At 39.3% G+C, this 72,089-nt stretch overlaps 3 protein-coding genes across 8 annotated transcripts in view; 2 read left to right on the top strand and 1 right to left on the bottom strand.

The window, feature by feature from the left end:
* The window catches only part of LOC149312317 (ankyrin repeat and SOCS box protein 15-like), a 23,367-nt gene extending 17,341 nt beyond the window's left edge, over positions 1–6,026 (bottom strand). The window contains exons 1-3 of the mRNA XM_089524389.1: positions 5,945–6,026; positions 1,910–2,064; positions 1,314–1,366 (exon numbers count right to left, since the gene is read on the bottom strand). Coding sequence (XP_089380515.1) covers positions 1,314–1,366; positions 1,910–2,031 — 175 coding nt within the window. The 5' untranslated portion in view covers positions 2,032–2,064; positions 5,945–6,026. The remainder of the gene's footprint in view (positions 1–1,313; positions 1,367–1,909; positions 2,065–5,944) is intronic.
* A 4,296-nt stretch (positions 6,027–10,322) lies between these two features.
* LOC149312316 (NADH dehydrogenase [ubiquinone] 1 alpha subcomplex subunit 5-like) lies at positions 10,323–18,433 on the top strand. 2 transcript variants are annotated; one of them, XM_089526847.1, is made up of 5 exons: positions 10,323–10,469; positions 12,636–12,680; positions 15,225–15,341; positions 16,264–16,329; positions 18,271–18,433. In XM_089526847.1, the coding sequence occupies exons 1-5, from the start codon at positions 10,449–10,451 to the stop codon at positions 18,370–18,372; spliced, it is 351 nt and encodes a 116-aa protein (XP_089382973.1). In that variant the 5' UTR covers positions 10,323–10,448; the 3' UTR covers positions 18,373–18,433. The 2 variants fall into 2 exon arrangements, with proteins under 2 accessions (XP_089382973.1, XP_089382972.1); XM_089526846.1 differs by lacking the exon at positions 10,323–10,469 and having other exon boundaries at positions 15,206–15,341.
* A 3,378-nt stretch (positions 18,434–21,811) lies between these two features.
* On the top strand, positions 21,812–71,234 carry LOC149312315 (IQ motif and ubiquitin-like domain-containing protein). Of its 5 annotated transcripts, none has more exons than XM_089524384.1 (13): positions 21,812–21,924; positions 24,541–25,213; positions 26,915–27,049; positions 28,409–28,576; positions 28,701–28,876; positions 29,202–29,357; positions 29,839–30,049; positions 39,110–39,285; positions 57,588–57,758; positions 59,584–59,760; positions 65,100–65,348; positions 67,123–67,308; positions 70,872–71,234. In XM_089524384.1, the coding sequence occupies exons 2-13, from the start codon at positions 24,544–24,546 to the stop codon at positions 71,037–71,039; spliced, it is 2,643 nt and encodes an 880-aa protein (XP_089380510.1). In that variant the 5' UTR covers positions 21,812–21,924; positions 24,541–24,543; the 3' UTR covers positions 71,040–71,234. The 5 variants fall into 5 exon arrangements, with proteins under 5 accessions (XP_089380510.1, XP_089380513.1, XP_089380514.1 ...); XM_089524387.1 differs by lacking the exon at positions 21,812–21,924 and adding an exon at positions 22,141–22,167; XM_089524388.1 differs by lacking the exon at positions 21,812–21,924 and adding an exon at positions 22,170–22,190.
* The last annotated feature ends 855 nt before the right edge of the window (positions 71,235–72,089 follow it).

Here is a 72,089-nt window from a genome sequence, read left to right as displayed (position 1 = left end):
AGGCAAAATCAGGGCATTGCCCACACCTAGAATAAGAAGGTGTTTTTTTCTTGTCCCCCCAAATTTCTAACATTGCAGAATCACACAATGAAAATGATGCACACCTAGAACTCATCTGTTTGCTGTGTTTGCATTCCTTTGAGAACATTGTCTGCCCCTTTTCTTTGCACTCTATTTCTGAAGAACCAACTGAAGTTTTAAGTTACCCAATTTCACTGACAATTTCAGTGGGATGAGCAGATTTTTAGAGGGGTACAATGCCCTTATTCCTCATAGCTACAGTGATGGTGTACCTGCATGCATGTACCTGCACGCAAACATACTCATTCATATATAGGGAAAATGCAGTTTCCTATGATCCCTTGAATACACAGGGGACCCATTTGCACAAATTTGCCTTTCCAGAGGGACTGAGAAAGTGCATGTTTTGGCACAATGAGGGTTATTCCAGTACAGTGGGCCCTTGTTATCCTCTGGGGTTTCGTTCCAGGACCCCTTGTAGATACTGAAATCTGTGGGTGCTCAAGTCTCATTAAATACAATGGCCTAATAAAATAGAATCCCTGATATAAAATGGCAAAATCAAAATTTGCTTCTTAGAATTTATATATTTTTAAAATATTTTCAAACTGAGGATGCTTGAATCCATGGATATGGAAGGCTGACTGTATTAACCACATAGCAGATTCTTGGCTAGTTCTGGGATTGGGCAGTCACATGCTATAAGTCTCCGCTTCGCTGTCCCCAAACAATCAGGTTTTCTTTCTTTCCCCCCACTTTCTCCCCCCCTTTTTTATTTGTTTCATTAAATCACATAGTCATCATTGCTAAATTGTGGGCCAGAACAGACAGGCCAAAATAAAGCTGCTTCGGGTCACTTTAGCATGGCTTTGGCACAGCCTCTGGCCTCTTAGGACACATGCATCATTTAAACAGCATACCTCCAAAGTGACCCAAAGCAACTTTATTTTGGCCTATCTGTTCAGGCCCTGTGTTACAACTAAAAACAAGTACACACACACACACACACACACACACACACACACACACACACACACGGATGCTGGGTAGGGTATGTATAGGATTGGGGGGCAAGGTTGAGGGGGAGTCCAGAAGAGAGCCAAGGGACTGTCGATGGCTGAAACAGCTCCAGTGTTTATTTTTGCTAACAGTAGGATTAAAATAGCAAAGAAATGCAAAAAAGTACAATCAGTGACAATCAATAATAAGGTTTAAATGCAATGATCATTCATAATAACAATAACTGATACTAATACAAATCTCCAAACACTGTTGTAATTTAATACTTGTACCTTCTCTTATGGCAGCTATAAGTTTCCTGTTTTGATCACTGACTGGAACAAACCTATTGAAGAAGTGATAGAAAAGATATAAATTATCTCACACACCACTGTTTTTATTTCATTAAATGTAGCTGATGTTTCACAGTGTAAGTCTTAAGAATTACAAAAGTGCTTTTAATAGCAAGGTGAATGTATGTGTATGTGTGCATGGAGTTCCTAGTCAACACAAAAAGTAGATGCATACAAGGGTGAGATTCACAATATTTCTCTACAATGTCTTCTAGTCATTTAATTGTGATCTCCAAGACCAACTCAAAGATGCCATCTATATGCCAAGCCTCTTTAATGGACTTTTATATGTTCTTTTAAAAATATTAATATACATCCTAAGTCATCAGATTGAGTCAGGCCATCAATAAAAAAAAACCAGACTATAATATGTATTGCACATAATATCTTGTGTACTACCATGCTGCCAAAATACTAGGAATGGCACCTACAAGTGACTTCAAAGCAATACACTATAGATATGAGGGAAACAGATTAAAATATTCAGGGATTATAGTGTCAAAGATTCATAACTTGGCAATAAGAATGCTACATACCTTGTTTCATGACTGGGCAAAGAAGTTTGTTGACTTCTTTGATTTTCAAGAGATGCCTGGATGCTAAACTGAATGGCATAATCAGTGAGGTGGTCTTCCTCAGACTCCTCATTGTCATCCATTTTCCTGGTATGTATTAATCAGCTGTTTTCTAGCTGCAAGAATAAATGGAAGGACACATTTTGCCTAATTGTTCCAAAGAGAACTGACCTGTTAGTAATTGCTTTCTAAAAAGAAAGTGGATTAATGGACACATAAGAATATATCAGAAAATACAGCGTCATAACTTTAGATGAGGTAACAAAGAAGAAAAGCATAGGGAGATTAAGTATGGACCCCACCCTATGTCAAGTCATATTCCTGGGCGCCATGTTTTCCCAATACCTGTAAACTGAAATCCCCTGTGAGCAATTATAAAGAACTGTAAAATCTCAGGCTACCAAAGTGAACAATTTATACAACTAAACTGACCAACAGTTTTACTCAACTCACTCTTCATATTAAAAAATCATGCACAAGTATCTGATAAACTCAAGATTTGAATTCTGGACTTTTCCAGTTCTGAATCCTAAGGATTTAACTTTACATATGTGAAGGGCCTTTTCCAACAAATAAAAACTCCACTGCAGCATCCCTTTCCTTTCTAGGGAATGAGGCACATGACTTTGTTTCAGCAATCAGATCTTGGACACAATTATTCCCACAAATAAACATAGCATCTGTATGCTCATGCATCTCTTTAGATTTAGTACTGAGGAACAAGGCTTAACATAGATAATACAGTAACAGAAAATACCATGCCTCTTCTGTCCTCAGGAGAGGGAAATTCCATTATAAACAACTTGTTTGTTGTTACCCGCTTCTCTCCAATACAGGGAGAGATGGGATAATAATAATAATAATAATAATAATAATAAGAAGAAGAAGAAGAAGAAGAAGAAGTTAGCTCAAGCAAGTTCGAACGGCTATAAAACTTTAGTAGAACAAAGGGTCTGTACAGATAGTCCAAAATAAAGCTGCTTTGGGTCACTTTGGAGGTATGCTGTTTAAATGATACATGATGCGTCCTAAGAGGCCAGAAGCTGTGCCAAAGCTGTGGTGCAGCCCTTAGGACTGGAGCATGGCTTTGGCGTGGCTTCTGGCCTCTTAGGACACATGCATTATTTTAACAACATACCTCCAAAGTGACCCAAAGTATCTTTATTTTGGCCTGTCTGTACGGGCCCATAGAATCCAAACCGCTCATGCTACACACAACAATGACGTTGCTTCCAAGAGTGACAGTGCTTCTGCTGCTCTGATCAGGACATGACTTTTGCTTCAACATTGATGCAAAAGGAGGAGATACAATGTTCCAGATTGGATTTACGGTAAGTGATGCAGGAAACCACCTTGTTCATCTAGACTTGTGAGGCACCAAGCTTTGTAATTAACTCTCCACTTATAAGCTGTTTGTTTACTTGATGTCATTGAGAAAACCTACAATAAATATATATATATATATATATATATATATATATATATATTTAGTTAGTTAGAAGACTGGGTAGTAACCAATAATATATTGACATATTAATAAGTTGGCTTTCAAGGTTCTAGATCTACTCTTGATTGCTTTCTTTTATATCTAACACAACAATAGTGTAGATTACATCAAACTCTCTATGTAACCTTAGACTAGCATTTCATAATATGCCCAAAAAATGGATTTGGAATTTACAAAACTGAAGATCTGTACTTAGATAAATGTGTATTCTTTGAAGGCTCTTTATATCTAGGGATGCCATATCCCGCCTGGGGGCGGGACTTTCCCGGTTTGGGGCGGGTCCGCACGGTCCCGCCCCGGTTTGGCCCCGCCCCCGGGACACCCCCCCTGCGACGGACGCCAGGCAGGGAAAGGAGCCTCGCTCTCCTCCCTCTTTCCAGGCCTCTGTGAAGGCCAAGCCTCCACAGAGGCCGGGAAGGGGAGGGGGGCCGCCTGCGATCGCGGCGATCGCGGCGATCGCGGGCGCGCTCCTGGCTCTTTCCCGGCCTCTGTGAAGGCCAAGCCTCCACAGAGGCCGGGAAGGGGAGGGGGGCCGCCCGCGATCGCGGCGATCGCGGACGCGCTCCTGGCTCTTTCCCGGCCTCTGTGAAGGCCAAGCCTCCACAGAGGCCGGGAAGGGGGGGGCCCGCCCGCGATCGCGGCGATCGCGGCGATCGCGGGCGCGCTCCTCCCTCTTTCCCGGCCTCTGTGAAGGCCAAGCCTCCACAGAGGCCAGGAAAGGGAGCGGATTCCTTCTCCACTTGGGCTCCGTGAACGGAGCCCAAGCGGAGAAGGAATCCTCACTGAGCGGAGGGATTCTTTTCCCCTTGGGCTCCGTTGGCAAAAACGGAGTCCAAGGGGAAAAGAATGCCTCCCTGGGGTCAGATTCCTTCTCCGCTTGGGCTCCGTGAACGGAGCCCAAGTGCAGAAGGAATCCTCCCCTCAGCGAGGCTCTTTTTCAAATGTAGGACCCAAAAAAAATAGGTCCTACATTTGAAAATTTTGTCCTACATTTGTCCCGGTTTGGAGGCCCTGACTAATGGCAACCCTATTTATACCAAGACCTCATTTACAATTAGTGTTGGTGCCCATTAAGCATTTCCAGTTGTATCAAATCCACAAGGCTATCAGTCACCAATACATCCTACAGTTTTTCCGTTTTTAGATAATATGATTTTACATCTGTCTGGTTTGAAATGTTTCCCATCCAAAATAGTTAATACACAATATTTCTACTTCATTGTATTATTCTGTATCAAAGCTGAGGTTCTGCATCCCTTCAGGTCTTGTTGAATTCCTGTTCCCCAAAGCCCTAGCCATTCTGTCAAATAGTCAGATATGATGGGAGTAGTAGTTCATCAGTATCTTAAGGCAATGGGGCAATGGTTTTACACAGATATGTTGTATCCTTTGTTAAGGGGTGTTTTATAATAGAATGAATGCCTCAACTTATTATTCTGCACTTGGTAGTAATTTAATTCTGTTTTAATGTACTATTGTTTGAATAGTAAGTAAACACTTGAACAAATCAAGAAAATGTGTCAGAGCCCCCAATCACCTTAATCTGTTTTTACTTTTACTTCCAAACTCTGGGTTTGATTTTCATGGGAAGATATCAGAGTCTTTTTGGCATTTCATAATACTTGTCTCTATGTACAAGCATAGAGACACACAAAGGCAAATTATAAACATTTCAACAGTAAATCCATTTCAACCATTTCCATGCTAGGTGGAAAGTACACTGAGATGTTTACGGAACACAATCTCAGCTCCTTCTGCATTTTCCTCTGGCTCACTCAAGCTGTGATGTGTTCTTTTCACACGCACATTTTGATCTCCTCTCTCCTACTCAGCAGCAGAAGTCTAGATGAGTCATCTACTATCATAGCCTTCTCATGTCCCATAGAGATACATCATCACACTCTTGTCGAGGGCAGGTAAAGCCTCCGATGATATGCCTTTACCAAGATCAGCTAATTTCCTGGAAGAATCCACAAATATATCTGCTCACAGATATACGGTAGCAAGCTAAAATGATATTGCTTCATTTCTAGTTTAAGGTGATTAAAAAAACAAAACAAAACAAATAAACAATGTTATTTTGCATTGTGGGGTTATATATCACCTAAAGCTTAGCACTTCAAAGTCCACAGATTTCAATGAGAGACAATTTATTTAAAATCCGACAACTATATTCACCACAATGATTTAAATGCTCATAGAAAGGGACATTCTGTGTACTGTGTCCATTCAGCAAACTGGACAGGTTTTTAATATGACAGATGAAATTAGTTAACCCTTGCCAATTAGCACATGAGTGAACTAAACATCTCTAACAGTTTTTATGATAAGGGAACAGAGGAAGAAACATGCAGGTTAGATTTATTTACAGCAACACCATCTACTATTAATTGCATTCTATATTTGGATTTATTCCTAACTTAGCATTTCTAATTTCACACCACTGCAATTAGAGTAAATGACAACCACAAGTAAAGGAAGATTCTCACCTTTTCAAAATCTTGCTATTGTTTTATTGGGCCCTGAATTTCAAACATGCAGGCATGGGCCTAGCAAGAGATGGGTCATGTGGCATTTCTAAAATTAACAACACAGTTGGTAGTTAAATTAAGGTCTGGCCTTATGCAACTGAAACATAAGTGGCCCTGCAGGAAAGTATGACACTCTTTCTCTAAAACCTCATTAAAAGTAACCTGAGGTCTGAGTGGTGTATAGCCATAGCCTGGACCAATTGGCTCTTTAAGACATATAATAATCTGTCATCTTACCGTACATTTAGAATTCTGATTGAACTATGTGCAATGGTTCTGATTAACTGTAACACAGAAAGGACTGCATCTAGACAGTTAGATTCTAAAAGCCATTAATCCACTTTGATGGATGAATATTAAAAATACTTAAATGCTCAAGCTTAACCCATGAAATAACTGAGATCTCATATTTGAACCTGAAGTTATTCTAATGACACTTGATCTTAAGGACTTACATATAGCTATACAGTATCTTAGTCCCTTTAATACTGGAATTATGACGTGTAGCACTAATATCCTATCCTATCAGTACAAGTGGCTCCACATAGGGTAGCCAAATTTTCTCTGGCCCTCAGGGTGAGAGTACTATTTTGAAAGACCTATGTACTCTGTGTGTGTGTGTGTGTGTGTGTGTGTGTGTGTGTATGCATGCATGTGTGTATAATTTATTAGAATTGCTTTTGTATTTGAATGGTATACTCTGCAACTGTAGTTGATACATGTTAACATCACAAGGGCACACCTCCTGTGACATCCTTAAATCTCATTTCCCCCCCATGAAATGTTAGAGCCTAGACTAGTCCTGGGCTGTCAATCCTATTAATGAACTCAGCAAGGTTGAAGCTTCAGTGGATTGTATTTGCAGAAGTTTGGCAATGAGTGTTGTTGTTGGACTTCTCATCCGTCATGTATTTATAATCACATCTATATGTTTTAGTGTGCTTTGAGACCTACGTATTAAGGTCTACATAGAGAGTAGTGGTATTACAGGCCTGTTGCATTCTGTCAGTATACTTCTTGGAGAGGCATCAGGGCATCTCTGTGCAAAGTAGAGACATGGCAACATAACAATAAACTTGGTGCAGCTGGAGATAGGCTTTGCCAGCCTTTGTACTGATAAGGACAGGAATCTTTTCTCTTCCTCGGACCTAAGGGGAAGGAGAGGAGACTCTCCCAACCTTTACATGTCAAGGTAGTCTCTAGAAATCCCATCCTATTAGAGTATATAACAGTAGTTTCATTGTCAGAAAAGGAATACTAGTGCCATGTCTATGGAGGTCCATTGGTGCTGATCAAGTTATTGATGGCACTTTGCAGGGACAACCTGCACGTAAAGTTGTGCCGGTATTCTGCTGCAGAGAAACAAGAATACTTTCTTTGCTTTTATTTCTGTTATTGCTTTCTGTTTCCATCTATTTGTAATCAATAAAGCTATAAATTATATTATCAGAGGCTTTGTTTTACATAATGAAACTAATTTGAATAGAAAATGAGTGGATCAGATCCTCCAGAGTGCTACACACACACACACACACACACTATCTTCAGAGTGAGACTTTCTCTCGCAGCTACACTTTAAAAACAATGCAGTGTGACACCATTTTAAGTGTTGTAGCTCCATCCTATGGTATCTTGGGATGTGTAGTTTTACTAGATCTTTTGCCTTCTCTGCCAAAAAGTGCTGGTGCTTCACCAAAGTACAAATCCTGGGATTCTGTAGGATGGAGTCATGGCAGTTAAAGTGGTGTCAAACTACATCCTTTCTATGTGTAGATGCACCCTTAGTTCATAAGCAACCCCTGCTCATCAGTGTAAGCCATCATCAGGCTACACTTTCTTCCTCTCTAGCAAGGTATCATTTGTACATCCTTCCTCTCCACCAGAGGAGTCAAAGGCAGGGCGAGCCAAAGGTCCGGACCACTGGCTCCAATTTAAGGGGCTGGTCATCTTACAAGGCAGGATGTAAAGCCAAGCATAAAGATCCTGAACTAGGTAATAAATTAATTGACGATCTGGGGAGATCTGGAAGAACTCATGGAGAGATGAGTAATCATTCGGAAGTGTGGTTTTCAGTGAATAGGAAGTTTATGGATTTAAGTTAGCCTTCTCAAAAATGGCTGCCAAAAATGGATGTGTGTGGAGGTTATATAATAGTTTAGTATTCGGGAGCTGACATCTCATCCCTCCATTCCATGTATCTCTTTGCAACTCTTCTCTCTCTCTCTACTAGTATAACTGCCCATTTTAAACAATTTAACTTCATAGTTTATATTTTGACTTCAACTCCCAAAACACCTGTCAAGAGTAGCCATTGTCAATGCTAGGGTTTGCAAGCCATATAAAGTATTTTTTCCAGTATGGGATTCAGATCTCCTCAGAAAAATACCATTATACTCTCCAACTGGCCCAGTTTAGCAGGGACAGTACCAATTAATCTTCTATCATCCCACTTCATCAGCTGCTCCTAAAACATCACAGTTTCTCTCTCCTCCTTCCACTTTCCCCCTTTGTCCCCAGCTTACTTGAGTTGTTCAAACTGAGTCCAAATTGTGAAGTTGAAGGCTTTCACAGCCGGCATCCATAATTTTTTGGGGGTTTATCGGGCTATATGACCATGTTCTAGAAGAGTTATTTCCTGACATTTAGCCAGCATCTGTGGCTGGGATCTTCCAAATTGCCCAAGTAGCTCAAGTCACTCCATTAACTCTGAGAGGGACTAAAAGAGAATGAAAATTTGACTTTCACTAGGCAAAAGCAAACTGCTGCATCCTCTCCTAGCTTGTCTCTTCTTCCTCATCATTATGTTTGCCATCTTATTTTATCCATTATCTATTATTTATTGCATTTTTATGGCATCTTTCTCCCAAAAAGGGACCCAAGGAGGTCCACAAGATAAAACATCTTTAAAACAGTTTTTAAAAAACAGTTTAAAGTAACACAGTTAAAACAGTATAAAATTAAGCTTAAAAACATACACAAGTTAAAACACAAAATCTAATACAGCTTGACCACACTCTGATGCTGTTTGGCCAAACATGGTTTTCATGATGTGCAAAATGTTGGAGCGCATGCTGTCCTGGGTTTCTTGCACCATCTTGCACCATTTAAATGTCTTTAAATCAGGTTGCAGACCTATTTATCAAGCAGGGCCATAGGGCCCCCGTGAAAGTCAAAAGACAAATACAAAACTACTCTTTTATTACCTAAGAGAATCCCTCTCTGGGAATCTCTAGGTCCTCCAGGGCAACTCTATGACCAACATCTGGGAGAAGCTGACCATAGAATTGCATTGAAGGCTCTGCAAATGCTTAGAGAAGTGTTCTCTCTAGGAACTTCTAGGTCCTCCAGTGCGACTCTATCATCAATGCCTGGCAGAGTCACACTGGAGGACCTAGAGATTCCTAGAGAGAACATATTAATCAAATCTGTGAATAATTGAACCCGTAAAAGTCAAGTCTGCAAATGTGGAGGGCCATCTCTCTCTCTCTCTCTCTCTCTCTCTCTATATATATATATATATATATATATACATACATACATACACACATATATCCATCCATCCTAGGGAATCTTGGGATTTGTAGTTTTACAAGGTCTGTTGCATATTCTAGGGGTATCAGTGATGAAGAAGCCAGTGTGACTTGGAAAGCTTGTAATTGTGCATTTTGTTTGGCCCCATAAAGGTATCATTGTTTGGATGTTATTGGAAGGTCAATGGTTCCCAAACTGTGGTCCTCCTGGTATTTTGGACTTCATCTCCCAGAATCCTTGACTGTTGATCAAGCTGGCTGGGGCTTCTGGGAGTTGAAGTCCATAAAACTTGGAGGAATCACTGGTCTATAGCCTTCTTTGACATAGACCACAAAACTACAAATCTCAGGACTGTGTAAGATGGAGCCATGGCAGTGAAAGTGGTGGTGCCAAACTGCATTATTTCTAGAGTGGTCCCCAGACTGTGCCCTTTAAGGGTTTTGGACTTCAGCTCCCAGAATACTAGGCCATTGGCCAACATGGCAAAGGCTTCTGGGAGCTGAAGTCCAAAAGCTCTTAAAGGGCACAGATGTTATTTTCCACTCACTCACTCTATGGTAAAGAAAACAAACAAACAGACAAAGGCCCTTCCTGATTGGTCACAATTGCTGCCAATCATTTACACGTACAAGGCTGGATTGCTTCGCAGCCAGAAAGCTCCGTCTGATTGGTTGTACTCAATCAAGCCCCGCCTCTCCCTGCCCCCTGAGAGACAGAACACGGAGCCAGCTTCTGCGCATGCCCACCTGGGAAAGAAGCCTTTCCTCGTACGCTTGGTGCCTTGTTCCCACACAGCGAGGGTCGCACGCATGCGCACTCGGTCGACCTTAGCTCTCCGTCCTCTACGCGTAGCCGCTTGTGTTCGCTTTCCCTTCTGCGCACGCGCAGGAGCTGCTCCTTGTCATTGGGCGGCGTGAGGGAACTAGTGGCTATGGCTGGCATCCTCAAGAAGGTGAGAGGGACCGGGGTCATGCGGGGGGCTAGCCCGTTCCTTTCTTTCTCTAGGGCCCCGGTGGTCCCCAAATTGTGCCCTTTAAGGGCTTTTGGACTTCAGCTCCCAGAATCCCAGGCTATTGGCCAACATGGCTGAGGCTTCTGGGAGCTGGAGTCCAAAAAACCTCTTAAAGGGCACAGTTTGGGGACCACTAGGCTATGGCTATGCCTTTATGAGCCTAAGCCAGTGGTCCCCAAACTGTGTCCTTTAAAAGACTCTGGAGTTCAGCTCCCAGAAGCCTCAGCCATGTTGGCTAATGGTGTGGGATTCTGGGAGCTGAAGTCCAAAAGCCCTTAAAGGGCACAGTTTGGGGAGCACTGGCCTAGTCTAAAAGGATTAAACACACACATATAGGACTATATATATAGTCCTGTATATAGACACAAACACATATATATAGTGCTGTGTAAATTTACAGCGCTATATAAATAAAGCTTAATAATAATAATAATAATAATAGACCTATATGTAGACACACACACATATAGTCCTATATATAGACACATACACACACATATATAGTCCTATATTATAGACATATATATATACACACACATATAGTCCTATATATAGACACACACACATATATATATAGTCCTATAGTATACACACACATATATTTATACACACACATATAGTCCTATATATAGACACACACACACACACATATATAGTCCTAGATTATAGACATATATATATATATACACACACATATAGTCCTATATATAGACACACACACATATATATATAGTCCTATAGTATACACACACATATATTTATACACACACACACATATATATATAGTCCTATATTATAGACATATATACACACACACATATAGTCCTATATATAGACAGACATATATATATATATATATATAGAGAGAGAGAGAGAGAGAGAGAGTCCTATATTATAGACACACACATACATATACACACACACATATATAGATATATAGGCATACATCTGCATGTATACACACATATATAGACAAATATATATATATATATACACACACACACACACATACATATAAGAGTTGGACTAAAGCATAGATTTACAATTATATTAGTGTCCTTATACCTGCATTTTGCGGTGCTTTGTCAGGTGATCCCCTGACTCTGTAGGGCAGTGGTCCCCAAACTGTGCTCTTTAAGAGATTTTGGACTTCAGCTCCCAGAATCCCAGACTGTTGACCAACATGGCTGAGGCTTCTGGGAGATGAAGTCCAAAGTCTCTAAAAGGGCACAGTTTGGGGACCACTGCAGTAGGGTCTAGTTTTAAAAAAGGAATCTAGGTGCATCTACAGCAGTGATTCCCAGACTTTGGTCCTTAGGGTATTTTGGACCAACTCCCATAAGCCCCAGCCAGATCAGCCACTTTACATGGTCACTGTGAATGTGATGTAAGTAGCCCATGTTCCCATCTAATCTACTTAATATTGGATACACATATTGTATGTGTGGAGGAGTGTGGAGCACCAAATGATCCTTTCCTTAGGGATGTTTCTAAAATCCTTGTTTGTGTAGGTTTTGCAGCTTATTTGCATTTTATAATCACTCTTCTAGGTTGTATACAACAGAATACCGACGGTAATTCATAGTGGTCCTTGAATCTAATGCATTGGAGGACTTACATAGATTATCCTGTGAAGTTTTGTTTAATATGTAATCAGTGATCATGGATTTAACAAGTTTTTATTATTCTTAGGTGCCTTATCTAGTTAAAGCATTTTGGAGGGGAAAGAATGAAAAGTTATTGATGCACCTGGAAATTAATTTACTTATCAGTAGTAATACAGCATTAATGAACTGGTTACTTTGGTTGATTTAAAACATTTGTGAACTAGTGGACTGTCTGAGTACTTTTACACCTGTACTTTTTAAAAAAAAATGAAAGTAGTACATACCACTTTAAAGACGTCTTTTCTCTTTTACATAAGCTTCTTCTAAAATGTTTTTAATTTGTGTGTCAAGTTTCCTTTCTGTTTCATTACCATTGTTGTTATCTACATGAAAATTTAACTGGTAATTATTCAGGTAAAAACAAATAAGATCTATTTAAATGTCTTTAAATTAGGTTGCAGAGTTAATTAACAAGTATATGTGTTTTTTATTTCTGCAGACCACTGGACTGGTGGGGCTAGCTGTATCTGAAACTCCACATGATGTAAGTATAGGAAACCTGCTTATCTAAAATTGATAAAAAGAGAAACAAACCATTAGCCTTCCTTGTATAATGTCTATGTAACATGATGCCAGAAGATCTTAAAAGTCAATGATAGATCCTGAAGCTGTGCAGTTGTTGCATCCTGGTTGATAAATTATAGTAACTGAATTTAAATATAAATACTGCCTGTTGTATTAAGCAGTGATTTTCCTGGCCGTTTGCTTTGTCCCTTAGTTAGCTTCAATGACACTGAACTAATTTCACCAATTCAGTATGGTGTACCAAGGGCAATATTTTCTTGATAGAGGGAATTTTAACACTGTGTCCCATGTATTATAATACCTATGATTAGTAACCGTAATGTATTGTTTATGGGACTGCCATTTCAGCCTTCTCAGAAACTTTGTTTCTAGGATGATGAATGCTAAGATGTGGTTTACAGAATCCTTTACAGTGTCGGAACTGAATAAAACAGTTCCATTGGCTCCCCATGCCTTTCCAAGCAGATTTAATGATGCTGATCTAAACAGATCATAATCGATTGGGACTAGAATAGCTTTAGGCTATTTCCATGCAAACTCATCCACACTTTGAGTTCATCCCAATTGCATATTGATGTATGTTATTTGTATCCCGTCATTCATGAAAGGTTCAAGATGACTAACAGTAAAACATTAGAAAGCAATCATATTTGAAACTATAAAGGTAGAAAAGATTCCTCCCTCAGAGAATAGCACCAGTTGAAATACTCCAAAAGTTGCCACGGATTTTATGTTTTAAAACAGAAGGGTGCAGTATAAAGTTGCTAAATTTAAATGAATTAATTGGCAAATTAACAAGGAAGGTTTCCCTACGGACATACGTTTCAAGCCCAGATGGAGCCATCAAGAAGCCCTCTCCCTGGGCACTGTCATCATATCTAAGGTCCAAAACACACTGCAGAAATAACCCAGTTTGACACTGTTTTAACTGCCCTGGCTCAGTGCTAGGGAATCCTGAAAATTGGAGTTTATTGAAGCACCAGAGCTCTCTGATAGAGAAGGCTAAATGTTTTACAAAACTACAATACCAAGAGTTCCCTAGCATTCAGCCAGGGCAGTTAAAGCAGTCTCAGACTGGATTATTTCTGCAGTGTGTTTTAGACCTAAGACATCATAGTAACATGCAAAATAGCTTCCTTTGATGGCTTTTAACAATTATCAATTCTTCAGGTATCCTGATTCCCAAAATTTAAAGAGATTTAAAAGGTAATCACCAGCACTTTGAATTGGTCCCAGGAACAAATTGACAGCAAATGGAGGTCCCTCCCTGCAAGAAAAACCTTTATTTCTGATAACTCGTTCCAGTTAATAATGGTCCCATAGTGTTATAGAATAATTGAAGCTTCTGAACAGATTCTAAAGACAGCTCCACATAAAACATATTGCTGTAGTCCAAATGTTACGTAATAAGGCATGTCCCAGGAGAGGAGACCACGGACCTGCTGGAATCATGAACAAATCTGAGAGGAATCATGAGAAATCCCAAACCTACAATTTATGTAAATACAGGTATTGTAGATAAGACTCAGGAAGTGAAGGCAGAATAATAGGATGTGTTGTGCCCCTACAAGGATGTTTGATAGAACAGTCTTCTGAATAATAGGCAGACTAAACATATTTGTGAAGAGAGCACATTAAGGTAGTTCCTTTAATACGTGTTGCTTTTCATGAGTGTTGACAACAATGTAGGATTGAAGTACTTTCATGCACAATTTTGCAGACGAACCCTACTTCCATTGGTGCCAGGGTGGGCAATAGTGGAAGGGTAGGGGGTTGCATTAGGCCCCCAGCCGACTGGAAGCTTGCATGCCCCCCATCTGCTCCCAAATGCTCTCTAGGGGACAAGAGGGCACTTTCACCGGGGGGGGGGGGGCATTTCTTGGCCATTTTAGGCATAGAAGTCTTCTTTTTAACAACAGTAAGTAAACAGGAATCACTTCATTTCTTGTTTTTAAAATGGCCTCTCTTGGGCCCACATTGGCTCAGATGGAACATGGTGGAAATGCCCCTTCTCCCAACCTCTATAAGTTATTTTAGGGGCATTTTTCGAGCAAAATATTTTTAAGGGACTTTTTTTACATCACCCACACCCAGAAGCCAAAAAATGGCCCTGGGGAGCTTCATGTAGCTCTGGGTCACACTTTGCCCAGCCCTGCATTAGTGGTACAATGGATCCTTGTTAAATTCTGGGATTTGGTTCCAAGACCCCCCATGGATAACAAAATCCATGGATGCTCAAGTCTCAATATAATTATATAGCAAAATGGTGTCCCTTATAAAAAATGGAAAATCAAGGTTTGATATTTGAAGTTTATACTTTTTTAAACATTTTCAAACCGTGGATGCTTGAAACCGTGTATAAAAAATCTATGCATAAGAAGGGCCGACCGTATTAGCTCTGAAGAAAGACATTGAACTTCAATCATTTGTTTTCTATGCCATGTAGGAAGTTTAATAGTTTATCTTAAATTATTGTTTACTTAGTGCCATATCATCTTTTCAGCGTCTCAGGATACTCTACACCAAAATTCTTGCTGCTCTGGACACTATCCCTCGAGAAGCAGCATATAGGAAATACACAGAGAAAATTGTGAACGAGAGGTTTGATATGGTCAAAACAGTAAGTACATCAATTAAGCTTCTTAGATTACATTATTCAGCGAGATAGTAATGTCATACTTGATGTGTATGTTTCAGATTAGCAAACAGATAATGTTTCTTAATTGTGTTTTCCATTAAAGAGATTTCCACTAAATAGATCTTACCTAATTTTGATAGGAATGAATTAATTTTTTTAGTTATTTTAAAGAAAGAGTCTGGTGGGTATTCTCTCAATATCTCAGACTGGACTGCATCCAGATTACAGAAATAATCCAGATTGACACCACATTAACTCCCATGGCTCAGTGCTATAATATCCTGGAATTTGTAGTTTGTTGTGGCACCAGAGCTCTCTGACAGAAAAGGCTAAATGTCTCCCAAAACTACAATTCCCAGGAATTCATAGCACTGAGCCATGGCAGGTAAAGTGGTATCAGGCTGGATTATTTCTGCAGTGGGGGTGCAGCCTGGATTTACAGCATAATCCCATACCTTTACTTAGAACTATCCTAAAAGATTTCTTCTTATAAAACTACATTTTAATAAATATAATACGTGTTGAGCAGAGACAGTTGTGTAATCTTCACAAATATCATATACCAGAACTGAAAAAATGTGCAGAACTATCTTGTTATTAGTTTCAGATATTTTAGTTTTAAATGGTTAATTGATTTTTATCTGTTAAATAAACATATTCTGATCTTTGATATGTAAAGTTTTGACTTATTCACATGTGTGAACAGTGTACTCACTTGGTTGCAACAATAATTCATTTTGGTCTTTTCAGTATTCTTAATATATAACTTGCTTAGTCTTGGTCTTTCTGTACTCAGAAGATGCTGGGCATTTTTCATTCAGTATGAATTAGGAATACATTGCTTATATACTGTGAAAGAAATCCAGTCCTTTAATTTTATTTCTTTATTTTTTTGAACTTGCAGGAGCCCAATGTGGAAAAATTGGAAAATAAAATCAACTGTGGACAGATAGAAGAAGTAATTTTGCAGGTAAAATTCCACTGTATAAAGCACAAGTCTCATTATTTCCCATAAGTTTGTACATTGGGAAAAATAAAAGAATTCCAAAATATATATTAAATATAATGAATTCTGGAAGATGGACCTGTGGTTTTGTTTTTTTTCTGTAGAGAAAATATAAAGTTTATTGTTAAAATGATTAGCTTTTCCAGCATAGTAGGAGTTCACTAAAACACTAGCAGTGACATTATCAACACAGTTCTAAATAGGTCCAGTAAGATTTACTTCTTGATAAGCCTCAATGTGTTATTTGTCAAGCAGAGGACAACATTTAAAGGTTAGTTCCTCTTTGTCGTTGGCACTGGGAAGAGAAGCTGTCTTCTCCACCGCAGTCCTCTTAGCATCTCCCAAAACTTGAGACTCAGTTCTTTTGTGAAGAGGAGGAGAAGATTCTGTTTTCAGTTTTAGGATTCCTAGGTGATTTTGAAAAGGATTGTGGATGACAAGAACCATGGTTTTCTTTGATGAAAACTATTCTAACTTTAGTTGCCAAATTGTTTTGTTATCTGTTGGCCAAAACGTGTTCAGCAGTAAAGCCCTTTTTCCTTGAGTCCTAATCAGGGGGATATAATGTTTAAGTCAAATAGCATTTCAGGCTTGTTTGGGATACACAGACATGCTATTTCTCCTCACACTGAATTTATCTGTACCATTGTGGGGATTTCATTTTCTGTCCCATCAATGCTACACCAAATGCTTATATCCCACCACCTGGACCACCAAATATGTGGGGTTTTACATTCAACCAACCCAATGTGAAGACTTCCCATTGTGTTCTCTGCAAACACTCAGCGTAAGAGCTTTCCTAGATCCCCAGCTCTGCTATATGTAAGGAACTTCGTTTTGCCCCCCCCCCCCCTTTGTGTAACACCATCTGTGGGGTCATTGTAAATGCCGTCAACGCTCCTAGGGGATTTATACTACTATTCTCCTCAATAGGATAACACCCTTTCACCTTCAGTGCTCCACTACAGACACCTTGTCTGAAATGAAACTCTCAGAATGGTAGCAGTTCCAGAGGCCAAAGTGTGTAAAAACATAAATAAGAGTTAATTTACAGAAGTTAAATCTAAAACAGTAGATGATTTATACATAACATTTAAAACATCACACTCTCAAGCTAAATCAGTCAACTCCTTTCTGTCAGTCTAACCCTTGCCTAAATCAAACCCCTCTGAAACACATTTCTTTTCTGCACACTTCTTAAAGCCCAGGCTAAACTATTCTCCATTCAGACTGAAACTGCAAGGGTCATTCATCAATTGCATCCTGCAAACCTCAAACACTCCACCCATCAGCATTCATTTCATCATTCCATACTCTCTCCCCCCAACAGCTACTTACACAGTAAATCAAGCAACAATTTAACATACACAAAGCCATCACTCACAACTAGGTAGTAAGTAAAAACATGTGCTCCTGTGGAGAATTCCAGTTTTAAACCACTATAGTATTCTAAATAGGCTTTCCCAAAAAGCAGGTGCGTACATTGAATGGCACCATTCATATACTAGAGCAGTGGTTCTCAGCCTTTCTAATGCCGTGACCCTTTAATACAATTTCTCATGTTGTGGTGACCCCCCCAACTATAAAATTATTTTCGTCTCAGTTCCTAAGGCCATCTGAAATATGTGTTTTCCGATGGTCTTAGGCGACCCCTGTGAAACACTCATTCAGTCTCCAAAGGGGTTGCAATCCACAGGTTGAGAACTTCTGTACTAGAGAGATTATACTGTGCTCTACCATGGAAAGTTTAGCAAGGAGAGTGTTAACTAAAATCTGTATCTCGAGATGCACTAATAAATAGGCTTTTTAAAAAAAGGAATGTGAGTGCACAAACTCACCGAAATATATAGTGGCCAATTCAGGTGTAGCATTGAGAGTGCCTTAAACTTTTTTTTTTATCCACAGGCTGAAAGTGAACTCACTCTAGCCAGGAAGATGGCACAGTGGCGGGCATGGGAACCTTTGGTTGAAGAGCCTCCAGCGGATCAGTGGAAATGGCCAATATAGTTGGCACTATATGTAGCTGTTTCAATAAATGTATGTTGGGCATCTTTAATGTTCCTTCTCAGATTTTCGGTCTGTCTCTGTATTGGAAAATCACTTGTACAGTACACTTATCACAGCATTGGAAGGGGTGTCAGCAATTTTTCTATTCTAAACTTAAATTCTGTGGATATTGGCATTTGTAGAAACCACATGCCATATGTATTTGACTATAAGTCGACCGCATGTGTAAGTCAAGGGCAGGTTTGGGGGCCAAAATTATGAATTTTGATATGAGCCATTGATAAGTTGAGGGTAAAGCTTAAAGGCGTGAAGCAAAAGATGTAAAGGACAAAGCTAAGGAAAATCATACCAAAGAACCTACAAAATCCAGCAGACATAACTGTTTGTGCTCATGCTACAGGCTGGAGGGATGAGAGTGTAAAGGAGGTTGGTGCTTGTTTTAGGTGTTCTGAGGAGGGATTAAGATGTCACGTTTTACCAGGGCATGGTTCCTTTTTTGATAAAGAGTTACAGCACTTGCATTGATCTGTGGATAAGTCGACTTAGATATTTTAGTCAACCCTCTATTCTTTCACAGTCAACTAAAGGGATACCACAAGGGCAAGTGTGTTGGTATAGCCTGAAGAATTGGGGGAGCAGAAACCTAAACTATGCAACAGCACTACCAGCAGTCCTTACTGACATTTTAAAAGTTTGGTGCTGCCATGGTTTGAGTGTTGGGCTAGGTCCCTGGGCAACCAGGTTTCAAATCTTTGCTTAGCCATAGAAACCCACTTCACTCTCAGCCTTAGAGGAAGGCAATAGCAAACCCCCTTAGAACAAACCTCGCCAAGAAAACCCTGTTGTAGGTTTGCATTAGGGGCACCATAAGTCATAAATGACTTGAAGGCACACAACTACAAAGGTCTGCAAATGTACTCTGCTGCTTTCCTATACGTAGTGTTTCTTTTACAAGAAAGGCCACAAGAGGGCATCATCTATTGACAGTATGGTAAACATTACGTTCAAAGGATGCATACTGGCTGAAGATGGGAATTTAGTGCTGAACAGAAATTAAGGTCAATGCTGAGCAAATTATTATTCTAAGCAATATCAAGATTTTAAAAAGAAACTTGTAACTGAACTTTCCTGTTGAAATGAGGGTCTTGATTTAATTTTACTGTTGAAATAATCTTTCCTTTTTAAAAGATTTATGTGTTGTCTTTTAATTTTTTTAATGTTGAATATCAACTGTTCCATTGGTTATTAAGTGCTTATATTTATATTGTTATTGAAGCTTTTGAATAGTTTTAATTACACTTGGCTTTTTATATGCATGGATTCAAGCATCCATGGATTGATTTAAAAAAAATATATAAATTATACAAAACCTTGATCTTGACATTTTATGTAAGGGACACTGTTTTTACTATTCGTTGTATTTAATGGGACTTGAACATCCACAGATTTTGGGATCCATGAGAGGTCCTGGAACCAAACCCTAGCTGATACCAAGGGCCCACTGTATATTGTTTTTAAATGTTGACCACCTATTGAGAGAAACATGGCATATATAAGGAAAAAAAACTTTTCTGTAGATGTTCAACATCTCTTGCTTTATTTTCAATTAATACCCTTATACTTGTAAAATTGTTGGAACTGTGCTTGTATTCCTTACCAGGAGTGCTTTAAAATGTGCTTTATCAAACAGAATGGAGTAAACAAAACAACCAATATAATGCATCATTTGTGGAAGGAGTCACAGTTCTTAGGAGGAACTTTTACATTGCCATTGTGCGGCAGTGGACTTTGATGTCCCTTTTCAAATGAAGTAAGCATGTATCAAGTAAGGTTATTATTAGGTTATTTAAACCCACTAAGGTCTAATCTGCACTGTGGAAATACGGTAATGCAGTTTCACACTGCTTTAACTTCTGTGGCTCAGTGCTATGGATTTCTGGGATTTGTAGTTTTGAGAGACATTTAGCCTTCTCTGTCAGAGAGCTCTGGTGCTGTAACAAACTTCAGATCCTATGATTCCATTGTTTGGAGCCATGGAAGCTAAAGCAGTGTCAGTAAAGATTAGACCTAAGAGTACGCTGGGCACTGGCAGCCTCATCTAACTCGATTTGCTTAAAAACAAAGTGTCATAATCTTCAATAATTTTTCTTTTATCCCATTTCTTTTGCTTTTTTCTGCTTTCCTGATATGTTTATTTTGTTGTGAAATAGTTTGTATGTGTTAAAACCAACACACACACATATATACACTGTGTGCATGTGTGTGTACAGTGTGTGTGTGTGTGTATGAGAGAGTACATATATAGTGTATGTATATACATATATATATATACACACACACACACACACACACACACCATGTGCATGTTTGTATACTGTGAGTGTATTGTAGAGAGACTGTGTATGCTCTGTGTGCGTATATTTATATATTTATAGATACATACATATATATACACCATGTGAATGTATGTGTTCTGTGCTTGTGTATATGTGTGTGTGTGTATATACACACACACACACATATACTGTGCACATACATGTATACTCTGCCTGTGTGTGTATATATATATTCACACACAGAAACACAGACATACACACACACACGTGCATATGTTATAAAGAATGTGTGTGCATTCCCTCTGTGTGTGTGTGAATACACACTCACATATATAGTATGTGCCTATACATACACCATGTGCTGTGTACTGTGTGTGTGTGTATAATCATAGAGTTGGAAGAGACCACAAAGGCCATCCGGTCCAACCCCCTGCCATGCAGGAACTCTCAATCAAAGCATCCCTGACAGATGGCCATCCAGCCTCTGTTTAAAGACCTCCAAGGAGGGAGACTCCACTATACTCTGAGGGAGTGTGTTCCACTGTGGGAACAGCTCTTATATACGCACACACATACACACTATGCATGTATGTGCACTCTGTGTTTGTGTATACACACTTGTCCCTCCATATTCACTAGAGTTAGGGGCACAAGACAGCTGTGAATATGGGTGGAAACCGCAAATAAAAACACCATGTCTTAACCTGAGATGACCCCACTCTAGGAACCTCTAGGTCCTCCAATGGAACTCTGTGGTCAATGTCTGACAGACACTGGCCATAGAACTGCACTAGAGAAGCTACAAATGCCTAGTAGAGTATTCTCTCTAGGAATCTCTAGGTCCTTGAGGGCGACTTTTAGTAAATGTTGGCCATAGAGTTGCACTGGAGGACCTGAGATTCCTAGAGAGAACATATCCGTGAACAATCAAAGCCGCAAATATGGAGGGATTTGTAGTTTTTGTGAAGCGCCAACCCTCTTTGGCACGGAAGGGTAAACGACCTTGCGAAACTACAAATCCCAGGGGTCCATAGGCTGGAGCTAAATAATCTAGAGTGACGTCGCACTGCGTTATTTCTCCAGGCATCGCGAGAGTTCGGGGAGAGTCGGTTGCTATGGCTACATCGACGCTGGTTGGTCGAGAGAAGAAGAGCCGGGGCGGATGAGGGAGAAACCGGCCTGCGCTGCAGAGCGTCGGTGACGTCAGTGCGTTAAGGTAAAAAAACCCAATGCTCTATTTTTGTGGGGAGGGGGAGAGTTATTAATCATAGTGGCAGAGAATTGAGAAGGCTCGGAAGAGGGGCAACCACGGCACAAAACGGGCTTTGTCGCGCCTCTGTGAGTGGCAGACTACAGTTCCCAGCATGCTGTGCGCGGCAGCTCCCGTTTAAAAACCTTGGCCGTGGCGGCGCAAAGGGCTTCGGGATAGTAGTCGAAAGGCGGAGTCAAAGCGTGAAAGGTTCTCACCCCTCCCGTCGCGTTGTGCGTGGTGCACTCTGGGAGTTGTAGTCCTCAGTTGGCTCCAGGTTTCCTGGCTTCCAGTTCCCAGAAGCCCAGGCCATAAACCAAGCAAATGGCTGGGGCCTTCTGTGAAAGGAAGTCCAAATACTTGTTTTGGTCAAGTAATGAATAGGTGGAAGGGTATCCATAATGGGTTAGGTGTAAATTACTCCAGGTAGAGGCTGAGAGAGTGTGACTTGCTATAAAGCCAGGAGTAGCTTAATGGCTTCACCTTTTGTGAACTTGTTGCTCTGCCTCAAGAAGCCTCAAGGTTTACAACAGTGAGAACTTGTGACACTGTGCCTGGGGTAATTTACACCTTGTACTTTGTTAGTATGAAGAAAGGGGGTGTTATAGATTATTGATTATTGATTACAGTATTTTAAAATTCTGGTTTTAAAATAATCAATAATCAACCAATAATCAATATGCCACCTCAGGGGAAAACCCCACAACGGATCACCTCTCGCCTGCTTATTGCTTGACCAAGCCAAGCATGGTCGAATGGTTAAAATTCAGAATTTTAATCTATAATCAATAATCTATAACATACTAAAAGCAAAGGTTGATATTCTAGGTCATGTCAAATTATCTCTTTAGGAATGTAAACAATTTGGAAGTGGCTCCTAACAAGATTCTAACCCAAATAAATGGAAGTACTGCATAAACAGTTTGAGGACAGGGAAACAAAACATATAGGTAAGGGATTGATAGATGGTTAATCCACAAGGGATAGAGACATATGTTAGGACAGCCAGTGAATATACAGGAGTGTAAATGTTTAATTCATTGTAATCCGTGAAAATGTGATTTGTAGTTTTCTTTGTTCAAAATGCTACAAAAAAACCTTGGTTCACTTTGAATTCGGGGTCCCAGTAATTTGGATGAATTTCCTACTGGGAACAGTGCTGCAGCTAAAAATAAAAATGTTTCCTTTCCAAACGACCCCTTGGTCTCCCTGCTGATTTCTGATTAAAATTCTGGGTTTAAAATAATCAATAATCTATAACAATTGCAGGTGCTGGCCCTCAAACCTTAGTCCTCTACTTTCCAGGATTTGAATTTCCTCTCCCAGAAGCCCCCATTTGCTTGGCTAATGGCCTGGGATTCTGGGAAGTGAAGTCCTGGTCTTTGGAAAGACAGCTATCACAGGCTGAACCTCAATAGATCCAGCTTTCTTTGGGATGAAAAAGTATTGGTGGTGAACTTTGATTTGTCACCGGCACAGTCCCCATAGCTGCTCTCCACAAGGAATTATTACTACTACTACTACTACTACTAATAACGGAACTATCTATGCATATCAACGAACCAGTTCTAGCAGTTTTATCCCCACCAGAAACAGATTTTTGTAAAGCTAACATAACACCGAAGACCAAGCTACACCCAAATACTTAATTTAACACACCTTAAACTCAACCAGTTTTTAAACTAGTGATCCGGTGCAGCAATGTCTGCTTACTACTTACTATTAAATTTACTTACTACTTACTAATAAATTTTAAACTAGTAATCTGGTTAAGCAATGTCTACTTACTGTGTTCTGTGGAATTTGACTGGATCCTTCATGAGACAAAGAACTTGGTGATTCACAGAAATAAGAATTCAACAGCATTATCTCTGAAATAGGTGAATGAATGGGTGAATGAGTGTTATCTTGTATTGATAATGGCTGCAGCTGCACTGTCGAAATAATCCAAGTTGACACCATTTTAACTGCCATGAGTCAGTGCTGTGGAATTATGGGAATTGTAGTTTGTTATGGCACCAGAGCTCTCTAACAGAGAAGGCAAAAGCTCTCACAAAACTACAGATCCCAGAATCCCATAGCACTGAGCCATGGCAGTTAAAGTGATGTCAACCTGGATTATTTCGACAGTGAAGACACAGCCTATGTTTTCATCTGCGGATAGCCAATTTTTAGTAATTTCTTAAATTACATTCTTATGATCTCAGAGATTTCCAGGACATTTTTTTCTTCCCTACCTCATTCAAATGTAATTTCATGGATTTAATAATAGGCATATGTTGAAGTAATTTGTGACTGTCCTCTTTAAATTTACTGTTTGCTATCAAATATACATACCAGTTTTTGTTTAATGTGTTAAAGAGAGCTATATTTTAGAAATGCTGCTTCTTAATGTCATGTAGATAGAAAGTAAAATGACTAATTTAGAACTAAAACTTTGAAACGGATTATGTTTTTCCATCTGTGGGTTTGTCCAAGAGTGCAAAGGATAGGCAGACATATGAGAGAGGATTGTAGCCCAAGCCAGTGTCTAAATTCAAAATCACATTTTCCTGTACATTTTTTTATTCATTTTACATAAAGATAATGGCTGATCCAGAAAAGGAGGCAGGTGACCTGGCTGAAGTGGAAGCTGAAAAGCAAGAGGCAGAAGAAGACACCTCTGCAACAGAACATGGAGAGTCTGAAGGCATTAAAGAAGAGCAGACAGATAAAGAGCAAGTGGATGAAACAACTTTGCCTACAGAGCAGGAGCAAAATCCAGACTCAGCAGCATATGAATTAGGTGCCACTGAGGAACAGGGACAGGGACCTGATGCTGCGGAGGAACAGACTACTGCTGAAGAACCAGTGCAGGCTCCAGATGTTGTTGAGGAATCAGTGCAAGGCTTTGCTCCTTCTGGGGAACCAACACGGGAACAGGATGCTGTGGTAGAACTGGCCACTTCTAAAGAACCAGCTCAGGGACCAGCTGCGGCTGAGGAACCGACTGAGGGACTAGATACAGAAGAAAAACAAGAGACACCCATTGTAGAATCCCAAGAGGTTCAGAAAGATACTTCAGATGTCCAAGATTTTGGTGTTCAGATTGGACCAACAGGAGATGACCTGGGTGCTGCCGTAAGTGAAACAGCTGGAGGCGTTGATGAAAGTGTTCCTCGACAGCATATCGGTTTTGGAAAAGATGAGTTAATGGAAGCCTTGGCATCTGAAGGAGCAAAAGGTCAAGAACGTGTTAGAGAGCCTGATGTAACAGGTATACAGTATACCCAATGTCATAAATGTATTTAGTACCAGCTCACTACAAAATAGCAACAACAACAGCATGAATCCTCTTGCTAGCGGCAGCAACAGCTGTTTTATGGTGAATCTACATCTGCAAAAAGCCCACTAATTCAATGAGTTTCCTGTACCTTGGGCTTGTCAAAAGGACTAAGGCCAATACATTTTCACCTATTTCTTCCTTTATCCTGATGTCTAAAGGCATCCAAAATTATGAACAATGGTGTGTTTTTTAAAAAATTCAGTTATCAAACCATATAGCAAAAGATAATATTTTTAAAATATTACCAATACATCCATATAGTGGAACAACTACAAATTTACCAAAAAAGTGTTTGCTTTTTTAAAAGCCACATGGCATAGACATAACTTGCATGGGTTAGGTTCTGCCCTGCCCTGTCCCCCAACCACCCCTCACAGATGGCAAAAAACCAGGGGTGAGAGGGGCAGGGCAGAGCAGAGCAGAACCTAACCCATGTAGATGGGGAGGGTCCACTATATAAATATGTCACAGAGGGAAAACCATGCATGTTTACTCAAAGCTAGAGCAGTCAAGTGTGCTTTGTCATTCAGCCTAAATATAATGTCAGCTTACAAGGTTTTTCTGGGGGTTCCTCATGTGCTGTTGAATAATATGGGCTGTGGCAATCCATGGGCAGTCCCCAGCCAGTCAGTGGAAAGGTTTCACTGTATAGTTAAGGCATTCCTTAGTTAGTTCATGCATTCCAGATATCCCACAAGGCTCTCTATGTGAGCAAGGACATTCCTGTTAAATTCTAGGGGGGTATCCCTAATATGGACAGTGATTTTGAGTTTTATGCATTTTGCAGCATACGCCTTTGGGCACATGTCTCTATTTATTTGATGCAGAGGTTGGTATTGCCTTCCTCCATAACAAAGAAAGCCCCTCAGCACCTGGATCTACCAAAGAATCACTGCTGCCCCTCATCACAATTCCATGCCTGGATGAGAATGGTAGGAAATGGAAGATGATGTTTTATGTCCGTGGATAGACATAAAATGAATGCCTTATCCACTGAGACCTCTGGAGGGCCCCAGCAGAGCTCAGTGGAGGATGTAATAATTTTTCATCTGGCTAGGAGGAAATAGCCAGATATCTCTCTGATCTCCCACCTCTCACTAAGCATGGAATAGCCAGGGTGGTGGTGGAGGCCTACAGCAACTCTTACAATAACTTATGACGGAGTCGCTGAATGGCCAGCTGTAGCATAGATCTGCACCCAGAACTACTTAACTGTGCTGGACCATACAGGATTGTGGCCATTGTTACTACGTGCACAGACCAATTGCTTTTGTGAATAATGGCAGCCAAAGGATTAGACTTGATTGTTCCCTTTTCTGTGTATCCTTTAGTAAGATCATGATTATGATATTATTGCATAATAGTGTAGTGTTACACACTATAACAAATGGCCATATTATAATACTTGTATTATTTACATTTGTCTTAAGTTTTAGATAACACATTTTAAATAATAATAATAATAATAATAAAAAGATGTTGATTCCAACACATTGCTTAATTCAATGCATTTTTAAAAAGCACTTTAGATGCCAGAGCAAAAAACTGGAAACTTGATACAACTCACTGGATTAGAGAGCTCATGTTTGAGGTCAGTTGTTTGAGAATATAATGAATTTGTTTATTTTTCAGTTAAATTCATGCTACATCCTGATATCCAGATTTTCACTAAGACATTTAAGATTAATCAGACTGTGGAGCAAATCAAGATGTACTTTGTAAAGCGATTAAAAATACCACTGGACCTATTGCAAATTATGCTGATAGGTATGTATTATCTGGTAGTAAGAACCCCTGTTTCTCTTTGGATCTGTAAATTTAATCATGAAGTGAACCCATAAGACAATTGAATGCTGCTCAGTAGAACCAATTGGGTTTTTTTGGGGTGTGGAGATCAGCATCAATAGGAGTCTTTATACTTGGAGAAGAAGCCATCTTTAGGTAAACATGAACTCAAGGAGACTGAAACACTAGAAACAGTTGATACCACAAAGATGATTTGAAGAAGCACAGTGAGAAGACTCCCAGCCAACAAAGAGCTGGGATTAGGGATTATTATATTGCTATTAACTCTCCACTGGAATTCACATGTGGAGGCCTGTCACCATTGGTTATTACTGTGTTATGGCATCACACTTTAGGAAGACACTACTGTTTCAGAACTCCCACTCTACCTTCTACAAGATAAATGTAGAAAAGGGGAAACCTATGCAGTTTTTACAGGCTAAAATGTCAGCGGCTGACATACACACTAAGTTGTAATGATATGACCCTACCTGTGATCTTAAGATCTTCAAGGGAAGCCCTTTTTTCAGTCTCACCTCCTTCCCAGCCATGTTTGTGGGAACACAGGAGAAGATCTTATCAGTGGCTGCTCCCCTGCTTTGGAACTTCCTCCATAGAGGCTAGGATAACTCCCTCCTTGCTATCTTTCCATCAGCATATGAAAACATTTCTATTCAACAGTGGAATATGCTGCCTCGGAGGGTGGTGGAGTCTCTGGAGATTTTTAAACAGGCTGGATGGCCTGTTCTGTTGGGAATGTTTTGATTGTATATTCTTGCATGGTAGGAGTTGGACTGGATGGCCCTTGGAGTCTCTTTCAAATCTGTAATTCTAGGCTTTTTAACAAAAACCCACTGGATGATCTTGTACGATCACACTCTCTCTGTCTCAGAGGATGGCAAGGGCAGAACCCCTCTGAAGAAACTTGCCAAGAAAACCCTATGATAGGTTTGCCTTAGGGTGGTCCAAAGTAAAAAAATGACTTGGAGGCACACAACAAGAAGAATAAGCAGTTTTAATGGTTTGCTTTTTTGTTGATTTTTATCTTTTAATTGATTGGTTTTAAAGTGTTTACATTCAATAGATTGCTGCATTGTATTTTAACAATAGCATTTTACATATTTTACTTATGTTTCTATAAAGATTTTTATCTGTCTTTCAACTTTTGTATGCTGCCTTGAGTTGCAATACCGGGGAAAGTGCAGGATATAAATGAAACAACAAAAACAGGAATGACATCACCATCAGCTTTCCCAGAATTCTTTTCTCTCTCTCTAAAGAAACAAATGGATATTCTTTTTATTTTATATGAAATCTAATAATCTGTATATTTATTTTTAGGGAGAATAAGTGACAATAAAGAGACTTTATGGGATCTTGGTGCTCATCCTTATGGGACCATCCAGGTTGATATGTTCTCGCTGGATGAAGAAAATTTTCCAATCAAAGCACATAAACTCCTACAGGAATTCTACATGGCTGACGTTATAACTGTTAGAGTACAAACTGGTAAACATATGCATTTCAAATATACATTCTAGTTTATTCTAGTAAAGTGTTGTTCTTGCATTCTTGCTGGATAGTCAAATACCATCCTGTAAGTAATTTAACAAGACTGATTTTATCTGAACAGATCCAGATACATTCCAGGACATAGACATAGAGATTAAAAGGCCTACCTTTGAGAAACCATTTCTGGGTGGATTTAGACATAAGGAAACAGGCATTGAATATCATAATGCAGGATCACAGACAGATCCAAAGAAACGTCCAGAGAAAGGATATGAAGAATTCTGTAGGTCAACACAGGTATGTTTGCAAAGAAATAAAATAAGGCTAATGTGAATATGATAATAATAATAATAATAATAATAATAATAATAATAATAATATGTTTTATTTATAGACCGCTATTCCACGATGATCATAGCGGTGTACAGTAAAATATGGAAAACAAAACAAAACAAAAAACCCTGTTTCAGAAGCTTTCACCATTAGATGGGTTATTCTTTCTTAATTGATTCATAAAGTAGGTTTTCAATAATTTTAATTTGTGGAGAGAAAGAGCCCAACATTTGTAGCACAAGTTATTTTATATAATGTGAGGATTAATATTTAAAATTTTCATTTCTAGACAGTTTTTGAGAGAAGAAAGCTACAACAGACAAGAAATACGACTTCTACTCAGATGACAAAAATTGGAGTCTATGTGTCAAATATCACTGATAAACTTATAGAACCAAAACCGTATGTGACAGCTGATGAATATCATGAACGACGACTTAAGGCAGTAAGTGTTGATCAAGTTGCAATCTTTAAAGCAGCAGATTAAGATCTATTTTAAGGCTGCAAGAATTATGAATTTGTGACCTACAAATAATTCAGCTGTAACACATTGTGCACCTGTTGATAATAAACTCTGTAGAACATAGAAATATTTTTGGGTAAATATTGTTAATATCAGACTGTTAAGCCTACATCTGCACTAGACTTTTCTGTATTTTCATTTCAGAATTTTAGTCCCACATTTCTATTCAGTGTAATCATGTATTACTGATAGGTAATACATCTCTTTAAAAGATGTTCAGCTTATCTTAACTATTTTCATCACTTAAAACATTTGCTAGTCTGTTATAAATGATTTTCTGGGGAAAAACTTAGCAAATTTCATATTGAAATATTTTTGTGAAATATGGTAGGATTTTAAGGCCCTCGACACATACTGACTAACCCTCTTTTTCTTTTCTCTTCTTCCATCACCCCCTTTACAGACAATTGTAATACAAACCTATTACCGGCGATGGCTAGCAAAGAATATAGTCGAAAAACTAAGAGAACAACTGAGGCTGAGACTAGAATGGGAAGAAGAAGAAGAAAGAAGGAAACAGAGAGAGAGGGCAGAAAGGCTGCTAAAGGAGTATAATCGAAGGCTATATCCTAGAACAAAGGATGATTTTGAATTACTTTATCATGCTTTAGAATGTAAGTTGCTTTAAGAAATGCATATAAAATGAAAACTACAATCTTTTAATAGTCAGATATAAGTGTATTTGGGGCCTTTATATTATTGGATTGCGGTCCAGAAGATTTTATGTGAGACCATACCTACTGTGATGAAGTCATTGTCAAACTGGGATGTCTCATACAGTTCAGTGAAATTGGTAAACTCATAAATGGGGATTTTAGGAACTCTGGTTGTTCATTTTTTCCAAAGCCAACAGTCTTGCGATGTTGTAAAGGTATGTTTTGTTTTAACATATGCATTATATGATGTAAAGGATGAAGTAAAGGGAAATGATGCCAAAGAACTTACAAAATTCCAGCAGGCATAACTGTTTGTGCTCATCCTAAACAGCTGGATGGATGAGGCAGGAACTATGGTAAATGGTGGCTGTGCAATATGTGGGGGAGGCAAAGGTAGGGATAAGAAAATGCACACATGTCAAAAAGATTGAAAAGGCAAAGCAAAGCAAATAGTGACTATGGGCTCATTCAAACCAGCATTTTTGTGCTAAGTAGATCAGGGGAGATTTGATGATGCAATACTGTATCAAAGTTCCCACTGCATTTACTCTAATTGAATCTCTCCATGGCAGTTTAACTCCATTGAATTTCATATTACAATTTGTATTGATTTAAAATGGAACCAAATTTTGATCATTCTTTGGGTTTTTTTTAACTGTCAATCATATTATGTGGATTTATGTCACACTGTTTGGGCAAATCCCCCTCCCCCCGTCAGCCTCAGAGGATGGCAATGGCAAGCCCGTCAGAACAACCGTTAGCATGAAAACCTGGGATAGGTTAGCCTTGGGGGGAGTCAAACTCTCAGCCAAGAAAACCCCCAGGTTTAAATGTGGGGTATAAATGCAATATAACATGTGTGAGAGAGCTTTAGTTTGCACCAACTTGGGAGCAGAATCTGTTGTGGAAAAACAATCCCTAACCCCCAGCCCCAGTGATAGGTTTTTTAAAAAAAAAATCAAGCAAATCCTGCGCACCTTTTTCATACTGATGACGCGAGTATTTAAAGGTGCTGCCTGCTGTAACTATGCAATAGCAAAAATGCATAAACTGTCATTTTTTGTTAAAGTACACTGTCTAATGATGTTGCCAGGAGACTCCCCTCCCTGCCTTTGGCTTTGGTTGCAGGGAGAGAACAAGGGATGGGCATGATCCGGCTCTTGCACATTAACCCTCCTTTCCTGTGTTCCAAATTGAATCGACAGCAAGTTCCCATTGTTAGCTGGTAAAAAAAGAGTGGTTCCTTTGGAAAGATGCACTGAAATGCCCGGTTCCAACAGAACTGGTTTAAGGGGGCTTTGTGCCCCCCCTCCAGAATTCGGGTAGGAAAAACCGGTGCCAGTGGGAATTATCCCCTTTTTCAACGGCCCCATACAGACTGCCAAAATAAAGCTGCTTTAGGTCACTTTGGAGGTATGCTGTTTAAGTGATGCATGCATCCTAAGAGCTGCGGCAAAGCTGCGCTCCAGCCCTTAGGACTGGATCGTGGCTTTGGCATGGCTTCCGTAAAAGTGACCCGAAGCAATTTTATTTTGGCCTGTCTGTATTGGGCCTACATCTCCATCTAAATCGCTGTAACCATTTGGAATTGTAATCATTTGGCACACTGATGACCTCTTTTCCTTTTGCAGCATGGCGAGCTGGAACATCAGCTACTTAACTTGGTTCATCTGAGATGGAATTCTGAGTGCTTTTTATTCCCCATCTCATGCGTCTTTGTATGTCATGTATGCCATGGAGATGCATGTTTGATGTTTCTTCAAAGATACATCTGGACATCAAGTATCTGAGCAACTTAATCATGCATTTCTGTGAACAATTGGGAAAGAGAAACCCAAGGTCTCTCAAAGAGTTAATTTAAGCCCAATCAGTCTAGCAGAGAATCTTCTGAGATTAAAAAGCTAAAAATTATATTGATTTGCCCCTGATCCATGACCTGCATTCAAAATGTATATAATGCATTGCTATTTAAATAATCCCTGCAATAGAATCTTTGTGTTTGTTGGTTAGTAATAACCCTGCATTAATGCAAGCATGGCTTTTCTCCCACCCACTTTTTTTTTAAAAAATAGCTCCATTAATAGAAATCGGGTTTCATATCAGGCTTTGTGTATATTATGAGCCATTTTCCAGGACTGCATTCAGAGTTTGTTTGCTGTTCCAGGTGGGAGATTGGTCTGGATGACTCTTGAATGAACTGAAAGGGCACCTTTGAAGCTGCTCCTGAAGAGCACTTTCACTTTTGTGTAGGCAGCACATCTCATCTGAAGCTGTATGTAAGAATTGACTCATATGCAGCTTCTAATGTAAAATGAAAGAGCACTGAATTGTCTGGACTCAGATTATTACCTGGCATCTGCCTGTTTCATGGTCCCACTATATTGTTTGTTTCTGGTTTTGTTTGTTGTTGACTGGTTGCTTCTCCATAGAGTAACTGGTTGGCACTTTTATATACAAGTGCTTAGAGATTCTAGGAAGTACTTTTTCACCTCCTGCTAGGACAACTTTCACATTCTTGTAGTGTCATGCTACATTGCTGTAACAGCAATCTGATGCGTTTATTGTCCTCCAGAGCTTTGTGAAGGGCATGGCAACTGAACACAACAGGAGGAGTTTGTTACATGGCTTCAACTGTACAACTAAAAGGTTTTGAAATATGTGGCATGATTTTGTAGTGAAAAAATGAAAGGAAAAAAATAAAATATAGTCAAGGAAATTCAAGTCATTTCAGGAAACAAAAAGCATTACACCATATGAGTTGGGGGGTGTTAGTTCTCTTTTAAATATGAGTTTGCTGTATCAAAAGGCAAAGAAGGTAGTCATTCACAAAACTGTATATGCTTGAATGGCTGAGCTGAGGTGATGGTTCATAATGTTCAGTTGTTCAAGGAAGATTTGTAGATAATGGTTCTTTGGGGAAAGAGAAAATTACTGTGCTAATTTGATTGTGAACTTTGAATGTGAAGCTGTGCATAGGGCAAAGAAGTTGAAGTATGAAGAGTAGACTCTGTGGTGATATGAGAGAAAGATCTGAAGAATAGATAGGAAAGGATAGAGCAACATCTGCTGCCACAGTAGCTTCCACTCAGCACTTGTACCTCATACCCTTAAAGCTGACATGGGCCAAATAATGCATCTTTTGGCCACTTTGGGAGCATGGTGTTTACATCATGCACAACCCCTAAAGTGGCTGAAAGCTGCTCTGAGACTGAGTTAAGGCAATAAAAGCTGGCTTGGGACCAGAGTGACAGCCTGCTTTTGAAGCAGTTGGCACAGTCCTGGCATGGCTGGAGCAGATGGAGGCCGCTCCTACGGGGCTATCTACTTGACCCCAATGAATAAAAGTGGATCAGAATATTGACTTAACCTAACTCGTCAATATCTGACGGCAGGCATCAAGCATAACTGATTTGTTTTTAATGCCATATACAATAATAGAAGCAAATGCAATTAATTTTAATTGAAATCTTTGCACATACATTATTTTCTTGTAAGTCTTACAACAATCCTGTAAGGCAGTGCTACTCAAAGTGACATGTGCAGATCCAAAAGCCATCAGCTGCTGGTTCCTGGGGAGTTTCCAGGAAAGAAATAGACAACTGTAGCCAGTGGACATGAATACATTCATAGAATCATAAAATTATAGAATTGGAAGAAACTACAAGGGCCATCCAGTCTAACCCCCTGCCATGCAGGAACTCACAATCACAGCATCCCTGTCAAATGGCCATCCAGCCTCTGTTTAAAAACTCAAAGAAAGAGACTCCACCACACTCTGAGGGAATGTGTTCTACTTTTAAAAAGCTCTTACTGTCAGGAAGTTCCTTCTAATGTTGAGCTGGAATCTCTTTGACCTTGACATTATTGGTCCCTGGCACATTAGAAAGGAAACATTGGCAGTCCTCCTCATTGCATAGTTTAAGAATCACACCAGCCTTATCAGGTTGCTTCTGAGGGTTTAAATCTTCTGGTTATCCTCAAATGTATTCCTTTTAGGAGAAGGGAATGTGACAACCTCATGGTAGTGCTGGAAAAGGCTTGGTGGAAAAATGAGATATTTTGCTGCTTCTTGTTCACCTAAAAAACCACCACACAGTTTGAAAGAAGGAATGGGGAATCTTACTAATGTTACACTAAGGCCTGTTACAGACTGCCAAAATAAAGCTGCTTCAGGTCTCTTTGGAGGTATGCTATTTAAATGATGCATGGGTCCTAAGAGTCCGGAGGTCACGCTAAAGCCATACTCCATTTCTAAGCACTGGAGTGCAGCTTTGGTGCAGCTTCCGGATTCTCATTTAAACAGCATACCTCCAAAGAGGCCTGAAGCAGCTTTATTTTGGCAGTCTGTAACAGGCCTAAGTCTTAGAGCAGAAATGGGAGAGACAAACCAATGTAGTCACCCTGGCACAATTAAGATCTGACAAGACTCTGAAATGATGACAGCCTCCCAGATGTTCATGACCCATCTGGCCATCTTGATGGACATAGCTGTATGTGCTGCACAGATTGTCCCGCATTCCTTCCCATCACCTGTATTGAACACAGATTCAAAGGTTGGGCCAGTCATCTTCTCAGCATAGACTAAAGGGGGCTGAACTGCCATCTTGTCCTGCAAGACTCTCTGAAATTTGTATGCAAAGGGGTGTTGTAGCACCTTTGATACTAACTGGGGGAAAAAAGAAGTTGGTAGCATGAGCTTTCATAGACTTGCAGCCCTGATTATGTATGTCACAGTGCATGGCAGTGGTAAGATTTGATCAGGGATTTCATAGCCTTTTCAGCTGCCCTTTTACAGCATCTCATAAATCAGTTAAATAATACCAACCTACTGCTGGCTAGCAAAAGAGTTCTAAAATGAAGCCAGTTTCAGGGAATCTGTTTTGAAAATCCATTTCTTTTTCACAAGGAATGACTGTTTTTCTTTGCTTCTGCTGCCCTCTTGTAGGTCTGAGAAACCTGTTTAGACTTTTGCTATGTTGAATAAGAATAGCATGTATTTCAAGTATGCATCTATTTATTGCTAAATCAAGCAAGAAGATTGCTGAAATATTTAGAATGAAAAATGGTCCTCATAATTCTCTTCTCTCTGATGCTTCTTGATACGTGCTGAACAATTCTCAATATGAGATACATATAAATGATTGCTGATCAGTGGAATCAAAATATAAAAAGAAGAAATTTTATAGGCAGGGTTTTCAGATTGGTAAGATTTTTGTTTCTCTCCTAAGATTTTTAGAACTATGTAGAGGCTATGAACTTGAAGATTTGGGCAATACAGTGCTGAGGATGTCCCCTGAGTTGACCTTGACTCTTGGTGACCCTTTGTATGAGATATCTCCAAAACTCCTTGTCTCCCACTGCTCTGCTTAAGTGTTTTAGATTTATTCCCATGACTTCCCTAGTTGAGTCTAGCCATCTGGCGTGTGGTCTTCCTCTCTTTCTACCTCTCTTTCTACTACCCTCTATCTTTCCTAGCATTATTGTCATTTCTAAATGAGTTGTGCTTTCTCATGATGTGGCCAAAGTATACCAGCCTCAATTTAATCATCTTGGCTTCTAGGGGCATTTCATCCTTGATCCGTTCAAGAACCCATTTGTTTGTCTTTTTGACTGCCCACGGCATTCTCAGCACTCTTCTCCAGCACCACATATCAAATGAGTTAATTTTCTTTATATCAGTTTTTTCACTCTCCACATTTCACATCTATACATAGTGATGGGGAATACCATGGCTTGGATCATTCAACTTTAGTGCTCAGTTGTATATCTTTGCTCTTGTTATTTCATCATTGCCCTTCCCATTCCTAGTCTTCTTATCTCTTGACTGCACTTTCTGTTATGATCAATGTTTGATCCAAGGTGTGAGAAATCTTTTACTATTTCGTTTTCCTCATTATCCAGGTTGAATTTACGTATGCCCTCTGTGGTCATTATCATTGCAGGGTACAGACTGCCAAAAAGAGGTGCCTTCCCGGCACCTATCTTTGCTCCGCAGGAGTGCCGCAGCAACCAAATTGCGCAGCGCTGCTACAGAGCAAATAAGAAGTGCCCGAAAGCAGCTCTTTTTTGCGGCACTGCTAAGAGCCAGAGACGGTGCGGTGACGTCGCAGCTGTGCCACCCCGTCTGGAAGTGACGCAGCTGTGACGTCACCATTACACACCCCGTTTGGTGAGCGCACTGCAGCTGTGGTGCCCTCGTCATGTGTGAGGGTTGCCGGGCATGTGGGTGCTCTGTTACAGGTACCTGTTTCTTCCCATTTCCCCATGCTAATATCAACTGGGGGAGGGATTTGCATTGGTAAATTATCTCTCTATGGTCCCAGTCCTGCTAATGGTTTTTTAAAATGGTGTTGGAAGCTCCAGTCATAGAAATATCATGTTAATGTTCAGTTTCACTATGGATAGATGTAGCAGCCTAAATTGAGAGAATCTAAAGAGCTCCAGTTAAAACCATATTAAGAGCTCATTTAATTGAGTTTATCAGGCATTTTATGGCTGTAGCTGAAAAGTGGATTGCTATACTAGACAGTCATAAAGATTTCTTTGCATTTAACAAGCTAAGTAAACCTTAACTTTACAAAAATATAATTGAAATGTACACACATTGAACTGATTACACATCTTGTAATGGTATTTGCTTCAGTGTTACTTGGTTGCAGATTATTTTGAAAAGGATCCATGACTTCTTCTCAAACTGAAATTCAGACTATCACTATAAAAAAAAGGGGTGTGTGTGTGGAAGCACCCAGAATTCAGTGATTGTGGGTTCCTTATTTGTGTATGTTACATTTTCTCCACCACATGCAGCACAAGGATTTCCCTGATATTATTTTTGATATCTTTGCATCTACTTTTCTGACAGCACCAATATGGTATGTGTTGCTAGAGTGAAATGGTACTACCAAGGGAGCAGACAGGCTAGTCTTCTGATACAATAATTAGTTTATTCTGCCTGGGTAGTTTAGCTTGAGTTTATCAATCAGACTGAAAGGTTCAGAATATTGTGTTCTTGTTCCTACTTTGGGATAATCTGCTAGTGCTGTCTCCTGCTGCTGTAGTATCATATGTAGAATAATAACATTCTCGGTTACTGAAGGAGATTATTAACCTTGGCACCAACACCTAATTGGATAATTTATGCTCTTGTTCAAAGAATTTGTCTCCTTTGCTAGTGTTTCAGTAATAGAATTTTCTGTTCTCATTTTAATAGACATTTAAATGATTAATCAGGCCTTGCAGTGTATAATAATAGCAGGCATCGGGATGCTGCAGAGGATAACACTCCACAAATACAGAGGTTTATCTGTATTTGTGCCTGAATAGCAATCTTATTTTAGACCATGTAATGTTCATACATTTCAGCAACTGCTCAGTGTATAGTCGGCCCTCTGTATCCAGGTTCTTTATCCATGGATCCAACCATACTTGGCTTGAAAATATTCAAAATAAATATAAAAGCCAAAAACAAAACCTTGATTTGGCTATTTTATATAAGGAACACCATTTTACTACACCATTGTATTCAATGGAACTTGATCATCCACATATTTTGATATGCACAGGGATCCTGGAACCAAACCTCATTGGATACCATGGGCCCAGCGTATTTTAGTTTGCTGTTTATGAAATGATTTCACAGATTATTGCTTATATCTCCACAGCAAAATTTAGGAGACCCATCTTCTTCCCTTCACCACAGCCTACCCCATTCACCAGGTTCTCTTAGCCCCTCTGTGTAGCATTTTATGAAGTAGTGGGAGGCTGGTGAGGAGGCCAGGTTACAGATTCTCCTTCCACTTAGCCTTGTTGCACATGTCTGAATTGAGGTCCAGCTGTGTGTAAACTGGTCTGAAGTTCTTTATGAAAGGGGGAAAGACCTCTTTGGAGCCACATGACATACGTTTCACATCTGGATATTTATTTATTTATTTATAATTTCTTTTTGGCACATAAACATGAGACTTCCTCTTGTCCGGGCATTTTAATTCCATCCAGAAGTTCTGAAGAAGTTTCCCAGAAGAAGGCGAAAAAGAGGAGGAAAAAAAGAAAGAAAATTACCAGCATCCTTAAGACTAACTGATTTTTGTTTTAGCATGAGCCTTTATGGATATCAATTTAATTCTTCAAATGCAGTACAGAACATTATTGCCTCAGGTTATTGAGCATATTTATACAGTTTTGGTAGTGGGATAGAATGTAATAGGATCTAAAAAGTCTTCCTCTCCCTTTCTCTGTATAATGCTGTAACAGACCAATACAGCTACATCTTTGAAAACTCTCCTAAGAAGAGATGATCTGAAATGATAAATTACAACTGTTCACCAGATGTTATCTGACTGCAAGGCCTAGCACTTAAATCTTGTGATGCACATGCAACCCAAAATTCAGTCGCCTAAGTGCATGTGTGCCAAAAGTAACACAGGTGATAGAGATTTGTGACATGAGTCACCAGATGTAAGAAGAGTGGCTTGGGATTTGACTGTAAGATAACTCTAGAAGCCTGCTAAAATGCCTAAAGTCCCTGATCACCGGCCATGCTGGCTGATGCTGAGTATTAAAATCCAAAAACATCTAGAGATACTAACTTTGGGACTTGACTTGTGGTCCATCCTACATAGGATATGTAGGAAATGAGTTGGGAGGCCCAGAGGTGTATGTACTATAGGGATGGAGTGCATTTCATATGCACATAGAATCCTTGACTTTTTGGAGATGTGCATTCTAAATAATTCTTCCTTTATCCTTATTTACTTTGTATGTTAAAGTCAATGGGCAAAATGGACAAGTATAGATAGATATAAATGTCAGCGAGTATTATAGAGTTCAAAAGCAAGCAATGCAGGACATATTTCACGAACACACATCCTAAGCTTAGAGTAAACAAAGCACATAATCCCCTTTTATCACTGCTTAAGCACCTAGCTAACCTAAAGGATACATTTTATATTGATGGCATGTGAAGGCTAACTAAAGGAATCAGAGTTGAAAAACCAATAATCTCTCCTTGTGTTGATATAGTATGGAGGCAAGAGGAGCTTGAGCGCATCAACACAACTTTTACTGGAGCTGAACGGAAGGCAGCTCTCTGTGGACTTTTAGAAAAAGAGGCTCAGCTGATTGCTTCCATTGGGAGACACAAAATAAATGCAGATGAAGAGAACCAGGAAAAAGCAATCCTGTCCTTTTTGGAAAAGGTCGGTGAGATAATTTCTATCTGAACACTGAATGTACCCAGAGTTCAAAAACCTGAATTAACATTTACAGACTAGCAGCAGACTGAAGAAAGCACAGTAATTAACTTGACCAGTTACAGATATGATTTGTGGGCAGTGGGCATGTCTGGCAGTAAAATTATCTCATTAGGTGCAGTTATTAAAAGCCTTTATAGATGTCCATAAAATTTGATGGGTACTTCTTTTCACCTAAGAACTGAGAAACCACCACTTACATCTTAATTTACTTAATTATGCCACCTCATTGAAGATGATGAATACTGTGCACTATGTAACCCTCAATTAATGCTATATTAGAAGCAGAAGTGGCTAAATGTATTGCAATAGTCTCATTCATACTTTCCTGAATTTACAGTTTTAAGAAAATTTGCACAGACAATTATTTTCAGTGATGCACAATCAGAGAATATGTGATAGTTTGGATTTTGTACAAGCATGTTAATGAAATTTTATTTATATAAAAAGGTTTAAGCATGTCTAGAATTACTAATCAAAACTAACTATGGCCACAGTCCTGTTTCTTTTAGATATGGGGAAATGGGCCAATGGCAATTCATAATATCCCAAACCTTGCTTCTTCTGTGCCATTTTTATGGCCCCAGTGCTGAAAATTGCAGTGTACAAACCAGTTCAAGACATGCCCTCTTGTATCTTACCTTGATGAATACAATAGCTCATGCATTTGGATACCATATTATCCCATGTTGTTATCTCTTCTGAGAGAAGCCTGAATGTGAGGGGCATGGGGCATGGGGAAGGATAGTTCATTGGATATTTCAAGGTGAAGATGCTGGAACCATTTGGCTTGCCAGAAATGGCCTAACAGCAGTGACTTACCTGAGCAATATCAGCATGATGTAGAATGGAACGTTACGCAATGGTCCTATGGAGAGTCCATCCTATATCTTCCTGCCTGAACATGAAGCATCAGATCTCCTAGTCTAGGAGGCTGATGTTCTGCTGTGTACTCTACAAAACCTGCTACCAGAAGTCAACTGATTGCTTGACTGTGCTGGTCACAGATCAGCATGTCAGTGGCTAATCTGGGATCTACAGTAAGTGCATGGACAAGGTGATGAATGGCTACTTCGCCATACATACTTGTCATCCAAAGCTCTCTTAACTCACATCTGAACATACTTAAAGGAATGTGCATATGAACCTATTCAGCCTAAGAACCATGATTTAGTACATTGGTGAAATTCATTTTGCATTTCATTTTCTGTGAAAAATTAGATGGCCATAAATCAGTTAAACTTTAAGACTTTGTTTATTTATTTATTTATTTATTTATACAAAAATAAACATTCCCTCATCATATTGTATATATACACTTCTGCAACACAGGAATCATTAAAAAATACAAATACTAACCATCATACTGTATTTGATTCTATAAGCTCTGTTCTATTGAATATTATTTTAATATTTTAATTGTTCATAATTGTAGACAAATAATTGTGTCAGTAGCATAAGTATTCAGTATCCAGGGAAAAGTGAATAAAATGCACAGATATAGGATGGGGGACACCTAGCTGAATGAGATTACGTGTGAAAGGGATCTAGGAGTCCAAGTAGACCACAAGTTAAACATGAGTGAACAGTGTGATGCCGCAGCTAAAAAGGCCAATGCAATTTTAGGCTGCATCAATAAAAGTATAGTGTCTAGATCAAGTGTAGTAATAGTGCCACTCTATTCTGCTCTGGTGTAGCCCCACTTGGAATATTGTGTCCAGTTCTGGGCACCACAATTTAAAAAGGATGTTGAGAAACTGGAGCGTGCCCAAAGGAGGGCGACTAAAATGGTGAAGGGTCTGGAAGCCATGCCCTATGAGGAACGACTTAGGGAGCTGGGGATGTTTAGCCTGGAGAAAAGAAGATTAAGAGGTGATATGATAGCCCTGTTTAAATATTTGAAGGGATGTCATATTGAGGAGGGGCAAGCTTGTTTTCTGCTGCTCCAGAGAACAGGACCCGGAACAATGGATGCAAGCTACAGGAAAAGAGATTCCACCTCAACATTAGGAGGAACTTCCTGACAGTAAGGGCTGTTCGACAGTGGAACAAACTCTCTTGGAGTGTAGTGGAGTCTCCTTCCTTGGAAGTCTTTAAGCAGAGGCTGGATGGCCATCTGTCGGGGATGCTTTGATTTGAATTTCCTGCATGGCAGGGGGTTGGACTGGATGGCCCTTGCGGTCTCGTCCAACTCTATGATTCTATGAATTTAACTGTGTATAATGGTTACACTTTTGCATTTTGTAAAGCAAGTGTGGGAGTCATGCAACTTTCAAGATGTTAGACTGCCACTTCCAGCATTCCTCACCACTGCTTATGCTCAATAGGAACTGCTGTGAGTGACAGTCCAACATCTGGGGGGGAACACATGATTCCCACAGCTGGAATAAAGAGCCTAGGAACATTACCCCCTCCCTCTGCTACCTTTCTCTTTCTTTCCTTACACATTCCAATTCTGTACACTTAGCTGCTGGGACGATTACACCATACACTATTCAACTGTGTTTTTTATGATGATACATTGGCCAAGCACTTGATTGCTATTAAAATTATTATGGCTATTATTAGGTTTTCTATGAAATCCATATGTTCTAGTCACATTGTATTTGTTTTATGGCTAGCAATATACGTTGTTGTGTGCCTTCAAATAATTTCTGACTTATGGCCACCCTAACGCAAAACTAGCACAGAGTTTTCTTGCAAGATTTGCTCAGAGGTGGGCTTGCCTTTGCCTTTCTTTGAGGCTGAGAGAGGGTGACTTGCCCAGTGGGTCTCCATGGCCAAGTGAGGATTCAAACTCTGGTCTCTAGAGTTGTAGTCCAACACTATGCTGGCTCTGTAGGGAATTCATTAAAAGAGCTTTAAGGGACTTCAAATATAAGGACTACCTTAACAAATGAATTGCAAATTTAATTTGCTATCCACCATGATGCTCTACTGTGGGTAGTCTTACTGTGTCATAATATATGTCACAGAGCAGCAGGATCTGGCAAGAATACTATATCCCTGAGGTAAGAATCATGTGGATGCTGTGGGCTGCAAGTCCAAACATGCTGCCTAGGCCTGTTAGGACATAGTCCAACTACATCTGGAGAACCAGATGATCCTCATCCTTGCTGTATTCAGTCTGCATACTGGGATGTTTGTTTATATATTTATGCTTTCTGTCCTTGTTATAATCATCTAAACTGAAGTGGATTTTCACTGTTGGGTTGAATTCTTAATGTATGTTTGGCTATAGTGATATTAAGAGTTGGAGTGCAGAAGTAGGAAACAAGTAATTCAACACTAATTTGGATTAAAATGTGATAATTTCAAGAACAGTACAGCGGATAAACAAAATTTGCCACATTATTAGCACGAGCAGAAAAGAGTGGTAGAATGGGATTTTTTCTTCTTATTTTAACTAGAATAAATATGTTATGTTTACTTAAGCACCACCAGATGGCACTAGTAGCCACCACTGCATCAGAAATAAACTTCCAAGTATTGATATTTTCAAATGCACAGCAGTATTTGATAGGCTTACATTTAATGCCACGAATTGGTGAATTTAGGATAGTTCCGGAAACTTTTAGATAAGGAAATGCATACTGAAGAAGAGAAATGTGAACAAGAGTGTCGGGCATATGGAACAGCACCATGGAAAACCTCCTTATCCCCATTTACATGCTTGTTGGCTTGTGAGCAGTCATTTTTGAAAGTGCAAGAGACATAAATATTATTTGTTTGTTTGTTTGTTTATGCACCTTTCCTCATGGATCGGGGTGAAGAACAACAACGGACCATCAAATAAACAACATCAGTTAAAAAACACATCAGTTTAAAAGAACAAACAAGACACATATATATTTAAACAATCCATATTCAAAAATCATAATTTAAATTTATAATTTAAAAATCATCATGATAGGCCTGCTGGAAGAGACTGGTCTTTAATGATGTTTTAAATTTGGGCACCATATTCAGCTGTTGAATCTCTTCCAACAGGTTATTCCATACAGTCTAGAGGCAGCTGAAGAAAAAGTCCTCTGGCTGACAGTTGCCAAACTAGTCCTGGCTGACTGGAGTAAATATCCCCCCAGAGGACCTGAGTGTACAGGATGAACTATATAGGAGGAGGTGATCCCATGGGTAATCTGGGCCCAAACCATGTAGGGTTAAACGTAATAACCAGCACTTTATACCTTGCCTGGAAACTAATTGGCAGCCAGTGGAGTGGTTTTAATATTGCTGTAATATGATCACTCCTGGATATCCTAGTAACCAATCTGGCTGCCATGTTTTGCATTAATTGAAGTTTCCGAACTTAGTACAGAGGTAACCCAATTTACAGTGCATTGCAAGAATCCAGCCTTGAGGTTGACATGCACTACCATCTTCAGGTCCTCCAGCTCTAGGTGGGGGCACAGTTCTTAAGGTTGCATGTGTTATTTCTGTATGGTGAGTGGGCATATGATAGTTGCATGGACATTGCTGCTTGGAAAAGGGTCAGGCATATGATCACACAAAACTCGATAGACCTGTATACATCCCAGTCCCCATGATACATTTAGTATCTTAACATGACCCACTTCTTCTTTGGGGGTCTTTAACCAGAGGCTGGATGGCCATCTGTCAGGGATGCTTTGATTGTGAGCTCCTACATGGCAGGGGCTAGACTGGATGGCTCTTGTGGTCTCTTCCAATTCTGTGATTCTGTGATCCTGGCTGATGGCTCAGTCTGCTCTGTGAGGAATAAGGACTGATACCATCCTTAATAAGACTCGAAGTGTGGCAGCTTGATCTTACACATATTTATTTCGAAGTGAGTTTAGCAGTATGCTTCCCTAATAAGAGAAGATAGAGAAGATGATAGGAATAAGAAAAAGGGACAAAAGGTTATGCTTTAGAAATATGATGCCTAAAACAAGGAAGGAATTGCCAGCTAATTAGTTTGGGAAGAAATTAGGGAGGGGAATTAAGCTGACCCTGATTTTGATGCCTAGAGACAGGGGGAAAAGAGTGTCTCCAATGTTATATACTACTATGCGCTAAATACTAAAATCAAGAGCTTCTTTTGGTTTAAGCAAGGATAAAATGTAGAGAAGTTAGTGTCTGGTACAAATTTCAGTGCAGAAATTTCTTGTTGTTAACAACCCTTGAGTCTAACTTGACCCAGGGCGACCTTGTAGATGAGACATCTCCAAGACTCCCTGTCCTCCACTGCTCTGCTTAGGTCCTGTAAATTCATACCTGTGACCTCCTTAATAGAGTCCATCCATTTAGTGTGTGGCATTCCTCTTTTTCTACTTCTCTCCACCTTTCCTAGCATTGTTTTTTCCAGTGAGTTGTGCCCTCTCATGATGTGTCCAAAGTACAACAGCCTCAGTTTTGTCATCTTAGCTTCTAGGGAGATTCCTGCCTTGATCTGGTCTAGGACCCATTTGTTTGTCATTTTGGCTGTCCGTGGAATCCTCAGTATTCTTCTCCAGCACCAATCTCAAATGGATTGATTTTCTTCCTGTTTTCTTTCTGAACGGTCCAGCTCTCACATCCATGCATGGTAATAGGGAATACAATGACTTTTATTATTCTAACTTTCATGCTCAGTTGTATATCTTTGCATTTTAGAATCTTTTTTAGTTCTTTCATAGCTGCCCTCCCACTGTTAATCTTCTTCTGATTTCCTGGCTGCGGTCCCTGTTCCTATCAATGTTTGAGCCCAGGTATAAGAACTCTGTTACTGTTTCTATTTCCTCATTGTCTAGGTTGAATTTATGTAGATTCTCCATGGTCTTTATTTTCAACAGCAAGCCTGCCTTTGCACTTTCTTTGATCTTCCTTAGTAGTCTGTGAGGTTTTCTGCTAGTACTATGGTGTCATCTGCATATCTTAGACCCGAAACACGTGGGTTAACATTCAGATGACACACACACCCAAAGTGGCCAGAAGCCACTCTGACACCACCAAAAGGAATCTAAGGCTGTCGTAAAAAGGAGTCAGTTTAAACTGACTTCTGGCTGGTGAGGCTTGGAACCTGCAGCAGTGGCCCACTTTGGGAGCAGGCCAAGCAGTCACCACAGTTACAGATGATCACAGCGAGAGGCTGCTTCTTCCCAGCCATCTGCTTCACCGCATAGATGGTTGATATTTCTTCCTCTTATTTTCACTCCTTCTTCTGTGTCCAAGCCTGCTTTTCTTACAATATGTTCAGCATATAAAGTGAATAGGTAGGGTAATAAGATGCAGCCTTTTCTGCCCCTTTGCAATGTAGAAATGAGATCTGTTAAATAGCAATCCCAACAATTTTAATCTTTAGGATCAATTTTTTTTTTCTGACAAAAAAAATCTTACATATTTTGAGCAATTTTGAAGTAAAAAAAACATAGGCGAGGTTGAATTAGATCTGCAGAAGCTTGCTCCTCCCCCCCCCCCCCATCTAAATCCCTCTATTGAAGTTGTTGTTTGTCCTATGGGAGAAAATGTGCATCAAAGTGTGGGCTAGGAGATAGGTGGCTTTTTACTTGGCTGAATAGTTTGTGCCAGAACCTGGACACCAAATCCTATGAAGACAAGTTGAAGAAGTCAAGTATCGTTAGTCTAGAGAAGAGATGATAATAGAAGAGGTGACAGCCATTTTCAAATATTTGAAGAGCTGTCACATAGATAACAGAACAAGTTTGATTTCTTTTGTTCCAGAGAGTAAGAGCTGAATTAGTAGATTCAACCTAGAAGAAAAATGATGCAGACTGAATATTAGATGGACTTTATTGATGGTTTCTAAAATCCCTGTTCAATAGTAGAAGAGGTTGACTTGGAAGGTGGTAGATTTTCTTTTATTAAAAAAGCCTGTATGCCTGTATATGATTGCTATAATAGTGGATGCCTTATATCACAGGCACCCTGAAACTCTCTTTAAGGTGGGGAGGGGGCAAAAACTGGCAGGCAGATCACTGAAGATTGTTATTCTGCATAAGCATTTTTATGAAATAGTTAAAACACAGAATACAATGCAGTCTAATTAATAACCAGAACAAAAATTAAGGCAGTTATAAATGTGACATACTAATAAATGAAATACTGTACTATATTATAAAATCTACTCAAGTCTAAAATGAAAACATCAAGCAAAGGGAACAATTTATAAGACCCTACTAAGTGAATACATACATGGCTACATAGTCTCCTAAAAAACGCTTTCCTCCAACTGCATCCTACTTTAGAAATAAAGGCTGTGGCAATATGGTAACATGTACAGGTAATGTGCAAAACATGTACACATGGACTTCCAAACAAACAAACAAACAAAACATGGAGGACTTGGAGCAAATTGTACCTGGGGCTGTATGCTTTCTATCAGTCAGTTTTGTTTTCCTCATTCCCAGGAAGCATCCCAAACTCCACTATTGTGTGTGTTTTTTTTAAGTTGTATTTTTATGTTAAACAGTGTAGAGAAGGAGTCTGCACCTACTTAGAAGGTGAATTGCCATTTTATGAGTATGCTAGGAAGAGCAATCCATCCTTTTTGGTCAAAATAATGTGAGTCTCGAGAGTCTGAAGTGATTGAATATGACAAAAAGAGCTTTGGTCAGGGCTGCATACAGACATCAGGGCTATATTTTGTCCTTTATCACCAAGCTTGAGGTGAGAGAATCTCCTGATGCAAGATATGGACTTAGGATGAATCATGAATTGACCACATTTGCTGATGATGCTATATTATTTAGGGCAAAAAGAATCAAAACAAATTTTAAAAGCGCTCCAGAAGGATCTTCCAAAACTGGGAAAATGGGCATTGAAATGGCAAATGGAAATTTAGTCTAAATTAGGGATGTAATTCTTCAAATATTTAATTCTTGAAGGCAAGAACAAAGTAATTTTACCATTGTTCTGCTTGCTGTGAAGAAGTTGGTTAAAACTGCAGTTTTCAAAGACTATTTCCAGTTTGGGACTTATTCCATGCAAATAATGATAACAGTTGTACATAAAACAGTATTTGCTGTGTAGAAATGTTCTTTTTTGTGCATCAAATGTTGTTATTATTTTTTGTTAAATAGGAAGGATAAGGAAATCATTTCTTATTTCTGTGCAAGCTGCACCTTCTTTGCACAGGACACAGCATTCTGACAGGTGTAATTGTTTGTCTTCACCCTACAGGATGTATGGATGAGGAGGCAACTAAATTGTGGCTGTTCAAGACCTTTGTACGCATGCACAATCCATATTGGTTTATGAACCACATATTCTAATCAGCTGATGATTTAAACTGTGGAATACCTTTTGTCACTGAATGTTTTTCTTCTTTTGCCATTTGAAGAATCTTTATTCAAATGCTTGAGCAAGTCATGATATACCCATTGTATCTGCAATCTAGTTATTCAGAATGACCTAGTCATTCAGATCCTTTTCCAATGCATCAAAAGGTACAGGTTTATGATGCAGCACTTTCTTTGACTTCGGCATTTCTTGTTGTTCAACCTCTTTATTTCTCCAGTCTCTAATGAGTGTTTCATTGATGCCAGATTCTCTTGCAGCTACACAATTATTAGATTCCTTTGCACACTGAATAACTTTTAGTTTGAATGATGCCATGTAAGAAGGTCTCATTTTCTTTTCGGAACTCATTTGCAGAGGGTAAGAAGTTATAATTCTATTTTATATTACTATAATAACTATGGGATTGATTGCAGACTTATTGTAGGATTTATTGAAATATTAAGCACATATAAGTGAAGGTCTTTGTCTCAGAAGTAAGGCCATTCTTTCTAGTGATGATTAACATCTGGTTACAAGTAATGAAAACAATGCATGCAGACAAAATGTCTACTGGTATATTATCACTCGAGTATTTGGATGTGGGTGCTTCAGATGGCAAAACTGACTGAAAGTATTGCCCAACAGTTAAGGGGTTGTCTGCATGGTCAAAAGGCTTCTGTTCCCCCCAGCCCTGTGTTGTCCTGTTTAGATGAAGGCCAAAACTCCGGGGCCAAAATTGGGGCCAGTTCCTGGTGGACCAAACACAGATCCAGTGGATCCAGCCTGATCCTGAGGTAAACAGCCTTTATCCTGGATCAGTTTGACTCCTGGTTTACCACAGAGTGTCCTGGAAATTCCATAGCAAGCCCTCGCATACTCTTTACCTTGTCGTTCTGTTGCTGGGAAGCCCCCCATCACCACATCTGACACAGGGTGCCTGGCCATGTGCGTACCCTGTTTCTGCTTCAGATGTGGGGGGATTCTTCTCAGTAGGAACAATGGTATGGCAGGTAAGGATAGTACAGTGGGAGTCTGTCCTGGGGTTGCATGAGGATGAGCATGTAAACACCACCCATCCCAGCACCGACCCAGAGACCAACCCGGCTCAGCCTGTGCTGTCCTGACCCATCTGCTCAGCCCCTAACATGCCTTTTTGGCCACCTCCATAGCTAATCATGATTGTCTCTGGAAGCCATTACCTTGTCTTAATAAACTGCCATTAACTCCATGCCACTCCACTCCTATGGAAACCAGCATTGACTCATAGATAAATCAGGTTTTCAGGGTAAATTTTTAGACTAAAATTTCTCGACTTATAATCAAATATATATGGTAATTAGAAAAGGAATCAGAAATGAAACTTCCAATACCATACTACCCTTTTATAAATCTATGTGTCTACACATGGAATATTTCACTATGTCAAATTCTGGCCATTGTGCCACGGAAAAACCTGTTAAGGTGCAGAAAAGGCAACCAAAAGGATCAAGGGACTGGAACCTATGAGGACAGATGACAAGTGTTCAGGACTGGAAAAGAGGAGACATGATAGAAATTATGCCATTGTGTATTTCACAGAATACTAGAATCCAGGTTCATCCATTGAAGAAGCAACAAAAAATGGACTTCTTTCTCCCTGGAGATGTTAAAATGTAGATTAAGATGTCCTGCTCAGGCTAATTAAAAACAAAACAAAAGATAATTAGTAAAGAGACACACCAAAAGAAATTAAAATAACCTTTATATGTGGGTTCCCTCTTAATATAAATCCCCTATACTATTCAGAATTTTCATATAATCTCTTTGGTTCCCTCTTAACTGGTGCTATTGGGAATTTATCTCAATTAAAGACTATTTCTGTGACAACTGATTATTCTGTCACTATAAGTTACAGAGTAAAAGGAATGTTAAATTGAGAGAAACTAATTACAAATGTGGTCTTCTTGTGCCTACATCATGCACAATAAGGTCACAGAAATTTAAGATCATTTGAGACAAACTAGCTCTAGAACAAGTGCAGAATGCAAACAAAAAATTCAGGAAAACATGTTTCAGAGAATCTATTGAGGCATAACTCTGACACCTTATATGAACCTTTCCTTGTCATGACTTTTTATACCATACAAAGTAAATATGGCTGCTGTATACTCTCCCCTTTATTTTCCTATTTCAGGAAGTAAGTCTATCCTTGGCTTAGTGACAAAACTCTAAAGACTATCAATATTTCTTAGGGTCATGGAGGCTTGGGCAGACTACCTCTTGCTGTGATCTGGAATCTCCACTCAGGCTATTCCAGCAACTTTAATAGTGTGTAATGACATAATCAGGGTGAATTATATCGCTGGAGGGAACTGCAAGAATCATCTAGTCCAACATCCTGCTGTGCAGGAATATACAACTAAAGCCCTTTGAGAAATGGCCATTTGGTTTAAAGGAGGAGAATCCATTACCTCTGAGGCAGACTATTCCACTGTTGAACAATTCTTACAGTCAAGACATCCTTCTTAATGTTTCAGTGGTATCTCTGTTCTTGTAGCTTGAAACCTTTGTTTCATGTTCTAGTCTCTAAAGCAGCAGAAAACAAATGTGTTTGATCTTCAACATGACATCCCTTGAGATATTTAATAATGGTTATCATATTACTTCTCAGTCTTCTCTTCTCCAAGGTAAACTTACCTGGCTCCTTAAGTCACTGCACATATGGATTGGTTTGTAAATCTTTTACCATCTTGGTTGTCCTCCTCTGATTGAAGGTGAATTGTTTCTCTCATTCCATTATCATTTAATGGAATTCAGCCTTGGCCTCAAATGCTCTTTTAAGTAAAATGCCTACCTAGAAAAGAGAGCCAACATGTCACGTTCTCTCAGCTTAAGAGGAAGGCAATGACAAAACTCCTTGTGAATGAATCTTGCCAAGAGTAGAATAGGGTAGCCAAAAGTCAGCATCAGCTTGAAGTCACATAACAACTAAGTAGTTAAGATGCTTTCCCCACCATGTGTTCAATAGAACTTGTTCCCAGCCAAGTGGCTATAGGATAGATTGCATGCAGCATTAAATTTTGGGGTTTTCAACTACAATAGCTTACTTGATGTATGTGTATGCGTGTGCTTGATCATTTAGTTAGCTACTGATAGTTCTTGATGTCTTCTTTACACAGAAGTCTCAGTGGTCCATTTTGCCTGATCATTTGGCGGGGAGGGAGACCCCCCACTCTAGGGTCCATGTCATCAGCAGTTTGGACTAGATCTCTTTCACATCCCTAGTGAGATCAATCTGTAGTTGAGATCTTTCTTGCATTGCTATATCCCCAAGAAAGAATTCTCAGCTGCTTGGACAAATAATCAACTTGACTACTCATGCTAAGTACTGAATATGTACATTATTTGGATGTTTTGCAGTTTTCTTCCTAAATTGTCTTTATTTATTTTTTCTATAATTCTTCATTGTGTTCCTTTTATCTCTCCCAACGTGTGTTGTATTTTTACCCTGATACTCTGTTCTGTGCTGGCAACTGAATGCAATTTACAATAGACCTGCTCTCTGAAGCAATTTAGATAACAGGATTATTGCAATTTCCATGTTGCTGCCAGCAAACTAGAAGGAAGGAGTAAGCTGGCAAAAGAAACCAGAAGATTCAAAATTTCTTTCATCCATTTTGAGCACATATAAAGAAGCCATGAAACAGAATTTTAATATGGATAAAAGTCATTTTGCTGAGGAATGTTGAGAACATATGTGATTTAATAAACCATTCTAAACCTATAATAACTGTGAAAATGTGTTATATACATGTTAAATTTGCCTAATTAAAAGATCACCTTAAGATTGTCATAACTTTAGCAATTGAAGAATTCATAGAATCATGCAGTTAGAAAGAGCTACAAGGGCCATTTTGTCCAACCTTCTTCCATGCAGGAGTACACAACTATTGTAAAGCACTCCCCAAAGATGGACATTCAGCCTGTCTTTACCAACCTTCAGTGAAAGAAATTTCATTTCTCCAAACTGAGGGACTTTTTACATCTTACTAATCTATACAGTGGTGTGGTACATCAGAAGATTTAACATAAATTTGTTGTTGCTGTGTATCTTCAAGTCATTTCCAACTGATTGCGACCCTAAGGCAAATTTATCATGGAGTTTTCTGGGGTTGAGAGTATGTGACTCACTCAAGGTTACTTGGTGGGTTTCCAGGCTGAACAGGAAATCACACCCTGGTTTCCAGGTTCATAGTTGAGTGCTCAAACTACTATACCATGCTGGCTCTCAACATAAATTTAGCAGAATTAACAATACTGTAGCTAAAGAACCGTAGACACAGTTCAACTTGCACACTGGGCTTTCCAGTCCATCACTTTTTGGGCAAGCAGTTACCTTCTGACCACTGCACAATCTCTCTGAATCCAACCCATTATATTTTATTTTGATTGTACTTCCCCCCCCCCCCCAAAAAAAAAGTTGAACTATGACATCAAAGAGATACTTTCTCAGCTGAGTAAATTAAAACTGCTTGCTGAGGCATAGTAGAGTCGTGTGTGACTGCTGGCTGTAAAGACCAACAGCTACCCTGTCATAATATTGGTTTATAGAGTAAGCCGAATAATACTTTATGAAGGATTTGGTTTATCATGTATGCATGGGAAAACAAATTAATAAACGTTTAGCTGTGCTACAGCAACAATCCTCTGTTTTCCCTCTCCCCTCTTTTCTCAGAATTTACTGGCTCTAACTGAAAGACTTAGAACTTCATAGTTTGGACAAATCTGTTTCCTTTCAGAATTTTGTCAGTTTTTGCTCTGTCAGTTCCAATTATGAGCACCGCATTTAATTATAGCACTAAACCTGCTAAATTCTCATATATAAATCCCCATTTGCTTTTATTTATCTTTTTGTGTGCTTATACAACTTGTAAAATGGATGGTTCTTCACACTCTGCAGATTGCTGCTTCCATGAGGAAACAGGCTATGAGTTCAGGTTTGGTCTGGAGGCAAGTGTAGCTGGGAATATTGCTTTTAAGGCTGGGGACAGCACATGACATAGTCTGCTTTGTTCTTTTTTAAAGCATTGGCATGAATAGTCAAGATGGGTGCGTGTGGAGAGTTGGGGAAATCATTTTGGGGGTGTGAAATGGTTGGAGTTTATTGAGCAGGCAGGGGAAAGCAGAGGGGGCAAATATTGCCACAAGCAACGCCAGGACTTAAAATCTCCTACTATTCCTCCAACCTTTCTCAGTTGTTCATCCAACATTTATCTTTGCTGGGAGGTGAAAGCTAGCCCAGGGTTGGGGATTTAGTCAAACTGAGAAGAGGCTTTTTAAAAATAGTATTGCTTCTGTTTTTGGTGTTTAAAAAATACATGAGGAGGCAATTACTTTCTTCCTACAGCTTATTTTGGGGCCACCAGTTTTCTCACAGTGTATCATATGGCACCCTACATATCTCACAACCACTGCATAGATACGAGGACATAGTTTTCCATTCATACATTATACTACACATAATATTGTGTGTTTCTTTGTAGGGAAAGGAAACTTAAGAACTGGATCAAGAATAACACTGAGTGGTTGACTGTCAGGGTTCAGGCAGTCAGGTTTTGGAACATATGGAAAGCTGGCTGGCTGTCTTAGTGGGGCAAACGTGTTCCAAAACAGGTATCAGGTACCACAGCAGCAGTGAACACAAAGCAGTGGGCATTTACGTGTTTATGCAATTATAGGAAATGAAAAACCATAAATAAAATTGAAAAAAAAAGTCTGCATGCTGTTTATAAAAGGGCTGGAGCAAAGGGAAATGAGTGAACACAAAGCAGTGGGCATTTACGTGTTTATGCAATTATAGCAGTTAGGGACCATTTTAATGGCCATGGCTCTATTGTACAGAATTCTATCATTGTAGTTGGTGAAAGTCTTGGATTATTTATTTATTTTTGCTGGAGAGCTCTGGTGCTATTATTCAGGGGGTACACTAAAGCTACCTAGCAGGGAATTCTAATTACCTCCCCAAATGACAAATCCCAATACGTTTTGTTGATGTACAGTGCGCCCGCATTATACACGGCTTTGAGTTTATGTGGAAAGCTGTGCGGGAGTGCACAGGGCACAAGAGGTGGTGCATCCCATTTGGATGAATGGGGCATGCGTCCATGGCGTGCGTGGACACCATGCCACCGCACACCACTTGAATGGGATGAGCATGCGTGGTATTTGGCTTACGCAGGAGGTCCGGGATGGATCCCCCGTGTAAGCCAAGAGCGCACTGTAGTATCAAATTACTATAAACGTGTACTGTTATGTTCCAGAATTTACCTATTATAATAAGCAATAAACCAATTAAACGGTGGCATAGAGAGCTTTCAAGATTCATCTGGGCTGGGAAAAACTCAACAATAGTAAAAGCACTTAATTTCTTTACCGTTTTACAGTGCTGAGTACTCTCTAAGCAGTTTACAATGTGTTAGTCAATTACCCCCAATAAGCTGGGTACTCATTTTACCGACCTATGAAAGGATGGAAGGCTGAGTCAACCTGGAGCCCTGCAGCATTGAACTCACAATGTTTTGGCTGCAGCAATGGCATTTAACCACTGCACCACCAGTGCTCCTAGAGTACATTGGAAAATAATGCAAGAAGACAAGGAATGAGGAGGGTCTGGTGTACTGCATGGTTCCTGCTGCATAGATTGGTTAAAAGAACTGGTGAATCTGCAAGATAAAAGGTTACTGTCCCTGGAAAATCACAATTTGAGGTAAAGATGGCATGCATATCTGTGGCAGAACAAATTGGAAATGAACAAGGAATTTATAAATAATTATGTAAGGAGACTGTTGTGGAAGTTATAGAGAAGGCTTAAGAACAAAATATACAGAAAGATACTATTGTGGGCATCTCCTCATGAAGCCTTTATGAGAAAAGAGAAATTAAAAGAAACTGGCCAGTTAAAATATTGAGCTCTACTAGAATGGAGAGGGACAAAATCTGCACTTAAAACAAGAGATAATTAATGAGGGAGTAAATTGCCAATGGTTTACGCATAGACAACTGCATGTAAGAATGAAAATGAATATTATGCTTGAAGGAATTGGCAAGGAGAAGATTTAGATGAAATAATATTTGATAAAAGTAACTATGGCGCTGTACAGACCAGCGCTTTGCGCCAGCCTGTACACGTACTAGGGTTGCCTCGGGGTGTCTTTTCCAGATGCCCCGCAACCCTAGTATGTTGTAATGGCGGCACCCTTTCTTGGTGCCACTGAAGGGCGACTGTGGCACCCTTTCAGCAGCGCCAGAAGGAGCTCCGAAACAGAGCTCCTTCCTTCGTTTCTGTCGCTGGCGCAAACCTTTTCACCACCGCTGTCGGGGTGTCCTTGGGGCATGAAGCCCCAAGAACACCCCTTTCCAAGCCACGGGGAAGCCGCCTTTTGCCGCTTCTCCAAGGACTGGAAAAGTGGCGGATCGGGGCCTCAGGGCTGCCGCTGTGGCAGCTGAGGCCCCGATCCGTTGGGGAAAGGGGCTGGTGCAGGCAGCCCCAAAGGGGCAGTCTGTACACCGCCTATATTATGTCTTAGGCCCGAAACACATGGACCTCAAAGAGAACTTCTATAAAATATTCCACAGATAGTATCTGACAGCAGCCAGATTTGCTAAAATATATAAATATGACCATGAGAAATGTTGGAAATGTGGTGAAACCAGGGGAACTTGCTGCCATATGTGGTGGACATACCCTGAAACTAAGAAATTTTGGCAGGAAATACACGACATAATGCAGTGAATATTTCAAATCAAAATCAAGATGGAACCAGAATTTTATATTTTAAATATGTTGGATGAATAGGTGAATAAGAAACACACTAAATGTATTTTGTATCTTGTATCTGCTTCTAAAATGGTTTTTGCCCCAAAATGGAAAGATAGCAAGACTCCAACAATTGATGGTTAGCTTTTAAAATGTTTTCAAATCATGGAGATGGATAAATTGCAAACATTAATAAAGGGAAAATGGTTGAGAAAGTATAAAGAAGATTGGAATAGTATGATAAAATTTTGGGAAGGAAATGGGTTGATATAGTAACAATTGTACACAAGAATTAATTAATTATGAGACTTGAAGAGAGATACAGTAACTTGAAGTTCAAGATATTATACATAAATCAAAGAGGGGATGGCAGAATGGTATATGGTCATTTAATACTAAATTGGTAGAAGAAATAGATACATAGGAGATATACAATTAAAACAGTAAGTTGAAATGATACACAGCTGTATTATATACAAAATGAATGAAACTGATCGAAAAGAGGTGGCATGTGTAATAACAGAATTTGAAAGCAGAGGAAACAGATATAGTTTAGATCAGATTATAGGATGAACCTAACAAGGATTGTACTATATTGTTTGTAATGAGGGGAGAGGAGAAAGTAAATGTAAATTTTGTAAAAACCTTATATGATTGATTGATAGTGATGGATGTTGAGCTTGTATTTTGTGAAAAAATATAAACAAAAATGTGTACTGTTAAAATAGTTTGGAATAAAGTTGCAGAAGGATCCAGTTCTAAGGCATAGTATGTACTTTATAGGCCTAAATCAGGACTGGGAAATTTGTAGCTTTCCAGGTGTTGTTGGATATCAACTTCCATCTTCCTTTCTTATTGGCTTTGCTGGCTAGGGCTTATGGGTGGTACAGTCTAACAATATCTGGAGGACTATAGATTCCCACATCTCCTCTAACAAGTGAGGTTTGGATTGTGGCGTTGAAGTTAGTCTGTTGGCCTTGTAGAGAAAAATGAGAACTGGTGCTCTAGGAGATGAAGGCACCAGAATCCAATTGCTAGATCCAGAAGGTGTGTGTCATGTGTCACCTTGCCTTCTCATGATCAGTAAAGTTCTTTGTTTGTCCCAACAAGATAACGTCTCCTGATTGTATTCTTCATGTCAAAGTTAAAATGAATATTGTTAGCCCATAGGTTTGTTTCAGATTTACTCAGCCTAAAAGAAAAAAAATCATCTTTATTCTGTACTTTTATCCCAGTTGCCTCCTTCATCACTTGATCCAGACCCAGATGTAATTTCACTTACCTTTATTATTCTCCTTATTTGTTTTTCTTTTGTTAATATCTCACAAGGTGCCTTTCATCAAATCACAACTTTTTCCCCCCTGATCAAAGATTTTTAACAGCAATGTAACAAGCAGAAATTCAGCAATTACTATACAAGCTTGTCAGTAGTCATCACACTGTAGAATATAGAATTCATCTTTACCACTAGGATATTGGCTTTTTCAGAAAATAATTAGCCATTTCCATATTTTGAGAACTTTGGCAATCCTGCTACATTTTTAAAAAAGATCTATGTCCACTTTTACAAAGTATTAAAGATTATGAAACCATAATTATGATTATGATATGTTTTCAGTTGTATCCTGGCAGCAACCATTAAATTATCCAGCACCATACACAATATGGAATGAACAGTCTCTTCCCTACACAGTTTGTATTTATTGTCTTCTGGTTTTCTCTTTATCAGAAAACTGCAATTTTATAACAAACCTATTGGCTTTTACAGTTAAATGTAAACACTGACAGAAAATGTAAAGTGTTTTCATACTACTTGCAAGCTTGTGGGGAATAGCAATAGTTCTACTGCTAGCTTTTAAAGAATTGTTCAGGTTCTGAAGGAATTAGCAAGCAGTCACTGGTTAAGTTTTAAGGATTGTATTTTATTCATTAGAACCAGCATGGTGCAGTGGTTTGAGTTTTGGTCTATGAATTTGGAGACCGAATCACTGCTCAAACATGGAAACCCACTGGGTGCCCTTAGGCAAATCACTTTCTTTCAGCTTCAGAGGAAGGTCATGGCAAATCCCCTCTGAACAAATCTTGCCAAGAAAGTCTGTGATAGGTTCACCTTAGGGTAACCATAAGCTGAAAATGACTTGAAGGCATACAACAATGACTTTATTCATCTGTTGTTCCAGCTGTTCTAACTCATTGAATTAAAATGTTTGTAAAGTGTGCAGCTCCCAAAAGATGGAAAGCGTTTGATGGCAGAATCACAGAAATGGACACCCAGTTCACACTGCGTGCAAGGGAACTGCTTGAAATCTACCGCAGCATTAGTATGAAAGACCTTCCCCAAGATGAGCGTCTAGATGTGCTGCTAACACTGAAGCATACAGTGAAGGTATGTTTCTCTCAAACCTTTACAAAAACTCTTTTGTAATTAGCAAGTACTGAATGGGCCAAAGAAAAATCTGCATTCAAGTGTCAGTGTCAGCATAATGTAGTATATACAGTCGACCCTCCTTATCCAAGGATTCAAGCATCCAAGGCTTGAAAATATTCCAAAAAATGTATAAATTCCAAATAGCAAACCTTGATTTTCCATTTTATATAAGGGCCACCATTTTGTTGTGCTATTATATTTAATGGGACTTGAGCATCCATGGATTTTGTGATTCATGGGGGATCCTGGAACCAAATCCCAGCGGATGACAAGGGCCCACCTTACTGATTCTTTACATTGGTGAAGAATTTAAAACTGCATTCTAAGCACACTTGGAACTTACTTGCATAGGATTGTGCTGCTTCATTGCAGTCTTAAACAACAAGAAAGCAACTCTCTTGGTTTAATTTATGATTTAGAGTTGAGCTAGAGAAAGGGCACCAATCTCAAAAGCGACTTTGATGTGGAGGATAACTGTCCCAACAGCAGTTCTTTGGGCTCCCTACACTTGCTGTTTGCTTTGGGACAAAAAGGAACCCATTTGTTCGAATCAAAGAACACTTTTTTGCTGGTTAAAAATCCATAAAATAATAATAATAATAATAATAATAATAATAATAATAATAATAAAATTTATTTATATCCCGCCTTTCCAATATTTTGATCAAGGCGGCTTACAATACAGATAAAAGCATATCGATAAAAAGTTAAAAACAGCATTAAAAAAGAACAACAATCAAGTAGAAGTACAAGGGCAGGGCAGGTACACAATCCAGGGTCGTTGATAGAGGGGCAAAGAATAAAGTGATTATGGTGGAAAGGCTTGCAGAAATAAATATGTTTGAACTAACAACGCGGTGGAACGGAGCTCGACAGGGAGATTGTTCCAAAGTTTGGGGGCAGCGATAGAAAAAGCCCTTTGTGAGGTCCTCACATGGCGTGTCTTAGGGACCTCCATCAGTTTCATCCCTGTTGTTCTGAGTGTGTGGGGCGGATTGTATGGGGAGAGGCGGTCCTCCAAGTACCCTGGGCCCAAGCCATTTAGGGCTTTATAGGTCAAAACCAACACCCGGAAGCGAATAGGCAACCAATGAAGATCTTTCAAAATAGGTGTTATATGGTCAGGCCTGGAGCTACCAGCGACCAATCTTGCTGCCATATTCTGCACCAACTGTAGCTTCCGGGTTTGGTACAAGGGTTGCCCCATGTAGAGCGCGTTGCAGAAATCCAGTCGAGAGGTTACCAGAGCATGTACAACAGTTTCAAGGTCCCTATGGTCCAGGTAGGGACACAGCTGGCGTATCAGTCGGAGCTGATAACAAGCACTCCTGACCGTCGCATCTACCTGAGATGACAACTGGAGCGACGAGTCAAGGAGCACTCCCAAGCTACGCACCGAGTCCTTCAAAGGGAGCGTGACCCCATTCAGGACCGGGTGACAGATCCCACCACCCGGAACCGAGGAACCTATCGCCAGTACTTCCGTTTTCCCTGGATTCACACTGAGTTTGTTTTCCCTCATCCAGAACTAGTTTGGACCAGCAGGCCTGAAAGATCAGTGAATTATGAATAAATGATTTACATTTTAAAAAGCAAATAGTATAACTATCTGTACCTAGTTTACTGATCAGCAGTGACAGATTACTGCATGCCTTTTCTGAAGACACATTGTGAAGCCATGTCCTAATGAACTAAAATTTAAGTCGCCTCAGGGCATTGTGTACTATTGTAATTGGCAATCAATGTAGGAAATTATGTGCCTATGTTTTGCTTGCCTTTATAGGAACATGAATGCAAACTAACCCAGGAAATAGTGGAATTAATTGACAGAGAAGTAGATCTTACGATGCGGGGAGTGAAGGAATGTAATTTACAAGGACTCAGACAAAGGATATGCACATTATTTCTTCAGTATATTAAAACACCATTTTTTAACCCAGAAGTTGCTAGACTTCTCAAGGTATTTCTATTGCATTTATTTATTCTTTATAATAATATAATATGTAGGTGAGTAGAATATCTCAATCTGAACAGTTTAGAGACTGCCCAGAGGTAATTCAATTGGTGGTTAACAGAAGGAGGAATTAAAGTCCTCCCTGTTAAGCACACCCTATACATCTTGTGCTCCCAGGGTGTAAATGTGGACGTCCACAGGATATTGGAGCAAGTTATAGAGTATATATGAAGAAAATATTGTTGTTTCTTAACTGCCTTTATGTTGATCTCGATTTACGATAACCCCATGAATGAAAGACTTCAAGTCACCTATCATTATTGGCCTTACTTAGGTCTTACAGGCTCAGGGCTGTGGCTTCTTTGATTGAATCTATCCATCTGGAATGCAGTCTTCCTCTTTTCCTACTACCTTCAAGCTTACCAAGCATTGTATTTTCTAGTGAGTCATGCCTTCTCATGAAATGTCCGCAGCACAACAGTCTCAGTTTAGTCATCTCAGCTTCTAAAGAGAGTTAAGGCTTGATTGTTCTAGGACCAGCTTATTTGTCTTTTTTTTTTAGCAGTACACATTATCCATAAAAATCTTTTCCATCACCACATTTCAAATGAGTTGATTTTCTTGAGTTTTATTCATTGTCCAGCTTTCACAACCATACATAGAAATTGGAAATATTATGGCATGAACAATCCTTAGTTTATTATTCAGTGATTTTTTTATATACTTAAGGATCTTGTCTAGTTCCTTCATAGTGCCCTTCTAACACCTAATCTTCTTCTGGTTTCTTGAATGCAGTCTTCATTCTGATTAATGATTGTGTGAAGGTATGGAACATCTTGAGCTATTTCAATGCCATCACTATCTATTTTTTTTCTATACAAAACAAATATGAAATTTCTTTATTTCACTGAGTTACTGGGAAACACAGAAGTAATTTAAACAGTCAACAGGAATATGAAATGGCTGTAATATTCTAGAGCAGGGGTTCCCAACTTTTTTGATTGGGAGCCCTAAGGGCTCCACTAAGCACAGGTTGGGAACTGCTGTTCTAGAATATTTACTCATGCTCCTCCTCCTTTAACAGAGTAGACCTGAAGAAGATATCAAAATGGAGCCTAAAGTATAAAGTAAATCGCACAGGCAGCAAGACAATTTTATTAGCTTTCTTTCAAACCACCAGAAGAATTGTACAACTCGGAAGTGCTCTTCAGGCACATCTATTCAGACTGGTTTATTAACTGAGTATCTGTACCTGGAGATACTTCTGCATGGGACCAGAATAGGAGAAAAGAGAAAGAAAACAACTGAAAAAGAAATTAGGCATTTTTGAACCTATTAAAAAAAAGCATATCCATTCAAAATATTTGAGCCAATAAAGTTGTTTGGCAATATGTTGAAAAAACACTTCTGCACACTAATACTTTCCCTTAAAAATTTACCACCGCATGTGATCCTTAATGCAGAAAGTGTTCAAATAGAAACTAGGGCGCCTTACAGACTGGCCTAAGTTGCGCCGTCATTACGCCAGGAATACGCGCGAGGGGCGGCGCTTCCGGATGCACCTTGCCCCTTGCGCGTATTCCGTACGGCAAGATGGCGGCGCCCTATACAGACGGGCGCGGCCATCTTGACGTAATGGATGCGCAGCGTCCAGACGTCTAAACCCGGAAGAGCCGTCACGAGTGCGCGCTTTGGCACTTGTGGCGGCTCTTCCGGGTTGCCGGAAGGAGTGCGATTTCTGCACTCCTTTTTTGCAGCGCAGAGGAGTCGCGCGGTTTGGCTGCTGCGACTCCTCCGCGCTGCAATCGGCAGCGGCCCAAGACCACTCCTTGTGGGCGGTCTGTAGCGGGCCTAGATGAGCAAGCTGTGTTGCCAAAAGTTAAATATTTAACATAACCTTATTTGCCTTTTAGTTTTGTATCTTAGTTTGCAATTCAAATAGCTGCCCCATCCTCAACAGTTGTCACTGATGACCATAATTTACTCTTGTGGGTTCTACCTCTAATTTAGAAAATAAGGAAAATAAGTTGTCCAAAGATGGTGCTGAATGAGGTTGATTAAGTGTTTCACTGTATGAAAAGATGTCTTCTACATTTCTTTAGGGGGCTAAACAGCAGTTCATAAGAGGGTTAAAATTTAGTAATACGACAAACTTTCATTTCAAGGCAGACTTGATTTCTCAACAGCCAAAGCTGGTTCAGGCTGGCTGTAGGGGAAGAGCTGCTGTTGAAAGACTGATTATAAAGGGGAGGAGTGAGTGATGGTTAACAATTAGTTGAGTGTCAGTAGAAGTGTAGCTGAAATTCAATGCAGAGTCCCTTGGTGGAATTCAGAGTTCCGTTAAAGGAGAAAGAGTGCAGAAAGGAATAGTTTAGTTTTATAAGAACTCAGTAAAAGGAATGGAATAGGGAATTGCAACTGTTGATGTGTTGTAACTATTGTAACCATACCATTTATGAAATTATCCTCAATAAGCTACAGTGGACCCTTGCCTTATGCAGTGGATCCTTTCCAGACCCCCCCCTCCCCCGTGTAAGGCAAATAGTGCATATGCTCAAGTCCCATTGAATATAATGGGGCTAAGGCACGGCGCAGTGGCAGCGCGTGCTCATCCAACGGGCACATGCACCATTCATTTTATTGTAGCGTGGCTTCAGCATAAGCTGAAATCTGCATATAGTGCACCCGCATATGGTGTGGGTTAATGTCATTCACGAGGAGTCTTCGTATGGTCCTGAAGTAAAAACATGGCCTCAGGGTATTGACAGGAAGAAGACTTATGACAGTGACATCTTTAAAAACCTTTATAACCCTTATATAGCTAAAACTCTTGTATAGCTACTGTAATTTACTGTATATACTCATGTATAAGTCTAGAAATTTTAGTCCAAAATTGGACCCTAAAAACCTAGGTCGACTTATCTAGGGGTCAATGTAAATACTATACTTTAACTCTTATTAAAAAGATTATTAGCCGCAAGACTTCTTGTAGTTGTGTTCTTCAGTAGCTCAGTGGGTGTCATCTCACCTGAAAGTTTAGCTTTCTGGCACTACCTCTTGTTTCATTTAGGATTGTCTCATCATAGGGTTTTCATGGTAAAAGACAATAAAAAGGGGTTTGCTGTGCCTTCTTCTGCACAGTACTAATAAGTGTTAGCTATGGTGCCATGGTTGTAGTTTCTGAGAAATCCTTTGCAAGGGTCTCTCTCTGTCTCATACACACTACTGCTGCTGTCCAGGACATTTTAGTCTGTCTCCTCCACAAAAGAATCTTTGACATGGGAGAACCTGCCCTCAGCACTGCTATCATCAGCATAGCCTCTTGCCTCACAGGAGCACACAATTCCACCACTGCGGAAACATCTTCCCCATTGGTGGGGAAGAAAGTATAAGGAAGCTAAAATACAAAGTCATGCCATAGTATTTTCATTTTCTATGTAAGATGGTGAAAGCTGGACAGTGGAGAAAGTTAGCAGGAAAAGAATCCATCATTTGAAATGGGATGTTGGATAAGAGTTCTGTGGATATCATGGAAGAGAGGAAGAGAGAAAACAAATAGGTTTGCAAATAAATCAAGCCCAAACTCTTCCAAGAAAACAACTTGACTGAGCTACCTGCTTTGGACATGTCTTAAGACAACATGACTCATTAGACAAAAAATGATAATTATTTGTTACAAAGGCTGGGTATGCTGAGTCAAGGAAGCCACAGCCTGGAGTTTGCAGATGTTATAGTAACAGGGTCTCTTGAAGGTCTCTCAATCATAGGGTCACTGTAAGTCAATACTGATTTAATGATAATTGGCAGCAACAAGATATCACTTGTCTCAGGAGAACAAAGGATACTAATTGGCACCTAGCAAATAGGAGGGGGGGAATACTTTAAAACATCAAAAGCAGTGAAATGAATGGATAACATAGTGACAAATGAGTCCTCAAAAGTAAAGCCCATTGATAGGGCTTTCTTCACTGTAGGTGTGTATAGGCGTACAGTCTAAGAATCTCTTGACTTGAAAGTCTAGTAGTTTATATTTTACATCTGATTGCCTGAAGCAAGATACTGCTTTCTTAGTGTTTGTCTCCTTCTGTGATATTGGGTAACACTAGCATATATTACATGGCTATTGTAAATTATTGATGGATGAAATAGTAGACATGAAGAATGTTGAACGTATCATTAACGTTTATGTTATTCCTACTTAGCTGTATCTTGGTTCTTCCATTGTTCATGTTTCCACTAAAAAGGTAATGGACAACATTGCAAAGTTATTGCATTGTTGAAATCATCGATGATCAGTTTTTCTATAGCCCTTTTGGCTGAGATGTCATACTTGAGAAGGTTATGACATCGGTCAGAATAACCATGACAACCAATCTTCCTATGGTGATATGGCCTTATAAATTTAGATTGGAAGCAGATTTTGTCCAGGCATCATCCTGAATTTGAATATCTTTAATTGAATATGGTACCTCATTTAGATACTTTTATCTTTCTTTCTTTAGAGAAAACAGGAAAGGGAACAGGAATAGCTGCTCCTTATGCCTTTAGATTTGTCTGCTTAATCTCAGTAACACAATCATAGTATTCACAATGTCGTTCTCAACATGCTTTAATATAGTTTAATGAATATGTTCATAATCATTAGGTTTACTGTACTGTACTGTACAATGTGTGGGAACAGATTGCATTTGGCAGACCACATGTTGTGCTTCAGCAGAATTGTTTTATAGATATATATTTCTTCATTTACCAAAGGTCATTCTGCAAAAGGTCATTCTGCAAAAAAGTTTAAAACAGATGAGTGAAGTTTTAATTGAGCCTGGATTTAAGGTTGACACTGAGATCCTGACTAACATAGACCAGTATAACCTGTTTGGTTTTAATTGCAGTTTTACCTTCTGATATTTAGTAAATTTTTCACTATCATCAATTATTTATTTTTATGCACTTACATATTAGAAGGTATTCTTGCATGGTAGGGGGTTGGACTGGGTCTCTCTTGTGGTCCCTTCAAACTCTATTATTCTTTGATTCTGAAAAATTACATTTTCACTAGCAATGCTATAGCTGTGTCTTTCATTTTCTAAATACCTTTGTATGGTCAAATGTGCAGCTGGATCTCTTTTTTGCCTGAATGCACTTGCCCATGGCTTTCATTAAAGGAAACAGGTGCATGTGTCCAACTGAATAGGCATACAGTTTTGTTTCCTCCCCTGAAAACTGGAAATTTATTGTTGGTGGGAAAACCTAGAATATATCTTTGGATGAATGGAAGTATGGAAACATTAGTATTTAGGATGAGAAATAACTCCATGATATCTTAGCATATCTGTTTTTCCTTGCAGGTGCCCCCTGATCCAATGAAGCTTTATCACAACATCTATTTTTGCCTTGGTTGCAAAAGGTACCTACCTTCTACTGATTTTGCCATATCCACTACTTCACACACTGTTGGTCGCTGTCGCTTATGCTGCAAGCTGGATAATGAGGCTCGCAAGAGGGAAGCCTTTTTGAAATACAAACGTATGCTCCGGAATCTACGAGATTCTGAAGTGAAATATGAAGATGGTGCTAAGGTTGCTTTCATAATCCAGGTATGCAGACAACCATTTTGTTAAAGTTTTAGAAAGCAAAAAAGGAAAAGGAGCTATATATTATTCCACATAAATTCTTATTAGAATATGAAAGCTTTAAAATTGCATAAGTTTATTTATTTATTTTTTTTGGTCTTTTACATATATCCTTTCTTTGAGCCAAGGAGAATTGACTAGAATTTGAATTAACCCACCATTGAGGCACTTGCCATTCAGCCTTTTATATTGTAGCCTTTTGGCTCAGTAGGGACATATTACTTCATAGACAGAGTTATTTAGGCTTATGTATAAAAAGCCTTCACAAAGTCCTACTGTGCCACTTGTGGAATACCACATCCTAGTGTCAAGGCTATGACAATGGAACATAAGCATTGTTAGATTCTACAAGATGGTAAGGCTTTGAGCATGATCCTGGTAACAGATTAGGTGGCCAGCATTCTAAGTACAAAGGAGGTTTACTGCCAGATGATAAACTGAAGTACAAACTCAATAATGGTATGGAATACTTGCAGTCTGTATCAGCATACAAAGGGCTTGCTACCAAATTCAAGCCAAACTGGACAAAAGATGGAATTGTACCATATGAATATTTTAGGACATGGGATATTTGATTGGGTGTTTGTATCTTTGTTTCTGGAGAAAAAACATCTAGGCATTCAGGGGCAAACTGCAACACCTCAAGAATATGAAATATGTTAAGTGTAATTTAACAGCATTTTAAATTGTATTGTTCATTTGCCACCCTTTTAGATTTCTGCCCCACTCTCCCTAGTGAGTAATATAATCTTTAAAATAATAGAACCTCAGGTTGATTCCTCAAATCAGAATCAGTGTCTAACTATATTTTTTCCTGAGTGTTCTTTTGAGGTTTACATACCTCAGAAGATGGTGAGTTTGCATGAATTAAAACAAGCTTCTCATCTTTTCATGTCCAGTTTGTTCCTTGATTTTGAGTGTGTTCTTTCAAAGATTAAGCCTACTATTCTATTTTTTTTTCTGTTTCAAGGGAGGAAAAAATGGGGAAGAACCAGGTCCAACCCTCACCCAGTATTTCACATTTTTAGAAGTAGGTATCAGATAGAAACCTATAGAAAAATTGTATTTTATATTAGAGAAAACCATTTCTTCTTGCTGGTCTGTACCCATTCCCACCAATAACATGGAGCATTCTCCTTTATTCTCAGTTTTACTTAGCTTTTCTAGTTTTCAATATTAGCTAGGCCTGGAATATCTAATGCTGCAGAAAATAGCAACAGAATGGGCTGGATCCCTATAGAGTATATGTGCAGAATAATTCTTTTAAAAAGCCACTTCCTAGAAGCTTGTCAGAGAGAAATGTTCTGTTCTAGCTTTACAAACAAACACAACAAAACAGCATGGATTTGGTATCCTCTAGATTAGAAGCAAGAAAGTATTACAACAACAAGTTGATAATCAGAAGCTCTGCGAAAAGAAGATCCAGAATTTCTATCTTCAGAGTGTTCATAATATAATTGTTTAAAAGCTTGCATTTTAGCCACATGTATCTTGGAATAATTTTATTGATTGTGTGTTATCACTGCAGAGAGACAGATTAGGTTCATCAGTAACATTTAAATCTCTGATTGAAAATCCAGAAGGTCATATGTGATTACACTATTACACTTTAAAAGCATATGTCTAATATTATAGGGTATCTGGTGACATATATAGATATATAGAACATCTGGTGATACACACATATATATAAGCATTACTAATTCTGTTTTCTTTGACTTACTTATTTCAATTGCAGCAGCAAGACCTGCACTACATGGTTGAAAACTTCTGGGGTTCTCAGTCTGCTCTTAGTGCCTGGGACGATCTCTACGATCTGGTCATGGTCAGGTGGAATAAGTATAAAGAATGGTCTCCTTGGAACTGTATTCTCCTTAGAAATGAGGAAGCTGAAGCTCATCTCAAACTTAAAAATCTTGAAAAGGTACCGGTGTTGATGAAATGTCCCCACCTCCCCCCCCCCCATTAATGTTAAAGTCCAAAATATATTCTGTGCAGAGCAAATTCTACCCCACTTAATACCTCTGTAGACCATTGAAATGGAAGACATATTTCTTCCATGTGGTTCTCTAGTATTGCATCATGTTTGGATTACCTTATTTTTCTCTGGAGCCCCAAAGAGACAAGACTTTATTTATTTTCTAATTTATTTCCAGCCTGTGTGCAATTTCATAATATGAGGGATGGGAGATAAAAATGTTTATTTCCCCTAAATGTCTAATTTGTAAGCTTTGCCACTTCCACAGCATGTTTTGCTCATTTGCATTTATATCCCATCATTCTTTGCTTTAGTCATCTCTGATATATTCTTCACCACAACATTCCTCTTCTGGGAAGTTGCCTTTCAAAGGGTTCTGTGAGACTATTATTTACTTGAAAGCTTCTCCCACAGTTTGAAATCCCATGGTATATCCAATGCTTACACAGACCCAACAGCAACCTTGGGCTTTATCCCTTCACTACATACGTAGAGGTATCATCTTTCAGGTAGTCTTCAAATGGGCATGAAATAAATTCTGTATTAACTACACACTGGGCTCATCCAGACTAGCTAAATGTGTGAAAGCATAGCAGTTTTCTTTTCAATATTAGTTGCTTTTATGTCCAAGTGACATTACTCTTGCCCTGCTGCATTGCCTGGTAATTTCCATTTAGGGTGATCAGATGTCATAACTACAAAGGAGGACAGGGGACCAGAAAATGTAGAACATTCAAGTAAAATGTAGGACATTATAAAATAAAATCAAAAAACACCAATATGAATATAAACTGATTATATAGGGTTTATTTACATCTATGTTACATATAATATATTTTAAATGGAGCTTCTGTGGCAATTATAGCTTGCTTTGGGGTTGATGGGAGAGAATAAACCCTTTGCAATAGCGGTAGTGGCAATAACAAATCTGTTAAACTACCTCTTCGTTGCCTGCTGAGACACTGGATGATACAAGGGCAGGTTTTACCACCAAAGGATATGCCAAAGGAGCCCCAAAGAGATGGGCAGTAGCACTAGTCATTGGCTGCAGAAATATGGAGTTAGCCCAACCTATGGCCTGTTACAGACAGCCAAAATAAAGCTGCTTCGAGTCACAGTGAAGGTATGGTGTTTCAATGATGTATGCGTCCTAAGAGTCCAGAAGTCGCACCAAAGCCACGCTCCAGACTGGAGCGTGGCTTTGTTGTGGCTTCTGGACTCTTAGGACGCATGCATCATTGAAACACCATACATCCAAAGTGACTCGAAGCAGCTTTATTTTGGCTGTCTGTAACAGGCCTCTGTCTGCTGCTGATAGCTCATCACTTCAGTGGTCTGTGGAGCCCAATAGAGACAGGGAGTCTCTTTTGTTGGTGTGCGCATGTTAAAAAATGATCAGCACAGGGTATCAAACATGCTAAAAATGGAGGATGTTTTGGGATTCTTTTCAGACAGAAGATTGAAAGGTTGAACATGTCTGGGAAAAGGTGTGTATCTGGTCACCCTGTTCCCATCAGTTACCACAACGTTTTTTAATGCTTAGCTGACTGCAGCAGTTTTTCCCCCTATCCTGGTACCCTTTGAATCCCAAATCCTCCTGGGCATGTATTGTTACAGTTCCTTTTACAGTATTTTGGGGCAGTGTGTAGTGAGATGGACTTTGGGTATTAAATTTTCCTGCGTGATAGCTTTGATGTTCCATTTTGGAACTGTTGGCCCCATATGTCTTTCTGTAGTGTTGGAAGAGTTGCCTAGTACTGCTCTGCAGCCAGAAAGACAAGGGGTGGCATTAGAATTGAGGAGTAAATGTGCACTACACTTCCCATCTTTGATTTCAAGGCAATCTAAAGCAGTGCTTTTACAGCCTGCCTCCTGACTGAGCTTTATTTCCCCCTTGTCCAATATCTCTCAGGGGAAATCTTTCTCTTCCCACAGAGAGAGAGAAATGTGAAAAAAAACCCGTCTAAAACATTAGCACTAATTCACTGCTGTGGAGGTATTGCTTCTTCCTCATTTTGCCTTCAAATGTGTTTCTGCTTGGCAGTCCTCACATACCCTCCTTTTTCTCCCCCAACTTCTCCTCACATTTTTTTTAAATAATTTTTTTCTTTGGAGGAATGGTGCTGAAGTGGTAAATTGTAGTGGTGCTGTTTATTTCCTTAGAGTAAGGTCACTTAAACTCACAAGCACTCCCTATGTGAGCTGAGACATTGGTGGAGACTGACCAAATACAAGTGAGTGAGTGAGTGTGTATTGTGTGTTGAGGGTGATCTTACAGAAAACAAACACAGAAATAGTATCATTACAGTTTATCACTTTAGCATTATACATCTAGAGAAGACTGAAAAAAATAAAAATTGTAAAGAGACAAAGAGAGAAATACAGAAAGAAATCACTTGAGAATTGTAGCACATCTGGGCAGGGTTGTGGTCAATTATAATTATTGCACCCCACATAACAAGCAAAATCGCCCCTGCCAATAAATCCAAAGGTGCCACCTTTCTCTTGATGTTTTTTTTTTAAAATGAGGAGAACATTTGGACAGAGAAGTGACAAGAAACATCAAACAGCACAGGAAAAAAACCAGCACAAATTGCTAGTCTGGATGTGCCCACTGATGATATAATCCCGCACATCCATATTCAGAGGTTAATTCCCTGATGCCCAAAGAGGAATGTCTCCTAGTGAGAGTGCAGCATCAGTTAACCATTTTCCAGTATGTTGCACCTGCTACATCTGTAGCAGTTCATTGTGAGTGATTGCCTGAATCTGTTTCAATTAATTAACATGTAGAGTTACATTGCTGAAAAACTGAGGAAATAACTGTTTTATACTGGACTTATGACGTCATTAAAATTTAAGGTTTGGAAACCTAAATTACTGATCAACAGAGACTTTGGACATTATCACACATGAAGCTTACCTGTGATTAAAGGTGGAGTGTCATCATTGAAAATACATACCATGCAAAATCACAATATATTTGTTTCATTACTGCTGTACCTGTGAAGCATTGTTGGAGCATGTTTTTTCAGTGATGGGAAAAACCTATCAATACATTCCCAATCACACTGCTTTTTCATTACTCCACAGGTGTGAAACATTTCTGCCATGACAGTTCCAATATTGATAGTCATGTCTTGTCACTGTCTCCTCCTCTCCCCTGTCCCTCTTCCCCCTCATTATTCCCAAGCAGGCTGTTTTCGTCCCACCTCTCCTATTTTTCTTTTTTTAAAAAATTATATCACATTAGCATAGCTTCAGAACTGTGTTAAAAATTAAAAATAAACTAAAAGGCATGCTGCATAGGAGATAGGGCAGGAAGGCACGATAAGGAGGGGTGCGGAAGAGAGTGCGAGGGACCATTGGTGGCAAACACAGCACCTTCGCACTCTTGCATAGATGTGTTATAACGCATGGTTCTAAATCAGAATGTATGTGATAATGTCCTGTATGCTGTGATTATATTTCATTTACTAATGTTGGCTTCCCTTCCTTCCCCTTTTCAGGCTTATGAGCCAGTGTTTATTCACAGGATAAAGCACAAACATATCCTTGCAAGAAACTATTTTTCCCAGTTTCCAAAGCTGGCAGCTGCTCTTCATAAAGATGACAAACCAACCACCACAGATGATCTTTTAGTAACAAAGGCTTTAACACCTGGCCCATCAAAGTAATGCTTTTAGCATGTAGAAGAGTTTTCACTGATTTATAGCTTGAATAACAATCTGGTATCAAGATAAACATTCATTCTATCCATTTTAGCTGATTATCTTTTCTTAATTGTACACTAGCAACATGCAACTTTCTTAAACAAACATGCTGATAACCAAATTGCTATCATTATGCTGTTATTATTGCTTTCAAAATTAAACCAGTCTCTATGTCTTATAAACTTTTTAAAATATTTGCTTCATTTTGTAAGTCAGTGGGAAAAGGATGTATCCTTTTATTTAGAAACCTTTTCTTTTAAAAATTTTGATTTACTTGGGCTATCCGGGTCCTGCTGAAAATAAAATCTAGGTTATATGATAGTTCTTTTTAGAGGTTAATGGCTATAATGAATGCCTTAAAAGATGGGAGGAGAGTTACTGGTTAAATTTAAAATTATTGCCCCTTTTTGCCTTTATTATAATTATACAGATTATGACCATATCTCAGAGAATGGCTAGTATACCAACTGCAAGCAATATTTAATAGAATTCAAAAATACATTTAAGTATTTTCCATGGCTTTCTCTTGTACATATATTAACAGAAACCCAAAAGCAGTTACATAATGTACAGAGATCTGCAGCTTCATTTCGTACAGTAATTTGTAACTTGGAAATAAGAACCTAGATTCACCAGAAGCTTAGAAAATGCAAACTACAGCCCTTGGTATCCGCTGGGGTTTGGTTCCAGGACCTCCGTAGATAGCAAAATTTGCAAATGCTCAAGTCCCATTATATACAGTGTAGTAGTAAAATGGTGTCCTTTACATAAAATGGCAAAAACAAAGTTTTCTTTTGGGAATTTATATTTTTTGAATTTTTCAAGCCATGGATAGTTGAATAAAAATCTGTGGATACAGAGGGCCAGCTGTATTATTCTACAATTCCCTCTCTGTCTAAGGCAGCAGACCAGTTGCCATAGCTTTCCCAGATGCCCAATAAAGGACTGGGGTGGATTATCTATACTTAGCCAGGATATTGTAACAATCATGGCCTGGATTAAGAAATGAATCTT

The sequence above is a fragment of the Sceloporus occidentalis genome, unplaced genomic scaffold (genome assembly GCF_023333645.1).
Source record: "Sceloporus occidentalis isolate IW3139 unplaced genomic scaffold, rSceOcc1.0.p SCAF_5, whole genome shotgun sequence".
Taxonomy (NCBI): Eukaryota; Metazoa; Chordata; class Lepidosauria; order Squamata; family Phrynosomatidae; genus Sceloporus; species Sceloporus occidentalis.
Note: the sequence above shows the minus strand (reverse complement) of the source record. Positions and strands in the feature narration are given on the sequence as shown.

Coding starts and splice junctions, on each gene's coding strand:
- LOC149312316 (XM_089526847.1), top strand. CDS start 10,449: ATGGCTGGCATCCTCAAGAAG. Junction 12,681..15,224: donor TATCTGAAACTCCACATGAT/GTAAGTATAGGA, acceptor TCATCTTTTCAG/CGTCTCAGGATACTCTACAC. Junction 16,330..18,270: donor TAGAAGAAGTAATTTTGCAG/GTAAAATTCCAC, acceptor TTTTATCCACAG/GCTGAAAGTGAACTCACTCT.
- LOC149312315 (XM_089524384.1), top strand. CDS start 24,544: ATGGCTGATCCAGAAAAGGAGGCAGGTGACCTGGCTGAAGTGGAAGCT. Junction 27,050..28,408: donor ATTGCAAATTATGCTGATAG/GTATGTATTATC, acceptor ATTTATTTTTAG/GGAGAATAAGTGACAATAAA. Junction 30,050..39,109: donor ACTTTATCATGCTTTAGAAT/GTAAGTTGCTTT, acceptor GTGTTGATATAG/TATGGAGGCAAGAGGAGCTT.